Source organism: Arachis stenosperma, chromosome 5 (assembly GCF_014773155.1).
Source record: "Arachis stenosperma cultivar V10309 chromosome 5, arast.V10309.gnm1.PFL2, whole genome shotgun sequence".
NCBI lineage: Eukaryota > Viridiplantae > Streptophyta > Magnoliopsida > Fabales > Fabaceae > Arachis > Arachis stenosperma.
In genome coordinates, this window is record NC_080381.1 from 116,251,301 (window position 1) to 116,323,389 (window position 72,089).

General features: G+C 37.5%; 3 protein-coding genes, 1 non-coding gene and 2 pseudogenes across 8 annotated transcripts in view; 2 read left to right on the top strand and 4 right to left on the bottom strand.

The window, feature by feature from the left end:
- The first annotated feature begins 12,646 nt into the window (after nt 1–12,646).
- LOC130983332 (small nucleolar RNA R71) lies at nt 12,647–12,754 on the top strand. Its single transcript, XR_009087328.1, has one exon. It is a non-coding gene; the product is annotated as a small nucleolar RNA R71 (small nucleolar RNA).
- A 3,179-nt stretch (nt 12,755–15,933) lies between these two features.
- On the bottom strand, nt 15,934–43,866 carry LOC130981928 (TMV resistance protein N-like). 3 transcript variants are annotated; one of them, XM_057905696.1, is made up of 3 exons: nt 43,297–43,866; nt 42,086–43,196; nt 15,934–15,999 (listed from the first exon to the last, which is right to left on the bottom strand). In XM_057905696.1, exons 1-3 carry the CDS (start codon nt 43,785–43,787, stop codon nt 15,949–15,951), a joined length of 1,653 nt encoding a protein of 550 aa, XP_057761679.1. In that variant the 5' UTR covers nt 43,788–43,866; the 3' UTR covers nt 15,934–15,948. The 3 variants fall into 3 exon arrangements, with proteins under 3 accessions (XP_057761679.1, XP_057761678.1, XP_057761680.1); XM_057905695.1 differs by lacking the exon at nt 15,934–15,999 and adding an exon at nt 40,254–41,988; XM_057905697.1 differs by lacking the exon at nt 15,934–15,999 and having other exon boundaries at nt 42,135–42,330; nt 42,561–43,196.
- A 695-nt stretch (nt 43,867–44,561) lies between these two features.
- Nucleotides 44,562–51,289, bottom strand: LOC130981929 (TMV resistance protein N-like; annotated as a pseudogene).
- A 3,612-nt stretch (nt 51,290–54,901) lies between these two features.
- Nucleotides 54,902–58,464, bottom strand: LOC130981760 (disease resistance protein Roq1-like; annotated as a pseudogene).
- A 7,163-nt stretch (nt 58,465–65,627) lies between these two features.
- LOC130981976 (TMV resistance protein N-like) lies at nt 65,628–70,075 on the top strand. Of its 3 annotated transcripts, none has more exons than XM_057905758.1 (6): nt 65,628–66,215; nt 66,345–66,592; nt 66,680–67,452; nt 67,547–67,822; nt 67,931–68,746; nt 69,003–70,075. In XM_057905758.1, exons 1-6 carry the CDS (start codon nt 65,719–65,721, stop codon nt 69,672–69,674), a joined length of 3,282 nt encoding a protein of 1,093 aa, XP_057761741.1. In that variant the 5' UTR covers nt 65,628–65,718; the 3' UTR covers nt 69,675–70,075. The 3 variants fall into 3 exon arrangements, with proteins under 3 accessions (XP_057761741.1, XP_057761742.1, XP_057761740.1); XM_057905759.1 differs by having other exon boundaries at nt 67,211–67,452; XM_057905757.1 differs by having other exon boundaries at nt 66,345–67,452.
- Nucleotides 70,076–70,813: 738 nt separating this feature from the next.
- LOC130981977 (disease resistance protein Roq1-like) overlaps nt 70,814–72,089 on the bottom strand; it is a 4,163-nt gene continuing 2,887 nt past the window's right edge. The window contains exons 4-5 of the mRNA XM_057905760.1: nt 71,861–72,089; nt 70,814–71,755 (exon numbers count right to left, since the gene is read on the bottom strand). The exon at nt 71,861–72,089 is cut by the window's right edge and continues 584 nt beyond it. Of these exons, the coding sequence (XP_057761743.1) occupies nt 71,177–71,755; nt 71,861–72,089 (808 nt within the window). The 3' untranslated portion in view covers nt 70,814–71,176. The remainder of the gene's footprint in view (nt 71,756–71,860) is intronic.

Sequence of the window (72,089 nt, forward strand, 5' to 3'; positions counted from 1 at the left end):
TTAGTCCTTCAATTGAATGGGGACTACCTTGTGTTTCAGGCACATGGCCATCCCTCTGTGACAAAAGAGAGTAAGCATGAAGAGCTTCTCTCAGTTCAGAGTCAAGAAGAGCCCACACAGTCAAACTCTAAGTTTGGTGTTGTGAGGCCACAACCAAACTCTAAGTTTAGTGTCCAAACCCCATATCCAAACTCTAAGTTTGGTGTTGGGAATACCACACTTAAGTTGACCTGATAACCTTGTGGCTCCATGAGAGCCACTGTCAAGCTATTGACATTAAAGAAGCGCTTGTTGGGAGGCAACCCAATTTTATTTATCTAATTTTATTTTATTTTGGTGTTATTTTTGTGTTGAATTAGGTACATGATCATAAGGAGTCACGAAAAAAATCAAAAAAATTAAAAACAGAGTCAAAAACAGAAGAAAAAAATTTTCACCCTGGAGGACGCACGGGCTGGCGTTCAACGCCCAGAAAGAGCATCTGGCTGGCGTTCAACGCCAGAACAGAGCATCTTTCTGGCGCTGAACGCCCAAAACAAGCTACATCCTGGCGTTTAACGCCAGAATGCGCACACAGAGGACAATCTGGCGCTGAACGCCAAAAACAAGCTTGAAACTGGCGTTCAACGCCAGCAACAAGCATCACATGGGCGTTTAACGCCCAGAACGTGCATCAATGGGCGTTTAAACGCCAGAATGATGCATGGAGGCATGTTACATGCCTATATGGTGAAGGAATGGTATTTGTTTTCACCTCAGGATCTGTGGACCCCACAGGATCCCCACCTAACATATTCCCACCTTACTTCCCAATCCTAGTTTTTGTGATGTGATTCCCCATGTCACAATTCCCAAACATCTTCTTCATCAATCACCTCAATTCCTCTTCCCCATACACCCCACCTACCTCCATAAAATTCAAATTCAATTTCCCACCCATTCCCACCCAAATTGGCCGAACCTATACCCTCCCCTCTCCCTATAAATACCCTTCTTTTCTTTTACATTTTCACACAACACAAACCCACATTCTCCCACATAGCCGAACCCTCTCTTCTCCCTCTCTACCACATTTTCTTCTTCTTCTTCTACTCTTCTTTTCTTTTCTTGCTCGAGGATGAGCAAATTTTAAGTTTGGTGTGGTAAAAAGCCTAGCTTTTTATTTTTCATTCACCATCAATGGCACCCAAGACCGGAATTTCCTCAAGAAAAGGAAAAGGAAAAGCAAAAGCTTCTTCCTCCGAGTCATGGGAGAAGGAGAGGTTCATCTCCAAAAGCCATCAAGACCACTTCTATGATGTTGTGGCAAAGAAGAAAGTGATCCCTGAGGTCCCTTTCAAGCTCAAAAAGAATGAGTATCCGGAAATCCGACATGAAATTCAAAGAAGAGGTTGGGAAGTCATAACCAACCCCATGCAACAAGTTGGATTATTGATGGTTCAAGAATTCTATGCCAATGCATGGATCACTAGGAACCATGACCAAGGTATGAACCCAAGCCCAAAGAATTATCTCACAATGGTTAGGGGGAAATACTTGGATTTCAGTCCGGAAAATGTGAGGTTGGCGTTTCACTTACCCCAAATGCAAGGTGATGAACGCCCCTACACAAGAAGGGTCAACTTCAATCAAAGGTTGGACCAAGTCCTAATGGACATTTGTGTGGAAGGAGCCCAATGGAGAGTAGACTCCAAAGGCAAGCCAGTCCAACTAAGAAGACTGGACCTCAAGCCTGTAGCTAGAGGGTGGTTGGAGTTCATTCAAAGATCCATCATCCCTACAAGCAACCGATCTGAAGTTACTGTGGATCGGGCCATCATGGTTCATAGCATCATGATTGGTGAAGAAGTAGAGGTTCATGAAGTCATCTCCAATGAACTCTACAAAATAGCTGACAAGCCTTCATACATGGCACGGCTAGCCTTCCCCCACCTTATATGCCATCTATGTTACTCAGCTGGAGTTATCATAGAAGGAGATGTCTCCATTGAAGAAGACAAGCCCATTACCAAGAAAAGGATGGAGCAAACAAGGGAAGTTCCTCACGGCCTCCAAGAAGAACATGAGGAAGTGCATCATCAACAAATACCTCAAGGAATGCACTTTCCTCCTAACAACTATTGGGAGCAACTCAACACCTCCTTAGAGGATTTGAGCCATAATGTTGAACAACTAAGGGTGGAACACCATGAACACGCCCTCACTCTCCAAGAAATAAGAGAAGATCAAAGAGCAATGAGGGAGGAGCAACAAAGGCAAGGAAAGGACATAGAAGAGTTGAAGAACATCATTGGTCCTTCAAGAAGAAGACGCCACTAAGGTGGATTCATTCCTTGTTCTTTATTTCTTTCTGTTTTCGGTTTTTAATACTATGTTTATCTATGTTTTGTGTCTTCCTTTCATGATCATTAGTATGTAAACCATGCCTTAAAGCTATGAATAAAATCCATTAGTCCTTCACCTCTCTTAAAAAGAAAAATGTTTTAATTCAAAAGAACAAGAAGTACATAATTTTCAAAATTATTAGTAAATTTAATTTAATTATTATTATTGATGTGGTGGCAATAAATTTTGTTTTCTGAATGAATGAATGAACAGTGCATATGTCTTTTGATTTTGTTGTTTATGAATGTTAAAATTGTTGGCTCTTGAAAGAATGATGAACAAGGAGAAATGTTATTGATGATCTGAAAAACATCATGAAATTGATTCTTGAAGCAAGAAAAAGCAGTGAAAAAAAAAAGTGGCGAAAATTTTAAAGCAAGGATCCAAGGCTTTGAGCATTAATGGATAGAAGGGCCCAAGGAATTAAAATCCAGGCCTAAGCGGCTAAATCAAGCTGTCCCTAACCATGTGCTTGTGTCATGAAGGTCCAAGTGAAAAGCTTGAGACTGAGTGGTTAAAGTCGTGATCCAAAGCTAAAGAGTGTGCTTAAGAGCTCTGGACACCACTAATTGGGGACTTTAGCAAAGCTAAGTCACAATCTGAAAAGGTTCACCCAGTTATGTGTCTGTGGCATTTGTGTATCCGGTGGTAATACTGGAAGACAAAGTGCTTAGGGCCACAGCCAAGACTCATAAGTAGCTGTGTTCAAGAATCAACATGCTTAACTAGGAAAGTCAATAACACTATTCGAAATTCTAAGTTCCTAGAGAAGCCAATCATTCTAAACTTCAAAGGAAAAAGTGAGATGCCAAAACTGTTCAGAAGCAAAAAGCTACAAGTCCCGCTCATGTAATTAAATTAATATTCATTGATATTTTGGACTTTATAGTATATTCTCTTCTTTTTATCCTAATTGATTTTCAGTTGCTTGGGGACAAGCAACAATTTAAGTTTGGTGTTGTGATGAGCGGATAATTTATACGCTTTTTGGCATTGTTTTTATATAGTTTTTAGTAAGTTTAAGCTACTTTTAGGGATGTTTTCATTAGTTTTTATGTTAAATTCACATTTCTGGACTTTACTATGAGTTTGTGTGTTTTTCTGTGATTTCAGGTAAATTCTGACTGAAATTGAGGGATTGGAGCAAAACTCTGAAAAAGGCTGACAAAAGGACTGCTGATGCTGTTGGATTCTGACCTCCCTGCACTCGAAATGAATTTTCTGGAGCTACAGAACTCCAAATGGCGCGCTCTCAACGGCGTTGGAAATTAGACATCCAGGGCTTTCCAGCAATATATAATAGTCCATACTTTAATCGAAGATTGACGACGTAACTTGGCGTTAAACGCCAAGTTCATGCTGCTGTCTGGAGTAAAACGCCAGAAAAACGTCATGATCCGGAGTCAAACGCCCAAAACACGTCATAACCTGAAGTTTGACGCCAAGAAATGCCTCTACACGTGGATTGACAAAGCTCAGCCCAAACACACACCAAGTGGGCCCCGGAAGTGGATTTATGCATCAATAACTTACTCATGTAAACCCTAGTAGCTAGTCTAGTATATATAGGACCTTTTACTATTGTATTAGACATCCTGGATTGTATTTTCTATCCTGTGATCACGTTCAGGGGGCTGGCCATTCGGCCATGCCTGGACCTCTTGCTTATGTATTTTTAACGGTGGAGTTTCTGCACACCATAGATCAAGGGTGTGGAGCTCTGCTGTACCTCAAAGATTAATGAAGTTCTTTTTTCTTTTATTCAATTCCTCTTTTATTCTTATTCCAAGATATTCATTTGTACCCAAGAACATGATGAATGTGATGAGTTAATAACCCTCATTATTATTCTCACTTATGAACGCGCGTGATTGACAACCACTTCCGTTCTACATGCAAAGAAGCTTGAATGTGTATCTCTTAGATTCCCCAACAGAATCTTCGTGGTGTAAGCTAGATGGATGGCGACATTTATCTGGATCCGGAAAGTCCAACCTTGTCTGTGGTGTTCCGAGTAGGATCCTGGGAATCCGGAAAGTCTCACCTTGTCTGTGGTATTCCGAGTAGGATTTCGTTCATGAATGACTGTGACGTGCTTCAAACTTTAACCTGCTGGGCGTTAGTGACAAACGCAAAAGAGGGATTCTATTCCAGTAGGAGCGGGAACCAACCGGTGATTGGCCGTACTGTGACAGAGTGCGTGCATTAGCTTTCACTGCGAGGATGGGATGTAGCTATCAACCATGGGTGATGCCTCCAGACTGGTTAGCTGTGCGAGTGACAGCCGTACAGGTTATTTCCCCGAGAGGAATGAAAGTAGCCACAGCTGATAGTGAACCCCTATACAAAGCTTGCCATGGAAAGGAGTAAGAAGGATTGAGTAGAAGGAATAGAAAGGCAGGCGTCCGAAAGCTCTACAGCACCTCCATACCACTTATCTGAAATTCCTACCAATGAATCTGCATAAGTATTTCTATCTCTTTTATTATTCCTTTTTATTTAACAATCCAATTATCACTATTACCTTTTTAATCCGCCTAACTGAGATTTGCAAGGTGACCATAGCTTGCTTCATACCAACAATCTCTGTGGATTCGACCCTTACTCACGTAAGGTATTACTTGGACGACCCAGTACACTTGCTGGTTAGTTGAACGGAGTTGTGAATTCCAATAAAGAAAACCTCACACAGGTGCTGCTCCTTAGAAGCCTTCATCTCAAAATAATTAGAATATGGCAGTGCCATAAATAAGCTTCCATTCAAAATCCAAGAAACATATAATGTGATCACAATTTCGTCCACCATCCTCCCATTGCGAACATCTTCCATAAGCTTTCTTAGTTTCGGATCATCACTTTGTGCAACCTTGATCTGTTCTATCAGGGAAGATTGGGTTCGAACATATGCTAAGAAAACTCCTGATTTTCCAAGATCAAATTGAATTCCACTGGCCTCCAATTGATGGACTTCTTCAACAATTGGTCTCCTTCCAAGAGTGATATGGGCCAAGCTACCCATAGATTTCCTACTGAGGGCATCTGCTACAACATTTGCCTTTCCAGGATGATACAAAATGGTACAATCATAATCTTTTAGCAACTCCTTCCATCTCCGTTGCCTTAAATTTAAATCCTTTTGTTGGAATATATACTTCAAACTCTTGTGATCCGTATAGATCTCACAGGTCTCACCATAAAGGTAATGTCTCCAAATCTTTAAAGCAAAGACGACCGCTGCCATCTCCAGGTCATGAGTTGGATAATTCTACTCATGCTTCTTGAGTTGTCGCCGAGGCATAGGCAATAACGCGGCCATGCTGCATTAATACACAACCAAGTCCTATCCGAGATGCATCGCAAAAGACTGAGAATCCCCCAGACCCAGAAGGTAAAACAAGAACTGATGCTGAGGTTAGACAAGCCTTAAGTGTCTAGAAACTTTCCTCACAAGCTTCTGACCATTGAAACTTTACATTCTTCTGAGTTAACTTGGTTAATGGTGCAGAAATTCTCGAGAAGTCCTTGATGAATCGCCGATAGTAGCCGGCCAACCCTAGAAAGCTACGAATTTCTGTCACTGTAGTAGGCCTTGGCCACTTCTAAACGGCTTCAACCTTCTTTGGATCCACCATGATTCCATCTTTTGATACCACATGTCCCAAGAATGTCACTTGATCAAGCCAAAACTCACATTTAGAAAACTTAGCATAGAGCTTGTGATCCCTTAAGGTTTGTAACACAATCCTCAAATGATACTCATGCTCCGTAGCACTTCTCGAATACATCAAGATATCATCGATGAAGACGATAACAAAGCGATCTAAGAAAGGTTTGAAGACTCGATTCATTAAGTCCATGAAAGCTGCAGGCGCATTCGTCAGACCAAAGGACATTACTAAGAACTCATAGTGCCCATAGCGAGTACGAAAAGCAGTTTTTGGAATGTCTTCCTCTTTTATCTTCAATTGATGGTACCCTGAACACAGGTCAATTTTTGAGAAACAGGTAGCTCTTTGAAGTTGATCAAACAAATCGTCAATCCTTGGCAATGGATACTTGTTGCGAACAGTTATCTTATTGAGCTGACGATAATCCACACATAGTCGCATCGTTCCATCCTTCTTCTTTACGAATAGAACAGGAGCTCCCCACGGAGAAGTGCTAGGACGAATGAATCCTTTCTCTAGCATATCTTCCAATTGAACTTTTAATTCTCGTAACTCAGTTGGAGCCATACGATAGGGAGGAATGGACACAAGTTGGACTCCCGGAGCCAATTCTATAGAAAACTCAACTTCACGGTCAGACGGCATCCCTGGTAGCTCATCAGGGAACACGTTAGGGAATTCTCTAACAATAGGAACCTGATCAAGACTAGGCACTTCGGCATCAACATCTCTAACAACTGCCAGAAATCCTTGGTTTCCCTTATCCATCAATTGCATAGCACTCATAGATGAGATGATGCTAGCTAAAGTGGGACAGTCATCACCCTTAAAAACAAAAGGTGAGATACCCGGTATGTCAAACTTCACAGTTTTGGAGTAACAGCCCACATCAGCATGACAAGCTGCTAACCAATTGGTGCGCGAAATCGTGATCACTACAACTTCGCACAACTAACCAGCAAGTGCACTGGGTCGTCCAAGTAATAAACCTTACGCGAGTAAGGGTCGATCCCACGGAGATTGTTGGTATGAAGCAAGCTATGGTCACCTTGTAAATCTTAGTCAGGCAGACTCAAATGGGTATAGATGATGAATGAAACATAAAGATAAAGATAGAGATACTTATGTATATCATTGGTGAGAGCTTCAGATAAGCGTATGAAGATGCCTTCCCTTCCGTCTCTCTGCTTTCCTACTGTCTTCATCCAATCCTTCTTACTCCTTTCCATGGCAAGCTTATGCAAGGGTTTCACCGTTGTCAGTGGCTACCTCCCATCCTCTCAGTGGAAATGTTCAACGCACCCTGTCACGGCACGGCTATCCATCTGTCGGTTCTCGGTCAGGCCGGAATAGAATCCATTGATTCTTTTGCGTCTGTCACTAACGCCCCGCCTGCTAGGAGTTTGAAGCACGTCACAGTCATTCAATCATTGAATCCTACTCAGAATACCACAGACAAGGTTAGACCTTCCGGATTCTCTTGAATGCCGCCATCAGTTCTTGCCTATACCACGAAGACTCTGATCTCACGGAATGGCTGGCTCGTTTGTCAGGCGAGCGCTCGGTTGTCAGGCGATCAACCATGCATCGTGTATCTGGAATCCAAGAGATATTCACCCAATCTAAGGTAGAACGGAGGTGGTTGTCAGTCACACATTCATAGGTGAGAATGATGATGAGTGTCACGGATCATCACATTCATCAAGTTGAAGAACAAGTGATATCTTGGAACAAGAACAAGCGGAATTTAATAGAAGAACAATAGTAATTGCATTAATACTCGAGGTACAGCAGAGCTCCACACCTTAATCTATGGTGTGTAGAAACTCCACCGTTGAAAATACATAAGAACAAGAGTGATCATTGGCTTCGGTCCCAAAGAGGGAACCAGAAGAACCAAGATGAAGATACAATAGTAAAAGGTCCTACTTATAGGAAACTAGTAGCCTAGGGTGTACAGAGATGAGTAAATGACATAAAAATCCACTTCCGGGCCCACTTGGTGTGTGCTTGGGCTGAGCAATGAAGCATTTTTCGTGTAGAGACTCTTCTTGGAGTTAAACGCCAGCTTTTATGCCAGTTTGGGCGTTTAACTCCCATTTTGGTGCCAGTTCCGGCGTTTAACGCTGGGAATTCTGAAGGTGACTTTGAACGCCAGTTTGGGCCATCAAATCTTGGGTAAAGTATGGACTATCATATATTGCTGGAAAGCCCAGGATGTCTACTTTCCAACGCCGTTGAGAGCGCGCCAATTGGGCTTCTGTAGCTCCAGAAAATCTACTTCGAGTGCAGGGAGGTCAGAATCCAACAGCATCTGCAGTCCTTTTCAGTCTCTGAATCAGATTTTTGCTCAGGTCCCTCAATTTCAGCCAGAAAATTCCTGAAATCACAGAAAAACACACAAACTCATAGTAAATTCCAGAAAAGTGAATTTTAACTAAAAACTAATAAAAATATACTAAAAACTAACTAGATCATACTAAAAACATACTAAAAACAATGCCAAAAAGCGTACAAATTATCCGCTCATCACAACACCAAACTTAAATTGTTGCTTGTCCTCAAGCAACTGAAAATCAAATAAGATAAAAAGAAGAGAATATACTATAGGCTCCAAATTATCAATGAAACTTAGCTCCAAATTAGATGAGCGGGACTAGTAGCTTTTTGCCTCCGAACAGTTTTTGGCATCTCACTTTATCCTTTGAAATTCAGAATGATTGGCTTCTTTAGGAACTCAGAATCCAGATAGTGTTATTGATTCTCCAAGTTAAGTATGATGATTCTTGAACACAGCTACTTATTGAGTCTTGGCCGTGGCCCAAAGCACTCTGTCTTCCAGTATTACCACCGGATACATACATGCCACAGACACATAATTGGGTGAACCTTTTCAGATTGTGACTCAGCTTTGCTAAAGTCCCCAATTAGAGGTGTCCAGGGTTCTTAAGCACACTCTTTTTTGCCTTGGATCACAACGTTATTTCTTTCTTTTTCTCTTTCTCCCTTTCTCTTTCTCTTTTTTTTTTCGTTCTTTTTTTCTCTTTTTTTTTTGTATTCACTGCTTTTTCTTGCTTCAAGAATCACTTTTATGATTTTTCAGATCCCCAGTAACATGTCTCCTTTTTCATCATTCTTTCAAGCGCCAACAACTTTAACATTCATGAACAACAAATTCAAAAGACATATGCACTGTTTAAGCATACATTCAGAAAACAAAAAGTATTGCCACCACATCAAACTAATTAAGCTAGTTTTAAAGATGAATTCGAAATCCTGTACTTCTTGTTCTTTTGTGATTAAAAACAGTTTTCATTTAAGAAAGGTGATGGATTCATAGGACATTCATAACTTTAAGGCATAGACACTAAGACACTAATGATCATAAGACACAAACATGGACAAACATAAGCATAAAAATTCGAAAAACAAGAAAATAAAGAACAAGGAGATTAAAGAACGGGTCCACCTTAGTGAATGCGGCTTGTTCTTCCTCTTGAAGGTCTTATGGAGTGCTTGAGCTCCTCAATGTCTCTTTCTTGCCTTTGTTGCTCCTCTCTCATGATTCTTTGATCTTCTCTCATTTCATGGAGGAGGATGGAATGTTCTTGGTGCTCCACCCTTAGTTGTCCCATGTTGGAACTCAATTCTCCTAGGGAGGTGTTGATTTGCTCCCAATAGTTTTGTGGAGGAAAGTGCATCCCTTGAGGTATCTCAGGGATTTCATGATGAGTGGGATCTCTTGTTTGCTCCATCTTTTTCTTAGTGATGGGCTTGAGGTCATGCCTTCTCAGTTGAACTGGCTTTCCTCTTGAATCTCTCTTCCATTGAGCGCCCTCTTCACAATTGTCTGTGAGGACTTGGTCCAACCTTTGATTAAAGTTGACCCTTTTTGAGTTTGAAAGGGACCTCATAGATCACCTTCTTCATGGCCACAACTTCATAGAAGTGGTCTTGATGCACCCTTGAGATGAATCTCTCCATCTCCCATGACTCGGAGGTGAAAGCTTTTGCCTTCCCTTTCCTCTTTCTAGAGGTTTCTCCGGCCTTGGATGCCATAAATGGTTATGGAAAAACAAAAAGCAATGCTTTTACCACACCAAGCTTAAAAGGTTTGCTCGTCCTCGAGCAAAAGAAGAAAGAAGAGAGTAGAAGAAGAAGAAATAGAGGAGAAGGGAATGGCTTTGTGTTCGGCCAAAGAGGGGGAGAAGTGGTGTTTAGGTTGTGTGAAAATGAAGGTGTGAAGAAGGGTTTATATAGGAGAGGGGGGGGGGGGGCTCATGGTTCGGTCATGTATGGGTGGGTTTGGGAGGGAAAGTGGTTTGAATTTGAAGGGTGAGGTAGGTGGGGTTTTATGAAGGATGGATGTGAGTGGTGAAGAGGTATTGAGGTGATTGGTGAATGGGTGAAGAAGAAAGAGGGTGGTGGGGTTGGTGGGGATCCTGTGGGGTCCACAGATCCTGAGGTGTCAAGGAAAAGTCATCCCTGCACCAAATGGCATAAAAAACCACGTTTTTAGCCAATTCTGGCGTTAAACGCCGGGCTGGTGCCCATTTCTGGCGTTTAACGCCAGGTTCTTGCCCTTTCCTGGCGTTTAACGCCAGTCTGGTGCCCCTTTCTGGCGTTAAACGCCCAGAATGGTGCCAGACTGGGCGTTAAACGCCCACCTGCTAGCCTTACTGGCGTTTAAACGCCAGTAGATTCTTCCTCCAGGGTGTGCTGTTTTTCTTCCTGTTTTTCATTCTGTTTTTGCTTTTTCAATTGATTTTGTGACTTCTTATGATCATCAACCTACAAAAAACATAAAATAACAAAAAGGAAATAGATAAAATATGACATTGGGTTGCCTCCCAACAAGCGCTTCTTTAATGTCAGTAGCTTGACAGAGGGCTCTCATGGAGCCTCACATTTTCTCAGAGCAATGTTGGAACCTCCCAACACCAAACTTAGAGTTTGAATATGGGGGTTTCAACACCAAACTTAGAGTTTGGTTGTGGCCTCCCAACACCAAACTTAGAGTTTAACTGTGGGGGCTCTGCTTGACTCTGATTTGAGAGAAGCTCTTTATGCTTCCTCTCCATGGTGACAGAGGGATATTCTTGAGCCTTAAACACAAAGGATTCTTCATTCACTTGAATGATCAGTTCACCTCCATCAACATTAATCACAGCCTTTGCTGTGGCTAGGAAGGGTCTGCCAAGGATGATAGATTCATCCATGCATTTCCCAGTCTCTAGGACTATGAAATCAGTAGGGATGTAATGGTCTTCAACTTTTACCAGAACATCCTCTACAAGTCCATAAGCTTGTTTTCTTGAGTTGTCTGCCATCTCTAGTGAGATTCTTGCAGCTTGCACCTCAAAGATCCCTAGCTTCTCCATTACAGAGAGAGGCATGAGGTTTACACTTGACCCTAAGTTACACAGAGCCTTTTTGAAGGTCATGGTGCCTATGGTACAAGGTATTGAAAACTTCCCAGGATCTTGTCTCGTTTGAGGTAATTTCTGCCTAGACAAGTCATCCAATTCTTTGGTGAGCAAAGGGGGTTCATCCTCCCAAGTCTCATTTCCAAATAACTTGTCATTTAGCTTCATGATTGCTCCAAGGTATTTAGCAACTTGCTCTTCAGTGACATACTCATCCTCTTCAGAGGAAGAATACTCATCAGAGCTCATGAAGGGCAGAAGTAAGTCCAATGGAATCTCTATGGTCTCATTTTGAGCCTCAGATTCCCATGGTTCCTCATTTGGGAACTCAGTGGAGGTCAGTGCACGCCCATTGAGGTCTTCCTCAGTGGCGTTCACTTCCTCTCCTTCCTCTCCAAATTCGGCCATGTTGATGGCCTTGCACTCTCCTTTTGGATTTTCTTCTGTATTGCTTGGAAGACTACTTGGAGGGAGTTCAGTAACTTTCTTGCTCAGCTGTCCCACTTGTGCCTCCAAATTCCTAATGGAGGACCTTGTTTCAGTCATGAAACTTTGAGTGGTCTTGATCAGATCAGAGACCATGGTTGCTAAGTCAGAGGGGTTCTGCTTAGAATTCTCTGTCTGTTGCTGAGAAGATGATGGAAAAGGCTTGCCATTGCTAAACCTGTTTCTTCCACCATTATTGTTGTTGAAACTTTGTTGAGGTCTCTCTTGATTCTTCCATGAGAAATTTGGGTGATTTCTCCATGAAGAATTATAGGTGTTTCCATAGGGTTCTCCTAGGTAATTCACCTCTTCTATTGAAGGGTTCTCAGGATCATAGGCTTCTTCTTCAGATGAAGCATCCTTAGTACTGCTTGGTGCATTTTGCATTCCAGACAGACTTTGAGAAATCAGATTGACTTGTTGAGTCAATATTTTATTCTGAGCCAGAATGGCATTCAGAGTATCAATCTCAAGAACTCCTTTCTTCTGATTTGTCCCATTGTTCACAGGATTCCTTTCAGAAGTGTACATGAATTGGTTATTTGCAACCATTTCAATTAGTTATTGAGCTTCTGTAGGCGTCTTCTTCAGATGAAGAGATCCTCCAGCAGAGCTATCCAAAGACATCTTGGATAGTTCAGAGAGACCATCATAGAAAATACCTATGATGCTCCATTCAGAAAGCATATCAGATGGACACTTTCTGATCAATTGTTTGTATCTTTCCCAAGCTTCATAGAGGGATTCTCCATCCTTCTGTCTGAAGGTTTGGACTTCCACTCTAAGCTTACTCAATTTTTGAGGTGGAAAGAACTTTGCCAAGAAGGCATTGACTAGCTTTTCCCATGAGTCTAGGCTTTCTTTAGGTTGTGAGTCCAACCATGTCCTAGCTCTGTCTCTTACAGCAAAAGGGAATAGCATAAGTCTGTAGACCTCAGGGTCAACCCCATTAGTCTTGACAGTGTCACAGATTTGCAAGAATTCAGCTAAAAACTGATGAGGATCTTCCAATGGAAGTCCATGGAACTTGCAATTCTGTTGCATTAGAGAAACTAATTGAGGCTTAAGCTCAAAGTTGTTTGCTCCAATGGCAGGGATAGGGATGCTTCTCCCATAGAAGTCGGGAGTAGGTGCAGTAAAGTCACCCAGCACCTTCCTTGCATTGTTTGCATTGTTGTTGTTTTCGGCTGCCATGGGTTCTTCTTCCTTGAAGATTTCTGTTAGGTCCTCTACAGAGAGTTGTGCCTTAGCTTCTCTTAGCTTTCGCTTCAAGGTCCTTTCAGGTTCAGGGTCAGCTTCAACAAGAATGCCTTTGTCTTTGCTCCTGCTCATATGAAAGAGAAGAGAACAAGAAAATATGGAATCCTCTATGTCACAGTATAGAGATTCCTTGAGGTGTCAGAGGAACAGAAAAATATAAGAAAGAGGTAGAAGAATTCGAACTTAATCAGATAGAGTTCGAATTGTGCATTGAGAAGGAGTGGTACTCCATAAATAGAAGGATGTGAGAAGAGAGGAAGAAATTTTCGAAAATTAAGTGAAAGATTTTAAAAACATTTTGAAAAACTTTAATTGATTTTCGAAAACCAAGAGTAGGAAAGAAATCAAGTAATTTTTGAAAAAGATTTTGAAATTAGAGTTTAAAAAGATATGATTGAAAACTATTTTTTTTTGAAAAAGATGTGATTAAAAAGATATGATTGAAAAGATATGATTTGAAAACAATTTTAAAAAGATTTGATTTTAAAAATTAATGACTTGCCTAACAAGAAAAGATATGATTCAAACATTAAACCTTTCTCAACAGAAAAGGCAACATACTTGAAATGTTCAATCAAATCATTAATTGTTAGCAAGTATCTTTGAAAAAGGAAAGAAATTGATTTTGAAAACATTTGATTGAAAAGATATGATTTGAAAAAGATTTGATTTTGAAAAACTTTGAAAACTTGAAAAAAAAATTGATTTGAAAACAAAATCCTCCCCCTTGTGCCATCCTGGCGTTAAACGCCCAGAATGGTGCACATTCTGGCGTTTAACGCCCAAAACTCTACCCTTTTGGGCGTTAAACGCCCAACCAGGCACCCTGGCTGGCGTTTAAACGCCAGTCTGTCCTTCTTCACTGGGCGTTTTGAACGCCCAGCTTTTTCTGTAAAATTCCTCTGCTGTATGTTCTGAATCTTCAATTCTCTGTATTATTGACTTGAAAAGACACAAATTAAAATATTTTTGGAATTTTAATGATGAGGAATAATCAAAATGCAACTAAAATCAAATAACAATGCATGCAAGACACCAAACTTAGCAGTTTGTATACTACGGACACTAACAACATGAGAATGCACATGAGAAACAACAAAACACTCAAGTTAAGAGAATTCAAAGATCAGAGCAAGGAAGTCATCAAGAACATCTTGAAGATTAACGAAGACACATGCATGAATTCGAAAAATGCAAGAAGAACAGAAACATGCAATTGACACCAAACTTAAAATGAGATACTAGACTCAACAAGAAACATACAATATTTTTTTGGTTTTTTTATGATTTTGTAAATTTTTTTTTGTGCTTTTTTTTGAAAATTAAGTGGAAAAGAAAATAAAGGTATCAAAATTCTTAATGAGAATTCCAGGAATCATGCAATGTTAGTCTAAAGCTTTAGTCTAAAGAAATTAGACATGGCTAGCCAAGCTTCAGCAGGACATTGCATTCAAGAGCTAAATTGATAAGAATCAATCAGCTTTGGTGATAATAAGAACATCACCTTGAAACACTAGAATTCATTCTTAAGAACTCTGAAAAATACCTAATCTAAGCAACAACATGAACCGTCAGTTGTCCATACACGAAACAATCCCCGGCAACGGCGCCAAAAACTTGGTGCGCGAAATCGTGATCACTACAACTTCGCACAACTAACCAGCAAGTGCACTGGGTCGTCCAAGTAATAAACCTTACGCGAGTAAGGGTCGATCCCACGGAGATTGTTGGTATGAAGCAAGCTATGGTCACCTTGTAAATCTTAGTCAGGCAGACTCAAATGGGTATAGATGATGAATGAAACATAAAGATAAAGATAGAGATACTTATGTATATCATTGGTGAGAGCTTCAGATAAGCGTATGAAGATGCCTTCCCTTCCATCTCTCTGCTTTCCTACTGTCTTCATCCAATCCTTCTTACTCCTTTCCATGGCAAGCTTATGCAAGGGTTTCACCGTTGTCAGTGGCTACCTCCCATCCTCTCAGTGGAAATGTTCAACGCACCCTGTCACGGCACGGCTATCCATCTGTCGGTTCTCGATCAGGCCGGAATAGAATCCATTGATTCTTTTGCGTCTGTCACTAACGCCCCGCCTGCTAGGAGTTTGAAGCACGTCACAGTCATTCAATCATTGAATCCTACTCAGAATACCACAGACAAGGTTAGACCTTCCGGATTCTCTTGAATGCCGCCATCAGTTCTTGCCTATACCACGAAGACTCTGATCTCACGGAATGGCTGGCTCGTTTGTCAGGCGAGCGCTCGGTTGTCAGGCGATCAACCATGCATCGTGTATCTGGAATCCAAGAGATATTCACCCAATCTAAGGTAGAACGGAGGTGGTTGTCAGTCACACGTTCATAGGTGAGAATGATGATGAGTGTCACGGATCATCACATTCATCAAGTTGAAGAACAAGTGATATCTTGGAACAAGAACAAGCGGAATTTAATAGAAGAACAATAGTAATTGCATTAATACTCGAGGTACAGCAGAGCTCCACACCTTAATCTATGGTGTGTAGAAACTCCACCGTTGAAAATACATAAGAACAAGAGTGATCATTGGCTTCGGTCCCAAAATAACATAACCCAAATAACATAACCCACACGAGGATCCTGCCTGTGACATATGGAGCATTGACATAATCTAGATTTTGAGCAAAGGTTCCATTACATAATTACTTAGCCCTTGGAAAGAAGAAGGGCTCACCAAAATGACTAAGATCTACTGAGGGGCAGGTGGAATGGAACCTGGAATGACTCCTGTATCTGAAAAACATGGGAATATAATAGGGTGAGTTTTGCAACTCAGTGAGCAAACATTACATCTATAACCCACACGAGACAATACAGAGTTTACCTTGAAAATTATATTTCTTTTCAGAGATGAGGAATTCATATTAATTAATTATACAAACATTAGATAAATAGTTAAGCGGATGAACTGAAATGGGAGTTCTCATTCCAGAAGTCAAATCAAATCAAATATTACACACCTAGGGCGGCTCCACCTCTAAGGGTAGCCCTTTCCTCTAGTATGCCCGTACGGTATAACAGATCCAACGTGTGACCTACACATTAGGCTAGCAACGCCCCTGCTAGCTGAGGTCTGAGCCAGATGCATCTAGGTTAACGTCATAACCGCCGTTAACTACGGTTTTCTAGTCAGAGTCTCCCAAACCAATCCAAACCAAATCACTTATAAAAATCTCTAGTGCTTATGACATACTACTAAATTCCATAGCAAAGCAATATATATAGGATTGCATACTAAAATTTAATTAAAATTTACATAAGGTCAAATAAGAAAACATTTATACTTTACAAAATATATAAATATCGTCTCGTGTGTATTTTTATAAAATTGTAAGTTTCACAAATCAATATTTATTTTCAAAAATTCAAAAATCACAATAATAAAATATTTTCAAACTCCAAAATTAATGATTCAACATAGATATTGATAATAATATATTTAAAAACAATTATAGATATAATATCCACTCACAACTTGATTCAAAAGAACTGGAAGCAACTCTGAGCGCGTCAACGAGCTACCAAATGATGTCCAATAATTCTACAACTCTAGAAATATGACAATAATGATATTTGTGAGCTACTAATATTGTCAATTAACATAATCTTACTCACCTTGACAAAAGCCCCAAATTTTCTAACCCTAATAACCCTAATTCGGATTTATACATACCCATAAATATATAGATGACAAAAATTGGGAATATGGCTAATTATTAAGTCAAAGAGTTACCTTGAAGCCTCAATAATAATTGGAACTCAAATTTGAATGCTTCCTTCACTCATTAGTATGAGCTTCTTGATTTGGGGTTGTGAAAAAAAAATTTACTTTGGATATAGATGATATATTAAAATAGAGATAAAATAAAAGGGTAAAATGAAATCTGGTGTGTTGTGGTTGGATGAAGATTTTGAAATGAAGAAGATGGAATGGAAGAGAAGATGAAGGAAAAGAGAGGATTTGGTTTTGATTTGTATGAAGGAAATGAAAATAAAAGAGAGAGGGAGGGATCAGGGAAGGCTCGAGAGAATAAGGAGGGGGAAGGGGTTTAAGTGGGGGCATGTGCCACCCACGTGACTATGTACTTCTGTTTCCTTTTTTTTTCGTGGGTATAACAAATAGGCTATTGCATAAGTGATAGTTTCCATTTTAGATAGTATAGTTGTACATAGCTCTTAATTTATTGCTGTCCAAGCTGGTAGTGTTAAACTTATTTGCCAGGAATTAATTTGTTATGATTCTGTCAGGAGTAGTCAGCATGAGTTAGAGTAAGTTGGTGACTAGTGTAGTTAGCTCGCACTCATGTATAAATAGCAGAACTCTGTATTAACATTCTTAAGATTCACTCAACATAGAAATCATTTTCACTAATTCTCTTACCTCTCTTGTTCATAAATAACACTGTTATGCATGCCATCCTTCACCAAATGAGGCTGCTATATTGACAATTTTGCAGGTCTTATTTTCAAAAAACTCCTTCTGTTATGGATTGCACTCATCAACCAAATGAACAGAAAAATAACAAAAATAGCACAAGTTGGTATTCCCAAAAAGGAAAAAACTCAGCATCTATAAGGTCCCATATCCCAAACTTTTTGTTAATCTAGTGATCCATTTTCCATTCCAATCTAATCCCTGACAACTCTGTATTAAAGTTTGTACCAGTTTTCAAAGGCTGATTCCCAATTTGTTTGAGAATTTGTGAATGCTAATGGGCTCATGACTCAACTTTTACCTATTGACATTGAATCAAACAAGGAGAAACCAAAATAAAGGATTTAATTCACATAAAAGGAGTGTTGTTCAATTGTCCTATTGTGTTTCTCTTAGAAATGGGAATGCAGCAAGCTTGGCCTATATTGATTGATGTAACATAATGTGTTCCTCTGGTGCCACAAAAATCAGGGTTCAAAAACATTCATCTTCTTACCCATAAATCAATGAGTTAAGATAAAGCAAATAATAAAGCTTCAAATTGACCGTGGGCAACAGAGTTATCTATTTGCTTTGCAATTTCATTGTGTTACGAATTCAGAATCATTCAATATATAAATGTATCATACAAAAAAGTTGCTCAAAGTAGCCAGTAACATATTGAATGGTCAACTCTATTTCATATGTAATCAAACAAGCTGATGCAAAACTAGCAAGGGAAGTGCCACAATAATAATAATAATTACACTTTGACATACACAGGTCGGGACAGCCATATAGCTGTGTGAATGCTGATATTGAATCCTCCCTACCCTCCTTCCTAACTGACAGTTATTTATCCCAAAAAAAGAGTGTGTGTTAGAAAGAGCAAGGTCTACAAACCAATGCATGTTTGGAGGAGCAAGGGGTGGTTCTTATGGTTGGGGAATGCTATTGAGAGCATGATCATCATTATAATTCCTTGTGTCATTTTGTATGGATCAGTGAATCGAATATCTTCCATTATATTACTACTCTCTTCCTTCCATACGTGCATTCCAATCTCTTTTCCAATTGACTCACTTGGGACCTTTTCCTTATAATACTTATCTGCTTCATATGAAAGCTTCGCATGATTCCATCCTCTTTCAAAATGTAGTGCTTCATGATAATAATATCTGTTCAGATTAAAAATAAATAATTGATCCATTGATCTCTTCTGTACATCTTGAACTTGGTTGCCATTGATGGTCACAATGGGGATAACTTCAAGTGGGGAAGGGATGTCATCTTTGAGTAGAATTGCAAAGCAAGGAGCATTGTAACGGAATTTGGTGCCACGAAACCAGAAAGAAATAGAAGGTCCACTGCTGCGCCACTCAAACCACCTTGAAATGCTTCCACCTGGCATCACAAAGTGGGTGCTTCTACCCTCGTGCACTTGCTGTCATTCATTCATAATGCAGAAGCAGTAGTTTAGCATACATTATTAATTTAATATGAATTATGATGTCATCTGTATTCTTAGTTATTAAAAAGTAACCAAACCTGATTGATTAACACGCTTGTGCCCCTTTCACTCAATGATTTGCAGTTTACTGCTGAGAAGATTTCTAGGTTTGGTGGGATCCCTCTAATCTCCCGAAGATGCTCACAATCATCCACTTTGAGATGGTATAGAAAGCGAAATTGTTGGATGCATTCAGGAAGGACTGTGAAATTATTGCCTCCTAGGTCTAACACATACAAATTGGGAAACCATGCAACAGCTAGTGGAAAAAAGTCATCTGACAAATTACTGTTTTTGAGACAAAGATTAAACATATGTGAAGAGGGGAGGGAGTGAGTGAATATTCCATGAAGCCCCTCTTCCTGCTCTCTTGATATCCTCCCCTTATTTCCTAGTAAGTTAATTTCACACACAGACAGGAGTGGCATCATGCCAATGACACTTGGTATTCTATATATTTCATTCTCAATCAAATACAAACTCCACAATCTAGAAAGGTTACAAAATGAACATGGCAAATCTTTTATGCCAGTACCAATCAAAGTAAGCGTTTTTACATTTTCCATCTCTTCTAGAATTTCTGGAAATTTCTCCAAGCTTAAGCATCCAGATAGACTGAGTGTTTTCAGTAAGGGCAAATTAATAACAGGTGGAAAACTTCTAAGCTTGGGGCACTTTCCAGCATTCAATATTTTAAGTTTAGGTAAAAAACCAACTGAACGGTGAACTGAGACTAAATTATTACATCTTTCAAAAGAAAATTCTTCTAAAGTTTGAAGATTAGACATATCAGGTATCTCTTTCAAATAATCACTGGAATCAAAATTCAAAACTTTTAAGGTGATCGGCATCTAGAGAAAAAAACAAACAAACCAAATTAATGAACAAACTAAAATAATACTAAATAAACCTGATCATGTGAATTTACTGACAAACCCCAATTTGACGGTTTGTTTTGTATTGAATTTAGAGTATTTTGATAACCTTTTGTCACATTTAGCCTAGGAATTAGCATGGTTTTGTTATCTCTCCCGTATTTGTGCCTAAGTGTAAAAACATGCTTTTTAAGCCTTATTTTGATGAATTCTAGTTCTTCTTTGATTCCATAAGATGCCTTGATGTGTTTGTTAGTAATCTCAGGATGAAATAGGCTAAGCATGGATCAAAAGAAGCAAGGAAGGAAGCATGCAAGTGGAGAGAAGCACAAAAAGCCAAAGAATTTATCTCGGCCAAGCACGCGTACGCGCACAAGGCGCTCGCGCGCACATCGCAGAATTAGCCAGGGACGCGCACGCGTAGGATTCATCTTCATTTTCTCAATTCTCAACCATTCCTTGGTGAGATCTAGTACAACACTCAATTTACTTTGTTCATGTTGTAGATCCTCTTCTCTAATCTCAATTAGTGTTTGTAATTGTTCAATTCTTATAGATCTTAGGTTTAACTTTGTTGTTTTGGATTCTATTGATTCATTGAAGATCTCATTTTCGTTGTTATTCATTGTTGATTCTTGTTAATCTCTTGTGTTGAATTACTTTGATTCTAAATCTTTTCTCAATTTTACTATGTCTTTCATTCTTGCCCTCCAAATGTTTGAGAAAATGCCAACTTTAGATATGGAGTAGTATCCCCTCACTTGGCCTAGTGGTTGAGTCATTGGAGACACTTGAATAACGGATGTCAATTGTTGATTAAGAATTGAGGATTGCTAATTGACTTAGAGTGCACTAAAGCTAGACTTCCCTAGGGTAAGACTAGGACTTGTGACTTGAGTTAATTACTTTTACTTGACTTTCCTCTATGATTAGGGGTTAACTAAGTAAAGCAACACTCCTTTGTTATCACAATTGAATGAAGCTATAGTGATGGGACTTCCAATGTTCAACCTTGGCCAAGGCTTTTAATATTGATTGATTGTTGTTTTCTTTTATTCACACTTTTATGCCACACTCTTCAAGCCACAAAAAGACCACTTAACCAATACATGCATCCTTGTAGCATTCCTAGGGAAGAACGACTCGGGACTAATACTCTCGATTATAGATTGTAGATTTGTTTGATGATGGATTTTGCGTCGGTTTAGACTATACTACGATTGATCACTTGATAATTTCTATACCGGCAAAAATTCATTCGTCAAAATGGCGCCGTTGCCGGGGAATGCGCATGAGTGCCATGTTTTTGGATAATGTAAATATGTGAATATTGTGAATATGTTTGTTTTTTTTGTTTGTTTGGTAGTTTTTTGTTATCTTTAGGTCTTTATTAGTTTTTTTTCCTATTTGCCACTATGAATTCTCGTCCTTGTGGTTTTGGATATGACTATGACTATTTTGTAGGCGATGAAAACTTGAATGATGGCTCACAGTATGGGATAGATGAATTCTCAGGAGGGGAGCCATATCTATATGAGCAATCATCATGGCTACCTTCCCCCTCAAGTTACTACGATGGTAATCCTTCCTATAATGCATATCATTCCTATGGATATGACGATTCTTATCATGGTTATACCTCTCAACCACCACCATTCTATACACCATATTCTCAACCCACATCTTATTTTCACCAATTGCCTACATATGATCCAAATCCATATTCCCCCTATGCATACCCTTGTGACGATTATGAACAAGCAACCCTTGAATCACCACCACTCCAACATCTTTACCTTCCAACCCAAGTTCCCATGGATGATGCACTTGGTATCATTCTTCAAGAGCAAGAAGAGCTCCAAACCGCCTTCACTAGTTTCACCTCTACCCTCCAAGAATTTACGTCCCGTATAATTTCACCCTCTACCAATAACCAAAATGACTTCCCACCTCAAAGCTTTGATGAATCTTCTTTCCAACCATATTATGATTTCTCCTCTCCGCCACAAACCTCCATGGAAGCATATCAATGTCCATTAATCCAAGAGCAATATGATCCTACTTATGTTAGTAAAGCGGAACAAGAATTAAGGGATCGTTTCAAGGAAGAAATGGATCGACTTCAAGCAACCATCCGTCAAAAGATAGATTCTTGGGATTCATATCACAAGCGAAATGAGTTCACGGATGATTGTGAGAAAGCAACCAAGGAGGGAGGTATGAGGGAGACTTTAGAGTCTCAAGTTGGGCACAAGGAAATGGAGTGTGTGTTGCAACAAGCGGAGGAAATGAAGATTGTTGAAGATAAAGAAGTGGAAGAAGACCTAGAGGAGGTTGAACAAGAAGGAAGTTCCATCAACGAAAATAACTCTACATCAAGTGACAATGGTGATCTTGTTGAAGCTTCCCCCTTCGAATGTGAAACCAATGTTGAGGAGGGTGCGCAACCTCCAACACATAACTTGATCAATGATAAAGGTTTGAAGGAAGTTAGCAAACAAGAAGAATTTAAAAAGAGTTATCAAAAGATGGAAATCATCATGGAGGAGCTAAAGGAAGTGGAACCTACAATGTCAAGATCATTGAATATCTTCCTTGCTAAGTCGCCGTCCCAATCACAAATTGAGTGGGTAATCATCTCACCCTTTAATTTTCTTGGCCCATATCAATATGCGTTGTTAGAAACGGACGGTCAACTTAGAACTCTTTGTGGGCTAGAGAGTAAGAACGAATTAGATGTTGGTGGACAATGTGAAACAAGGTGCATAAAGGATGGAAGATCAAACTTAGAGTTTCAAAAGTGGAGTGAAGCCAAATTCAATGGAACTAGAATGATGAGCATGAGTTACAAGGAGTATTCAATAAGTTTGTCACCCTATGGGAAGCATGAAAATCAAGAAGAAAAAGGGTTGACAAATAAAGTATGGGACCCCGGAACACACATAGACCACTATCAACTTAGGGGCCTTGTTACTTGCTTAGGCCCCCTTGAAAGCCTTGTACGTTTAAACTGGGATCCCAGAGGCTATTGGAAGAGCAAACACTGGTGGGGATTCGAAGAAGAGTTTAAGCATAAGCCACCCTAGCAAGGACCCCACCAAATGTCCAACTTAAGGACTTTAACTAAAAGTGCTAGGTGGGAGACACCCCACCATGGTAAACTCTTTCCACTCCCTTCTAATTTTGTTCAATAAATGATTTGAGTTACCATTGTAGGTAGTTTTTCATTTCATAATTAGCTTGTTTGTGTACATTAGTTGCTATCATATTAACATGTATGTTATGCTTAGTAGAAACAGAATAAATCTCAAAACCAACTTGCATTTTAGAAAGTGTGTGGTTTTGACTAAATAAGGAGTTGTAGGCACCATGGGGAGTCTTTGGGCAATTTAGAGCTTTTAGGCATTTTCTGATTCAAAAAAAAAAAGGGAGGGTGGACGCGCGCGCACAATGTACGCGCACGCGTCCCTGTGCGGATGCAACATCGCCCACATACCCGAGAGTTGGGCCTCTCTTGGGCAAACATTATGCCCTGAGCCCAACACGACCCACGCGGACGCGCACTACGTGCGTGCGCGCCGTTTATGAGAACATGGAAATTCGCGCGGACGCGCACTTGACGTCCGCGTCAATGTGCTGTTGCAAATTTTTTAGCCAAACCCCAGAGAGTTGAGCCGGCCCTGGGCCAACCTTAGGCCCCTAGCCCAACTCGATCTGCGCGGATGCGCACCTGCTGCGTGCGTGCCTGTATGTCAATAATGGACAAAACGCGAGCGCACGCATCGCGCCAGCGCGCCATTTCACAATTCATCAATGTATGCGGACGCGCACTTACCGCGCACGCGTCCTTGCGTGCTACCACCAATCTAGGCCACGGACCCGAGAGTTGGGCGTGCCTCAAGCCCATTCTAAGCCTCAGGCCCAATCTAAAGTACGTGTGCGCGCACTGTACGCGCACGCGCCCCGGCCTAATCTGCCATACCACGCTAGAGCGCACTTCACGCTCGCACATGATTCTCCATTTTCCTCAATGCGCGCGGACGCGTACATGCCGCGTGCACGCCGGTCTGGTGGCGCGACTCCCAGGCCATTCTCCAGAGAGTTAGGCCTGAGTTGGGCCAACTCTAAGCCCCTAGCCCAACTCCATGCACGCGTGCGCGCACTGTACGCGCACGCGTAGGTCCCAAGTTTTCTCAATGGACGCGGACGCGCAAGGCGCGCGCGCGCGTCGATTCAAAAATGGGATACCCTAAGACGCGAAGAGCGTTGCGCCGCAGCGCACTTCTTCTCCCTCCCCATTTTCCCCTTCTTCTTCCTTCCTTCCATCCCACCTCTGTAACCGCCGTCAACCACCGCCGCGGCCGCCATTGTTCACCATCAACCTTCTCTCTCTCCTTCCTTCACTCACCTCGTCCTCTCTCTCTCCTCCACTCACTCTCTCTCCACCTCCGTCTCTCACCCTCACAGCGCCGGCAGCCACCACCGCCGCCATTCCACCATCGCTGCCGGCAGTACCCTCGGCGACCCCTTCCCTCTCTTTTAGTCTCACACATCCTCGCCGGCATTCTTTTGCTCAGCCCTTCATTCTTCCGAACACCACCGCCGCCACCCATCCTTCCGGCCACCGTCCACGGCGGTGCAGATTTCTGCCTCACCCATCAACTCCGATCTATCCCTAGTTCACCTTTCCATTTCTCCCGGCTCCCAGGTTCCTGCTCTATTTCTGTTATTTCTTTTTTCTATTTTTCCTTTTTATTTGTTCATTTATGTTAGTTACTGGAATTGCATGTTAGTTAGCTGAATTCAAATTTTGTATGTTAGGTTAGATAGATATAATTGCGGTTAGGTAGCTAGGGCTGGATAGAGGATTATAGGCCTGATAAGTGCTCCGTTCGTGCATATTTTGCTGTCTACTTATCTGGATGTTATATGCTGATTTTGGGTTGATATTTCATGCAATATGTGTGGCCAAATAATATCTGTTTGCTGCTGTGCGTGATTGATGTTATTTTCTGTGCTAATTGTGCTATTTTGCTATCCTGGAACGTCCAATTTTAAGCCGGAATGCTGCCCGATTTTCAAGGAAATTAGTTTCATTTTGATCTTTATTTTAGTTTTGGGCAAATTTCCATTTCCTTTTGACTTCCCGGATTTGCACAATCATTGTGAACATGAACCGCAACTTCTCGTTCAATTGAGTCTATATATCATCATATCACTAACCTACTTTTCTAACTTACTAATTTCTTTAACCATTTAACTTCCACTCACCTTTAACCATCTTTAACAATTCTTTCAATTATATGATGATATTATTGCCTTTTGAATATGAGCTGTTGACTTTAATGAAGCTTGCATTTTTGGTTTACTTGTTCACTTTTGGATATTCATTGCAACATCATGATTGTTCTTTGATAATTGTATCCTGAACATGCCTTCTTTGTTACATGCTAAATGTTTTATATATTCTATCATATTTTTCAGGATGTCGGATAAAGGCAAAGCCATAGCCACTGCTTCTAAGAAGAGAAAACACTCTACCCCCTCCATTCCTTCCATCTACAAGCATTATGCCAAGAATCCGTTAAGTGATGAAGAAAAAGAGAATCAGCAGTTGCCTTCTACCAATCCGGACAAATTCCCCAATCTCTACTGTGAGCTTCGGTTTTCTAGATATCGAACAACGAAGCTGAATATTGAGAAGAAGTTGCTCCTACCTAATGATGTGAGACGGTCCATTACCGGTCGGATCCTTGAGTTAGGTATCGACTTTGTTGACCGGGATTTGGGGGATATAAATATATCTTGGGTGAAGGAATTCTACTGCAACTTCTTCCGTCCGACCTTGGATTCGGTCCAGGTGCGGGGTAGGGAGATTATGGTCACTGAGACCGCTATTGGGGAGGCATTACATTGCCGACACATTCCAGATGACCTGTGTGCCCATCAGCAGGCAGAGATAGCCATCCATACCATGACCTTTGACTATGAGACGCTTAGGCGCGTGATTGGGATACCGGATGCTGCATGGGTTATGGATGCGGGCAACACCAAGCCTAAGAGGATGTTGTTTACTCATTTGACTAGGGAGGCCAGGACTTGGCAGATGATCTTCGCTCACTACGTCCTGCCTACCACCCACTTCTCTGAGATCCCCATGGAGATGCTCTTGCTGATTGGATGCGTCATGGAGGGGAAGGATGTCTCTTTCCCTAGACTTATCAGACAGTGCATGTGGCGGGCGCATATTCGTGGCCTACTTCCATTTCCTACATTGGTCACGAGTATGGCGGCCCTAGCTGAGGTCCCATGGCTGGACGATGATGTGCGACCACCACCCCCTGATGCAGATGACAGGGAGGTTACCATCCCCTGGGGTGGTTGGGTGCATGAGAGACCACCTACTAGACGCCGCTCTCGGGCTAGAGCTGTCATGGGGACACCTTCACCATTAGCCCCTACAGCTGGCCCATCATCCTCTACAACCGCAGCTCCTTCATCATCTACAGATCCACCAGCAGCACCTGAGCCGACCTATCTCCTGGTCCAGCGTCTTTTCCGGTTTCTAAAGCGCGAGAGACGCCATGTCAGACGCCGTTTAGACCGGATGGACCAGGCACTTATTTCTTTGGGTGCTGAGCTACCTCCGCTTCCCGACTCTCTGGCCTCCGATGAGCAGGATCATCAGGAGGGGGATGCGGAGGCACCAGTTCAGCAGGATGCCCCTGACACTACAGAGCCACCACAGACTCATGAGGAGCCAGTCCCACAGCCACAGCCAGAGCCAGAGCCTATCGTTGTACCTCCCACTGATCCTCTGGTTTAGCATCGAGGACGATGCTTGATTTTAAGTGTGGGAAGGGCACCGATAGCATTATTTGGGAACCGGTGAACTTTTCGGCCTAGTTATCTTATTTTGCACATCTTTGTATATATTTTGATGCATTTCTAGTTTGCTTTGGATACTTTTATTGCTTATTTTGGATTTTAGATATTCTGATGCTTTTGGATATTTTTAGATGTTTTGGATGATAGATTCCGTACTTTTAGTTAGATTCTTCTTTATACATTTTGTTTATCTTTGTTTTTAGTTTGTAGTTGTGATTAGAAATCATACTTTGGATTGCAAATATTTAGTCACCCTTTTTGCATAATATATTGGTTTTAAGTGAAAAAGGGAAGGGTGAACTAAGAAAAATTTTTGAATTTTTCAATCACAACATTGCTTAGTCAAACATTGAAATTTTCCAAGGAATTTGAACATAGGGCGTCAACCCAATTGATTGAAAGAGAATTTTTGAAACTTGCTTGAATTTCATACCTTGTGAAGCATGTATTGATTTGAGAACACAAGCTTGTGAGACTTGAGCCTATTGATGTGGTTACATTTTATGACCACTTATTTTCCATTCTTGTGTGAAATTGCTCTCTTTCTATGATTATGATCCTTGATTTGCTTGATTCTATATATCCATTTATTTCTTGTGTTTATGCATTTATATGATTGAGGCCATTATTTCATTAGCCACTTACCCAAATAGCCAACCTTTTTCTCTCCATTGTTAGCCAATTTTGAACCTATGCTTAACCAACTTATTCTCAATTTAGCTCATTACAAGCCCAAGGCGGAAAACCAATGAAAAGTCCTTGTTTGGATCTTTGATTAGCCTAGGTTAGTGAGAGTGTTTATTATTCAAGTTGGTGAGGCTTGGGAACATTGGATAGGATAAAAGGGGTAGTACACTTTCATGTTTAGGAATTGGGTACATATTCATGTATTGATTAAATGTAGAGACCTTATGCATTGATGTTCTTGTATTTAGTTTGAAGGAAGAAAAAGAAAAAAATATATAAAGAAAAAAAAAGAAAAAAAAAGAAAAAAATATATATAATGAAGAAGGGACAAAATGCCCCAAAGTGAGTTCAATAAAAGGGAATCAATGCATAGGTGTTATGAATCAAATAAGAATGTATGAGTATGTAAGAAAAAGTGAAGAATGGGTAGTTAGAATAGTTTGAACTTGTATAGGTCATTATGTAGGTTAGTGGGAAAGTCTATGCTAATCAAAGATTCAAATCCTAGTCCACTTAACCATAAATGATCCTACCTTGACCCTAACCCCATTACAACCTAAATGAAAGACCTCATGATGAATGTATGCATGCATGGAATAGGTGTTGATTGTTAGAAGAAAATCAAATTTTGGAAAACATGATTAGAAGAGAATTGAGCGAATTGACCCTTAAACACTTGAGTGAGTAGAGCGGATACACATCCGGTGAGGGTTCAAAAGTTCAATCACATGTGTTCACCCATATCTATATTCTTGCAAGTTTGAACTCTTTATGACAATTCAATACAATTGTGGTTTGGACTTAGTTCCTATATGCCTAGCTCTTGTGCTCATGCATGTCTCTTGGGAATTGATTTGTTTGAACTAAGCATTTCCAATTGCTTAGATAATTGCATTTAGATAGGATTCACATAATTTAGTTGCATCCAAATAAATGTCATAACCCTTAGTTCCTTCTTATTTTAGCATGAGGACATGCTAAGGCTTAAGTGTGGGGAGGTTGACAAACCCCAATTTGACGGTTTGTTTTGTATTGAATTTAGAGTATTTTGATAACCTTTTGTCACATTTAGCCTAGGAATTAGCATGGTTTTGTTATCTCTCCCGTATTTGTGCCTAAGTGTAAAAACATGCTTTTTAAGCCTTATTTTGATGAATTCTAGTTCTTCTTTGATTCCATAAGATGCCTTGATGTGTTTGTTAGTAATCTCAGGATGAAATAGGCTAAGCATGGATCAAAAGAAGCAAGGAAGGAAGCATGCAAGTGGAGAGAAGCACAAAAAGCCAAAGAATTGATCTCGACCAAGCACGCGTACGCGCACAAGGCGCTTGCGCGCACATCGCAGAATTAGCCAGGGACGCGCACGCGTACCGTGCGCGCACGCGTCGTAGTCCGCACGTGATTCTTTTATTGCAACACGTGCCTGGCGATTTTGGAAGGTTTTAGCAACCAACTTTGGCGCCAAAATGCATATAAGAGCCAAGGATTAAAGGGGATTAACACACATTCACTTCCATAGACTTATTTTAGATCCTTAGGTAGATATTTTTAGTTAGTTACATTTGTAGAGAGAGAAAATCCAACTTCTCTCTAGGATTCATCTTCATTTTCTCAATTCTCAACCATTCCTTGGTGAGATCTAGTACAACACTCAATTTACTTTGTTCATGTTGTAGATCCTCTTCTCTAATCTCAATTAGTGTTTGTAATTGTTCAATTCTTATAGATCTTAGGTTTAACTTTGTTGTTTTGGATTCTATTGATTCATTGAAGATCTCATTTTCGTTGTTATTCATTGTTGATTCTTGTTAATCTCTTGTGTTGAATTACTTTGATTCTAAATCTTTTCTCAATTTTACTATGTCTTTCATTCTTGCCCTCCAAATGTTTGAGAAAATGCCAACTTTAGATATGGAGTAGTATCCCCTCACTTGGCCTAGTGGTTGAGTCATTGGAGACACTTGAATAACGGATGTCAATTGTTGATTAAGAATTGAGGATTGCTAATTGACTTAGAGTGCACTAAAGCTAGACTTCCCTAGGGTAAGACTAGGACTTGTGACTTGAGTTAATTACTTTTACTTGACTTTCCTCTATGATTAGGGGTTAACTAAGTAAAGCAACACTCCTTTGTTATCACAATTGAATGAAGCTATAGTGATGGGACTTCCAATGTTCAACCTTGGCCAAGGCTTTTAATATTGATTGATTGTTGTTTTCTTTTATTCACACTTTTATGCCACACTCTTCAAGCCACAAAAAGACCACTTAACCAATACATGCATCCTTGTAGCATTCCTAGGGAAGAACGACTCGGGACTAATACTCTCGATTATAGATTGTAGATTTGTTTGATGATGGATTTTGCGTCGGTTTAGACTATACTACGATTGATCACTTGATAATTTCTATACCGGCAAAAATTCATTCGTCATTTACAAACAAACAAAATCATAAAAATGAACTTAGTATGCTCACCTTGGATAAGCTATCCAGCTTGGGGAGCATGTAGAGATATTCAGGCAACTTGAGTATGGAAAGCTTTTCTGGATCAAAATTAGAGGGAAAATATCTCGATGGAAACCTCCTCCATTCTAATACTCTTAAACTATTTGGAAGTGATGAGTTTGGAAAACTCTTATTTAATTTTGATGATGAACAAACATTATTGAAATATTTAATTACAAAATTATTAATTTGATCTTAATTCATATTTGCTTAATTAATAATTTTTTTGTGCAGATTTTTGTGTTGGGCCGAAAATGAAATTCTGGTTTAAGCCCAATTGTGTCAAATAATAAGCCTTGCTACATGTTTCTCATGCTATGAGGCTGAATTATCAATTGGGCCAGAATGAATGTTATTGATGCAAGCCCAAACGAATGCTTTCTTATGTGCTCAATGCATGATCCGAAAAATATACATCAGGAAAGCAAATGTTACTAAGTGGGCCAGATTAAATTTTGTTGCTATCAAGCCCAATAATTTTTTGTGAATGTTTCCAAACTTGGTCCGAAACCAAGATGAAAAGAGAAAGCAAAAATGCTTCCAACGGAACTCCTTTGCTCATCATTAGAGTAAAGTTAATAAATGCATGGGAAATTTGAGAGAGAGAGTGTCATTGACATGATTGATGGCATTAACTTTACACGCCACCCAGGGAAGTAAAAGCAAGATATCTTCAATTAATTTGTTTAATCACTTTTGAATTGCTTTTCTTCAGATTCTCTCTTCTCTTTCATCTCTTTCTTTCTTCTTTTCGGTCCTTATCCAGGAAACAATGGAAGCTATGTTCATCTACCAAGAAAAAGAAGAAGCTACATGCATCAAGACCATCAAGCTAATGATGGCAAGAAAACACAAAAAAAGAATATAGTGGCTGAGATTCTTATCACAGATGGTAAGATATGGTGATGATATCTTAGCCTCTCCATACCAAAAATGGAGGATGAAGATTCGGCCAGCAAGGAGGAGATTCTTGAAGCATGGCTTGTCTTTGATTCTGCTCAACCACCACAGGAAGTAGCTAGAGTGGCGAAGTGATGGCCGAGGCAGAGATTGAAGCAGATGAAGTCATCATCATCATGAAGCATCAAGGGCCAGAAATCCATCTTGGAGAGCAAGCCAAGGATGGAGAGCTTGGATTAATGAAGAGTGATGATCAAGAAAGGACTAGAGGTAATTGCATGTTGGGTTTTGCATGGTTATCTCTTCTCTCTCTATGTGGCCGAACCGGTTCTGTTTCTTGAAGGAGGAAGAAGTTGGTTTGGGTGTTGGCTTCAAGTGTGGAGGCTTCTCTCTTCTTTAAAAAGGGAGAACAACTACTATTTGGAGTAAGGAGAAAATTTGAGAGTGCAAGGCACAATGTTCTCAGAGCTACCTGAGCTAACAGTTTTCTCTTCTCCTTCAATGTATTCTGTTTTGTAATTTTTCTGTTTAATTTTGTCATGTCTTGAGTCTCATGGAAAAAGGCACACAGTGAGGTTTGTATGAAAAAGCCATAGAGCGAAAAAAGGCAGAGAGTGCAAAATTAAAAGAAAAAGCCATAGATGTCTTAGAGTTCCTTTGTTCATCTATGTTGTGTGTCATGATTCTGTGGGAATCCCCTTGTAAGTTGGGTTAGCACTTTACAAGTTGTAATCAGATTGATTATAGTGAAATTCCATCATGTTTGTGATGGAGACTGAATGTAGGCTGCACTGCACTTAGCAGCTGAACCAGCATATATCTGGGTGTAAACTTCCTCTTCTCTCTACTTTATTTCTGTTTCTACTACACAGGAGCAAAAACCAAAATTATCTCGTGCCAAGTGACGAGACAAAAAAAAGTCTCGTGACTAGGGACGAGACAAAAAGAAAAATCTCGTGTGCAGTGATGAGATAAAAAGTCTAAAAGTTTCCAGAATTGGTCTAACAAGTCAGCAAGTATTATAAAAAAAGGGGGCTAAGATTCAACCCCCCCTTCTCTTAGCCACTGAAACCATGAATTGGTATCAGAGCTTGGTCTCAAAGAGATCAAGCTTTGCAGCTTGGAGTAAAGATCCTCATGGCAGAAAACAGTGGCGCAAATGTGGTGTCCTATAATCTGACTGAAGGTCAATCAAGCAACAGACCTCCTCTTTTCAATGGGAAAAACTATACCTATTGGAAGGAGAGGATGAAGATATTTGTACAGGCAGTGGATTACAGACTTTGGAAGATCATCTTGGAAGGTCCTAAATTTCCAACTATCACAAGTGCTCAAGGAGTAATTTCTCTTAAACCAGAAGCAAGCTGGACCGAGGAAGATAGGAAGAAGGTAGAATTAAATGCCAAGGCAGTAAATCTACTCAACTGTGCTATTAGCTTTGAGGAGTACCGACGGGTATCACGATGCACAACGGCAAAGAAAATATGGGACAAGTTACAAGTCACTCATGAAGGAACTACCATTGTAAAGAAGACTCGGACAGACATGTTGAACAGGGAATATAAAATGTTTGCAATGAAGGAAGGAGAGTCCATTGATGAACTGTTCGAACAGTTCAACACCATCATTGTTGGCTTAGATGCTCTGGGAATAACACATTCTGAATCTATGCTAGTGAGAAGAGTGTTAAGATGTCTCACAAAAGAGTGGGAAACAAAAGCTTTAATTATTTCTGAGAGCAGCAGCTTAGATTCCATGACAGTAGATGATTTGAGAGGAAATCTCCTTGCTTTTGAAAACACCTATTTAAAAAAGGACTCAAAAAAGAAAGGAATTGATTTTTCTTCTATGACTAACCCTCTGGATGATGAATCCAGTGATAACTCTTCTGAAAATGAGTTTGTGTTGTTTGCAAAAAAATTCAGGAAAATGGTGAAACTCAAAGGCAAAGGCAGCAGCTCAAGGAGGATGAAGAAAGACTTTAGCAAAGTAATCTGTTACAATTGCAAGGAAATGTGGCATTTTAAATCTAATTGTCCCAAGTTAAAGAAGGAGGAAAAGCCGAAAAACGGAAAGAAGAAGGGACTGATGGCTTCATGGAAAGATTTGGAAAATGACTCAGATGATGATGATGAAGAATCAGAGACCAAATCACAACAGTGTCTTATGGTAGATCACGTAAATCAGGTAGTCTTTCATAACCCTAATACTGAAGATCTTCATCTTATGATAGACCACCTTTCTGAAAAAATAAGATGCTTTCTGCTGGAAAATCAAGAACTTGAATAACAAATCACAATTCTTAAGGCTGAAAATAGTTTTCTAAAAGAAAAAGTGAGAGAGGCCGAAACTGCTTGTGACCTCGTTAAAGAGAATAAGCAGTTAAGAGCCCAAGTGAGAAGCTGTAAAAGTGACCATTCTGTTCTTGCATATGTAGACTGTTTTAAAAGAAATGAAGAGTTGCTTGAAGAGGTTAAAAGGCTTAAGGAAGACTTAGCCAAGTTTACACAAAGTTCTGAAAACCTTAATCAAATTTTGGCTAGTCAAAAACCTCTTTATGATAAAGCTGGGTTGGGATTTTATAAATTTGAAAAATCTCATTTTGAAAACATTCCTTCATCTTCAAATGATACAAGGTATCAAGACCCAACCTACTTTAACAAAACAGCAACTCCAAGATTTTGTAGACTATGCAATCGTAATGGACACTTTCCTATTCAATGTTTCTTTGGTGAAAGAATGATTGGTGATAAAGTTTGTAAAGTTGTTTTTGATTACAATGGCTTAGGACATGGAAGATGGTTTAACGTAAAAGGATCCAAAAAGATTTGGATACCTAAGGTCTCTTAAGCATTGTTTTGTAGGTGTGTCTAGCATCCAAAAGGAAGGAGAATATGTGGTATATGGACAGCGGATGTTCTAGGCATATGACTGGAAAGACAACCTTCTTCATAAAGCTTGATGAATATGATGGAGGACTTGTCACTTTTGGTGATGATGCAAAAGGAAAAATAGTGGCTGTTGGAAAAGTTGGTAAAAATTTTTCATCTTGTATAAATGATGTTCTTCTTGTAAATGGTTTGAAACATAACTTACTTAGTGTTAGTCAATTGTGTGATTTAGGTTTTGATGTTATTTTTAAGAAGTTTGTTTGTTTGGTTGTTTGTGAGAAAACTAGGGATATTTTATTTGAAGCCAAAAGATGCAACAATGTGTATGGATTAACTCTTGAGGATTTAAAAGAACAAAATGTAACATGCTTTACATCTTTTAAATCTGAAAAATGGCTTTGGCATAGAAAGTTGGGTCATGCTAGCATGTACCAAATTTCTAAGCTAGTCAAAAAGAATTTGGTTAGAGGAATTCCAAACATCAAGTTTGATAAAGATCTTACTTGTGATGCTTGCCAATTGGGCAAACAAGTAAAATCCTCTTTTAAATCAAAAGATGGAATCTCAACCAAAAGGCCATTGGAGATGTTACATATTGATCTTTTTTGTCCTACTAGAACTCAAAGCTTAGGAGGTAAACACTATGGCCTTGTAGTGGTAGATGATTACTCTAGATTTGGTTGGGTACTTTTCCTTGCTCATAAGAATGATGCCTTTCATGCCTTCTCCACTCTTTGCAAGAAAATTCAAAATGAAAAGGATTTTAAAAATTGCCCATTTGAGAAGTGATCATGGAAAAGAATTTGAAAATCAAGATTTTGAAAATTTCTGTGATGACTTAGGAATTTCTCATAACTTTTCATGCCCTAGAACTCTCCAACAAAATGGGGTGGTTGAAAGAAGGAATAGAAGCCTTCAAGAGATGACTAGGGCTATGCTATGTGAGAATGAGATTCCTAAATTTTTGTGGGCTGAAGCTGTGAACACAGCATGTTATATTTTGAATAGAACAATCATTAGAAAAGGGTTAAAGAAAACCCCTTATGAGCTATGGAAAGGAACCCCTCCAAATCTTAAGTACTTTCATGTTTTTGGATGCAAATGTTTTGTGCTTAATAATAAAGAAAATCTTGGAAAATTTGATCCAAAATCCTATGAAGGAATGTTTGTTGGATATTCCACCACAAGCAAGGCTTATAGAATTTATCTCAAGGAGCATAGGACTATAGAGGAATCCATACATGTTACTTTTTGTGATTCTAACTTAATCCCCAGTACTATGATAGATAATGATTCATATGGTGAAGGAGCTGGAACAAACAAAGAAAATCCCAAATCTGTTCAGAGCGAAGAATCTGCCAGTCCAGTTTTGTCTCGTCAGATTAGAGGAGACATTTCCATTTTGTCTCCTGAGCAGGCACGAGCAACTGAAACAGTGAGACCACCAGAAGTTCATCAAAGCTCTACACCTATTCGAAAGCCTAGAGAATGGAAGTCCATGAGGGGTTATCCTCATGACTTCATCATTGGTGATCCCTCTCAAGGAGTAACAACAAGATCCTCCACCAAAAGGCAAACCGAACCTAGCAATCTTGCTTTCTTGTCACAAATAGAGCCCAACAATGTCAAACAAGCTCTTGAGGACCCATCATGGGTTAAAGCAATGCAAGAGGAGCTTGCTCAATTTGACAAGAATGAGGTTTGGACCCTAGTACCTCATCCGGATGGTAAGAAAGTTACCGGTACTAAGTGGGTATTTAAAAATAAACTTGGTAAGGATGGACAAGTTCTTCGTAACAAGGCTAGATTAGTGGCCCAAGGTTACGATCAAGAAGAGGGTATAGATTTTGATGAGTCTTTTGCTCCGGTAGCTAGAATGGAAGCAATTCGGTTGCTTTTTGCCTATGCCGCCCATAAAGGTTTCAAAATGTTTTAAATGGATGTTAAATGTGCTTTCCTTAATGGCTTTATTGATAGAGAAGTGTATGTGGCACAACCCCCCGGCTTTGAACATAAAGAGTTTCCAAATCATGTTTTCAAATTAACTAAGGCTCTTTATGGTCTTAGACAAGCTCCAAGAGCTTGGTATGAAAGGCTTAGTGCCTTCTTGTTGGAAAATCAATTTCAAAGGGGTACCACCGACACTACTTTATTTATTAAGGCATTTAATGATGATATACTCCTTGTTCAAGTTTATGTTGATGACATTGTATTTGGATCGGCCAACATTTCCTTGTGTGAAGAGTTTGGAAAACTCATGACTAGTGAGTTTGAAATGAGTTTAATGGGAGAGCTTACTTTCTTTCTTGGCCTCCAAATTAAACAAACTCCTAGTGGTACTTTTATTTACCAAGGAAAGTATGTAAAAGAACTTATTAAAAAGTTTGGCCTAGAAAATTCCAAATCAATGGGTACACCTATGCATCCTAATACAAAACTTGAAAAGGATGATAATGGCCAAGATGTGGAAGAAACAAGGTATAGAGGAATGATAGGTTCACTTATGTATCTTACCTCCTCTAGACCAGATATAGTCCAAAGTGTGGGTGTATGTTCAAGGTTTCAATCTCATCCAAAAGAATCCCACCTTACGGCTGTTAAGCGCATCATTAGATACATTAAGGGAACTTGTGATTATGGGCTATGGTATCCTAAATCTGATGACTTTTGTGCAGTAGGGTTTTGTGATGCAGATTATGCGGGAGATAGAGTGGATAGACGAAGCACATCCGGCATGTGTTGCTTCCTTGGAAGCTCACTTAACATGTGGTTAAGCAAGAAACAAGCCACAGTGACTCTATCCACAGCTAAAGCTGAATATATTTCTGCATCTGCATGTTGCGCATAATTAATTTGGTTAAAAACACAATTAGAAAATTACAAATTAAAAATCAATAGTATACCTTTATTTTGTGATAATATGAGTGCTATAAACATTTCAAAAATCCTGTTCTGCACTCAAGAACAAAGCACATTGAGATAAAATATCATTTTATTAGGGAACATGTGCAAAAGGGTACTATTGATATTCAATTTGTAAAATCTGAAGACCAAATTGCTGATATTTTTACAAAACCACTCTGTGAAGACAGATTCTGTACCCTGAGAAAAAGTTTGGGACTGTTTGATTTAAATTTCATTGATAAATTGTGAAAAGTTGATTCTGTTCAGTTTTGTCTCGTAGGTTTGGACGAGATAAAAATACAAGGATGATGAAGGAGCTGTGGTCAAAGGGGAAGCAACGCAGAGTTCAAAATTTTATGGGCCCACCAAAAATTCCTTGACCCCACCATAACAGTTTTGTTAGTTATCTCTCTATGCAAATAAGAATCTTCTTCCTTGTGTCATCATATCTTCTTGGAAGTGGTTATTGTCAAATCAAATCCCTCACTCCATCTAATCCCTTGATTTAAGGCAACAACTTTTCAGTTTTAGATTTCAAAAATTAAAAAGGGAAATCATTTTTGGGTAATAATCACCCCATAATGGTCATTAACCGCCCACTAATGGTCATTACTTCCACCATATTCTCTCTCCAAACTGCATTTAATGTGTCACCCACCTTGCTTCTCTCTCCCTCAATTCGGTTATTCCATCAACCTTTCATATTTCATTCTTCCATTACCATGAAAAAGAAAACCACGCCAAGAAAGAGTGAAAGAATTCTTCTTTCTCAGAAACCATCAACGCCTTAAACCCACACTCACATCCACATACATTCTACTTCCTCATCTTCTCCCTCACCCCCAACCAAGCAGACCGAAGCCATGAGAAGAAAAGTAGTGGCACAAAAGAGTTCCGGAAGAAGAAGAAGCGGGAAGAATAAGGAACCCCGTGTTGAGGAAGAGGAAGAATCTCATACATCTCCCATTCATTCACCACCACCTTCATCACCGAAGAAAACTACCCTCAGAAAAAGCTCACAGAAGACCAAGGGGTTTGCACTGAACGACACCACCGAACCTCCAAATTTGGAATCCTTGGAATTCAGAAATAAGTATGGTAAGACTCACTCCCACTTTGATCCAAGCAGATTCAACTCTTGCACCTCTTTTGAGTTTCACAAAGAGGTTATGGAAAAACGTCATTTGTGTGCAACCTACCTTGTTAGTCTCAACACTCTCACTAACAAAGGCATCAACATCTCCTCTCTGTTTGAACTCCTCAACTGGAAGCCACTTCTTCTCATCCAGAAACCAGTCTACCCTGGCCTTGTTCGAGAATTTTATGCCAATATGCGGCTCATTGACGGCACTCTTCATTCCTATGTCAAAAGGGTTCAAATAGCCCTTGATTCTGAAACCATTGGAGCGGCCCTGGGCTTCAAGGATGAAGGACCGCGAGCATACATGGTGGACAAATGGGATACCCAAGTCGGCATTCCCTACAAAACAGTTCTTCAGCACATCTGCGAGAACCTTTCTGGTTTGCATGGAACCATTCCAACCCACAAAGCTTTAGGACCAGTCAACTCTCTGATTCACCGAATCATCACTCACATTCTGACTCCCCAAAGCGGCTCACACAACCGAGTAACATTTTCTGACTGTCTCATATTATTTGCTGTGGTTACCTCTACTCCTATATCCTTTGGTTATATTATGATTAGGCATATGTGGGATTCTGTTAGAAGCCCCAAAAAGGCTAACCTGCCTTATGGTATGTTTTTAACTAGAATTTTTGAATACTTTAAAGTTGATTTGTTGAATGATGCTGTAGAAAACAAGGTGTCCTCAATCAAAGGAGGAGGAGCGACTAAGGGAACCAAAGGGCGCAAATCTGCTGCATCGGATAGTGACTATGAAGGCAGGCCAGAATCTTCCAAAACAATCAAATCCATCAAACAGATTTTGGGAGAATTCTCAAACATGGCAGACATGATGTTTCAATCTCATAAAGAGGCCCGCAAGCAAGCTTATGAGAGTGAGAAAGCTTGGAAAAATTGCAAAGAAAGGGTTAATCTGATGATAGAAAGTTTTAAGGAGGATCTGGGAGATGATAGTGAAGGAGGCACTGAGGAATCTGATATGAATCAATCTGATGATTAATGACAGTTTCTTTACTTTATTTGATATTGGCTCCATTAGGCTCAATATGTTTTTATAGGAGCATGACTTGATACTCACTGCTCTATGATACTTTGATACTCTCTTGCTACTTTATCATAAATATTTTGTTGTATTGTTCATATTTTGTGCAGGTGCCCCTTGATGACAAAAGGGGGAGGAAAATTAGTTTCTAAAATTGAAATTGAAACTAATGAAACAGGGGAGGATTTGCTGAAAACAGGGGATGAAATTTTCAATTGATGAAAATTCATGACCACCCTTGTTTAAAGAATGCATGTTGTTATCATATTTGTTTCACTATGATTACTGCTGCTTATTATATTTGGCATTTGGTTTATAATGATGTTTGATTTATTGAATGCCTGGTTGTTGATTTATCTTGATTGAAATTGGAATATTCTTATTCATCTTGATAAACATGTTGGTTTGAAAATTTATTTTTGGCAGTTCCTTTAAACTGTGATGTCTAACAACTGCCATGCTTCGATGTGATCATGTGTGATTCAAAAATTATTTTCCTTCTTAAATAATATGGCTCTGATATCTTGACTGAAAAATATTTGAAATTTTTTTTACAACATTGTTCTGTGCTCTGTTGATATGTGTAATGTTTGAGCAGAAAATCAGTTTATGATATCAAATGAGTTTTGATTATCAATTTAAAACTGCTCATAAATCAAGCATTTAACATCATATAACATGCTAAATAATATTGTTCTTGAAGCTTGATTAAAATGTTACAGGTTAGTGCTTCCCTTGGTAAAATAAGCATACATCAAGGGGGAGCCATGTGACATTTAGAAAGGGGGAGAAATTCAAATTCAAAGGGAGTATTCTTTACTCAATCTTTAAATTTCTTTCCATTTCAATTTTAATAATGTTTGTCATCAAGGGGGAGATTGATGAGTTTGGAAAACTCTTATTTAATTTTGATGATGAACAAACATTATTGAAATATTTAATTACAAAATTATTAATTTGATCTTAATTCATATTTGCTTAATTAATAATTTTGTTGTGCAGATTTTTGTGTTGGGCCGAAAATAAAATTCTGGTTTAAGCCCAATTGTGTCAAATAATAAGCCTTGCTACATGTTTCTCATGCTATGAGGTTGAATTATCAATTGGGCCAGAATGAATGTTATTGATGCAAGCCCAAATGAATGCTTTCTTATGTGATCAATGCATGATCGAAAAAATATACATTAGGAAAGCAAATGTTACTAAGTGGGCCAGATTAAATTTTGTTGCTATCAAGCCCAATAATTTTTGGTGAATGTTTCCAAACTTGGTCCGAAACCAAGATGAAAAGAGAAAGCAAAAATGCTTCCAACGGAACTCCTTTGCTCATCAAGATGGATTTCAAATTCATTAGAGTAAAGTTAATAAATGCATGGGAAATATGAGAGAGAGAGTGTCATTGACATGATTGATGGCATTAACTTTACACGCCACCCAGGGAAGTAAAAGCAAGATATCTTCAATTAATTTGTTTAATCACTTTTGAATTGCTTTTCTTCAGATTCTCTCTTCTCTTTCATCTCTTTCTTTCTTCTTTTCGGTCCTTATCCAGGAAACAATGGAAGCTATGTTCATCTACCAAGAAAAAGAAGAAGCTACATGCATCAAGACCATCAAGCTAATGATGGCAAGAAAACACAAAAAAAGAATATAGTGGCTGAGATTTTTATCACAGATGGTAAGATATGGTGATGATATCTTAGCCTTTCCATACCAAAAATGGAGGATGAAGATTCGGCCAGCAAGGAGGAGATTCTTGAAGCATAGCTTGTCTTTGATTCTGCTCAACCACCACAGGAAGTAGCTAGAGTGGCGAAGTGATGGCTGAGGTAGAGATTGAAGCAGATGAAGTCATCATCATCATGAAGCATCAAGGGCCAGAAATCCATCTTGGAGAGCAAGCCAAGGATGGAGAGCTCGGATTGATGAAGAGTGATGATCAAGAAAGGACTAGAGGTAATTGCATGTTGGGTTTTGCGTGGTTATCTCTTCTTTCTCTATGTGGCCGAACCGGTTCTGTTTCTTGAAGGAGGAAGAAGTTGGTTTGGGTGTTGGCTTCAAGTGTGGAGGCTTCCCTCTTCTTTAAAAAGGGAGAACAGCCACTGTTTGGAGCAAGGAGAAAATTTGAGAGTGCAAGGCACAGTGTTTTCAGAGCTACCTGAGCTAACAATTTTCTCTTCTCCTTCAATGTATTCTATTTTGTAATTTTTCTGTTTAATTTTGTCATGTCTTGAGTCTCATGGAAAAGGCAAACCGTGAGGTTTGTATGAAAAAGCCATAGAGCGAAAAAAGGCAGAGAGTGCAAAATTAAAAGAAAAAGCCATAGATGTCTTAGAGTTCTTTTGTTCATCTATGTTGTGTGTCATGATTCTGTGGGAATCCCCTTGTAAGTTGGGTTAGCACTTTACAAGTTGTAATCAGATTGATTATAGTGAAATTCCATCATGTTTGTGATGGAGACTGGATGTAGGCTGCACTGCACATAGCAGCTGAACCAGGATATATCTGGGTGTAAACTTCCTCTTCTCTCTACTCCATTTCTATTTCTACTACACAGGAGCAAAAATCAAAATTATCTCGTGCCAAGTGACGAGACAAAAAGAAAAGTCTCGTGGCTAGGGACGAGACAAAAAGAAAAGTCTCGTGTGCAGTGATGAGATAAAAAGTCTAAAAGTTTCCAGAATTGGTCTAACAAGTCAGCAAGTATTATCAAAAAAAAGGGGGCTAAGATTCAACCCCCCTTCTCTTAGCCACTGAAACCATCAGGAAGATATTTGGGACCTCTGAAGAAACGACCATTTTTTATGATAAGTGTTTTGAGATTTTTCATCTCTTTAAAAGCTGTTCCATCCTATTTTACTTCTACATCATCGTTTTTCTCTTTTTCCGATGGATCTTCACCTCCTTCCTTTCCAAATAAAGGAAATTCCAAATGTATGATTTCAGTGGCACTAGTTCCCTTTCATCACACAAAAGTAAGTACAGGAATTAATTAAAATTACATGTGCTAAAAAAAGTCTTTCATAAACTTAAGTAAAATAAAAACTATTACTTACTTGATTATCTTCTAAAACTTTAACTATATCTTTGTAGAACCATAATCTACTACGCTTTCCAGGCACTTCGGATGATTTTTCTCGACATATATCTTTGCCCATGTCCTCTATTAGATCATGTAATGTTATTCTGAATTGACGATCAATCTTTATGAGAGATTTTTCAACCAACATTCCAATATGATATTTCATACCCCTCCCATAATGGGCTTGAAGTATAGTGGTAACTTCCACTGATTTATATCCTTTAAAACAACAAGCAATATTAAGAAAAACACTCTGCACATCTTCTCCCAAAACATCAAAACTAACCTGAAGTATCTTACGTATTTTATTATCAAAAACCTTTTCATATTGATCCATTGCAGATTTCCACTGTTCTAAATCTTTTCCAAACAAGTTAGAACCTATAACTTCCAAAGCCAATGGAAGCCCAGAAGCATAAGTTACTGCACGGGCTAAAACATTCTCATACCTTGGGTTGACAATATCTGTTTTAAAAGCTTTCCATTGAAGCAAATCTAAGGGCCCTTCCTCATTCAAACCTTGTACCTCATATGTTCTTTCAATGTCATGAAGTGTCAGCAAATGTTTGTCCCGTGTTGTAATAATAATTCTGCTACCATGACCAAACCAATCAGGTTTTCCAGCAATAGCTTTCAATTGCTCTTGCTCATCAACATCATCTAGAACCAAAAGAACCTTTATTTGACATAACCTCTTTTGTATCTCTGAAGTTCCTTGTTTACTGCTTGATAGCTTTATTTTCTTCTTTTCTAATATCTCTGACAGAAGGATATTTTGAAGATGTACAATTCCATGTCTATTTGAATTTTCTCTCACATTTTCAAGAAAGCACAAACCATCAAAATTGTCAGCAATCAAGTTATAGACTGCAAGAGCAAGTGTGGTCTTTCCTATTCCACCAATGCCATATATCCCAACCATGTGAACCCCAGCACTAGATTCAACATCTAGAAGCGAAGCTACCTTTGACACTGGGGAGTCCAATCCAACTGGATGATCAGCAACAGGCAAAGCTGAACGTCTTCTAATCTTTTTTGAGATGTTATCCACAATGTTTCCAATAAACATGTGTTCATATCCATCCCTGGCCCAATCAAGACACGTGGTTACAAAGATAGTCATTTCAATTCAAAATATAAATATGAGACAAATAAAACAAATATAAGAAGGTATATATAAAGTACCCATATTTGAAATGATAGCCTGATAAATTAGCCACTTGATGCAGAGCCTTTTCCCATGTGTCCACCTTGTTATTCATGTCATCCTTGTATCTCTTCTCATGCTTATCTATTGCTTCTCCAAAACTGTTTTTCAGATGGCGCACATCGGAAGGATCCACCTCATAGAAAACAGGCAAAACCAAGCGATGGTTTCCCTTGATGCAGTGAAGGACATGGACCAGTTCGTCTAAGCAAAAAGAAGAAGCAGCATAGTTAGGAGAGAGTACAACGATGGCAATCCTGGACTCTTGAATTGCCTTGAGAAGTGCAGGTGTGATTTCCTCTCCGCTTTGAAGCTCGCCATCATCAAAGAAGGTGAGAATTCCTTTGTCACAAAGAGCCTTGTAGAGGTTGCCTGTGAAACCATAGCGAGTATCTTGGCCTCTGAAACTAATAAACACATCGTGTTTCCATTCAGAGTAGGAGGAGGAGGAGGAGGATTGCAGAGCCATGAGAGGGAAGCAAGAAGGATATATGTTGGAATGTTGGATGATGATGAAAACCAGAGAAAGAAATCAGTAAATTAGTAAATTAGGATATATGTGTAAGGCTCAGTCAGTCAACTTATTAGCAACCACGCAGAAATTGCATTCATTCATTATTGAATCCTTTGGTCCATCTCTGACCAAAACTAAGGCTCAGTCAGTCAACTATGCTATGCTAGTATGCTACGGTGTGGTGTAATTCTTATTAACTCCTTCTTTGGCACAAACGTTGTTGTGATTACTATACTCTGATTTTGAAAATGTGTGATAATCCCAAAATTCTTTAATTAATCACACTTATACAGACTAATTGAGTTGATGTCCTAAGGTGTATGAAATCCATTTTTACATGTTTCCAGAAATCTATCTACAACTATCTTTTTTATTAGTTAAATTTTTGTAATATCTATGTTTGGATTAGCTTTTGTTCCTACAAAACAATTTATTAAAAAAGGCTTAATAAAGTGTAATTAGGATATGAAAAAGAATTTTTGATTGGTGGTTTTAATTTTTCCTTGCTGAATTTAATGAGTGATTGAGTTCACTAAGAAATTAGTTGCTGTATTTAAGTCTTTGGCAAACTTGCTGTTTATTATATGTATTGCATGCATCCTCCAAATGAAAAGAAAAATTAAGACCTAGTGCTGTGAGGAGCATATATCTTAGAGAAAGTAAGACCTATGAATTCTTGACTTTCCATTTGTCATGCTTTGAACAAAGTAGAGATGACAGTCATGTCTTAAATTACTTCTAACAAGTACATACAGAATTCACAAATTTATGACAGCAAAGGTAAAAAAGAATGGAATTGTCTATAATAATGAATATATACATAGTATGATTGTTTATTAGGACGTTTCCTAACCATCTTGTGAATTGGCTCAGATTCTTCCCTGCTTGAACCTCCCTCTGGACCGTTTAGTTGGCCTGGGCTTGCCGTGGTTGTATCAATGTTAGTTTTGCTTGCATCCGAATTGAGCTGAAAATCAGCCACCTTTGGCATTGGCAGCCTCAACATTTCATCTTCTTTTCTTGTCTGCAAAGCAAATGAATGGATGAAAGAAGCATCCAACTTAACAACATAAAGCAAAGAATAAAGATTCAAATTGACTGGGCCACACGGTTACATATTTGCCTTGCAACTGAGGATTGGCTGGGATATTTGTTAATCTAATCTTAAGAAAAGCATGGAATAGGTAAAGAATAGACCTTGTATCTATTCCTAGCTAGCCTTTTTGTTACAATTTCAGAATCACTCAATGTAATATAAAACTGTTTCTGGAAGAACCATGTACCATGTTGAACGGTTATCTCTAGTACACAAGCACGGTGATTTCTATGATGCAATATTCCTTTTTTTCTTTTCTGTTACTACTTACTACTGAAATAAACAAGAAGCTTGTGTCCTTTTTTATTTTTTTCTTAAATTCCCTTTCTTAAATATCAAAAACAAGAAGATCAATCAAGCACTCTACTCCTAGTTGCCCCTTTCAGTTAGATTGTTCTACTTATGCAGAAGGTTATTACCAATAAAAATAATATGGGGCAACTCAAAAGTGCAGCACTGAGACTCAGAATAATTTTACCTTGGACATACACTAGTGCTGTCCCTCTCCCTCCATAACTTGTGCAATACTATTGAGAGCTTCATCATCTCGTTTTCTCTTTCTATAAGGATCAGTGAATCGAATATCTTCCATGATTCCACTACTCTTTTGCTTCAATATGTGCATTCCAATCTCCATATTGTCGGCATCTTCAAGTTCAAATGAAACCTCCGCATGATTCCATTCGTTTTCAAAACATATTTCATCCAAATGATGCATTTTATTTGTCACGGACAGATCAAAAATATATAATTTCTGCATTTTGGTTCTCCCCCTGCCACGGGAAACTTGCTTGCCATTAATGCTCACGATGGTTGTTACATCCTTTAGGCGGGAACGATGGGACCAACGGAACCAATCCCTCAGTAGAATTGCAAGACAAAGATCTTTGGCAGGGAATCTGCCACGAAACCAGAAAGAAATAGAACCTTCTTTCCTGCACTGCTCAAACCAATTTGGAATACATTCTCCTGGCAATGCAAACTCGGTGTTTCCATTCTCGTGCACTTCCTGCCATTCATAAATAATGCACAAGTAGTAGTTTGCGTACCTTATAACAACATTATTAAATCTCACATAAGGTGAAGACTCCTATGCAGCTGTCTTCATGTAAAGTTGATAGCTGATAACCGTTAGATGATTTGACAAATTTGACAATTGCATATTTTCACCCTCACTTAATTCTTAGCTTTACAGAAAAAGAAAAAAAAAGACCTGGTTGAGTAACTCGCTTGTGCCCGAGGGAGTCAACAAGGATTCGCAGCATACAGCCGAGAATTGTTTCAAGTTTGGTGGAACCCCTTCAATCTTCTTCAGATAGTGGCAATGATCAACTCTAAGGGAGCTTAGAAAACAAAAATATTGGATGCATTCGGGAAGGATTGTGAAATTATTGAGACTCAGGTCTAATGTTTTCACATTAGGAAACCATGCAAGAGCCAGTGGAAAAAAGTCATCAGACAGCCTGTAGTGGAAGAGAACAAGATTACTAACATTTGAAGAGCTGCCCTCCTCCAACTTGTTTGGTGATGCCCATGTCACAGAAACGGGAATTTGAGAAATAAAAACTGTAGACAGTTTTGGCATCTTCACAATCACACTTGGTATCCTAGGGAAGTCTTTGCCACACAGACTCAAACTCGACAACCCGCAAAGGTTTTGAAATGATGATGGCAAATCTTTTATCTTAGTGCCACTCAGATGAAGCATTGCTACATTTTTCATCTTTCCTTTTACTTCTGGAAATTTCTCAAGATTTGAGCAATAAGACAACATAAGTATTTCTAGTGAGGGCAAATTGATAGATGGAAAAGTCCTAAGACTCCGGCAATCTTCAGCTTTCAAGACTTTGAGATTATTGAGGACACCAACTGAACTGTGAACTCTAATCAAATTCTTACAACCACTAAACGATAATTTTTGTAAAGTCACAAGACTCGACACGTCAGGTATTTCTTCCAAAAAGTCGCTGTTGTCAAAATTCAAAACATTCAAGGCGACCAACCTCTGAAAGAAAGGACAAAAAAACATTATAACAGCAAAAAGAGTCAATCAAATAACCTCATGTGAATTTACTAACAAACAAAATCTTAAAAGTGGATTTAGTACACTTGCCTTGGATAAGCTATCCAACTTGCATGACTTAAAGAGATAATTGGGTAACTTGAGTATGGAGAGCTTCTTTGGATGAGAATCAGAGGGAAAATGCTTTGAAGGATATCCCCACCATTCCATTATTCTTAAACTATTTGGAAGATATTTGGGACGTTTGGAAAAACAACCATTTTTTATGATAAGTGTTTTCAGATTTTTCATTCTCTTAAAGGCCTTTCCATCCCATTCCACTTGTACAAGTTTATTTTTCTCCTTTTCCGTTGAATCTTCATTTTCATCCCTTTTTTGCAAGGGAAACTCCAGAAAAATCATTTCAATAGTTTCAGTCCCCTTTCAATACAACATTAAAAACATGAACTAATTAAAATACATATGTATACATAAAGACTTCAACGAACTTATCAGAAAAGTTGTATAAATTATAAAAAGAGAAATAATGAACTAATATTGTCATAAAAAATATCAGAGTATGAGAAATAATTAACTTATGATGGTTTGTGAGCATATAATACCATAAAGTGATAAAGCAAATTTAAAGTCAGGAAAGCTAAATCATTGAAATAAATCTTACTTGATTTTCTTCTAAAACTTGAACTATATCGTCATGAGACCATAACCTGCTACGTTTTCCTGGCATATTTGGTGATTCTTGTCTAACAATTTCTTTACCCATGTCCTCTATTAAATCATGAAATGTCACTTGATCCCCAACCTTAATCTTTAGGAGTGATTTATCAACCAACCGTTGAATATGATATCTCATGTTATCTCCATAATGAGCATGAAGTATATCTCTAATTTCTATCAGGTTCTGTCCTTTCAAGCAACAAGTGATATCAAGAAAAATATTCTTCTCATATTCCTCCAAAGCATCATAACTAATTTTAAGTATTTGTTGGATCTTCCTCTTAGGAATTTTTTCACACTGATGTAATGCAGATTCCCAGTGTTCTACTTCTTTTCCAAACAAGTTAGAACCTATTACTTCCAAAGCCAATGGAAGTCCAGAAGCATAAGTTACTGCACGGGTTAAAACATTCACGTACCTGGGGCTAACAATATCTGTTTTAAAAGCTTTCCAAATAAGTAAATCTAAGGACTCTTCCTTATTTAAACCTTGTACCTCATATGTTCTTTCAATGCCATGAAATGTCAGCAAATGTTTGTTCCGTGTTGTAATAATGATTCTGCTGCCACGACCAAACCAATCAGGTTTTCCAGCAATAGCTTTCAACTGCTCATGCTCATCAATGTCATCTAGAATCAGAAGAACTCTCTTTTGACGAAGCCTTTGTTGTATCTGTGAGCTTCCTTCTTTAACACCTACTATCTGGACTTCCTCTGATGGTTTCAATGGCTAAGAGAAGGGGGGTTGAATCTTAGCCCCCTTTTTTTGCTGACACTTGCTGAACTTTAGATGAGACTTTTCTGTTTTATCTTGTCCCTAGTCACGAGACATTTTCATTTTGTCTCGTCACTTGGCATGAGACATTTTTGATGTTGCATCTTGAACAATAAAAACAGAATTGGAATGGAAGAGAGAGAGAGAAGATGACATCCAGATATATCCTGGTTCAGCTGCTAAGTGCAGTGCAGCCTACATCCAGTCTCCATCACAACAATGATGGAATTTCACTATAATCAACCAGATTACAACTTGTAAAGTGCTAACCCAACTTACAAGGGGATTCCCACAGAATCATGAAACACAACACAGATGTACAAAGGAACTCTAGGACATCTATGGCTTTTTCTTTTAATTTTGCACTCTCTGCCTTTTTCCGCTCTATGGCTTTTTCATACAAACCTCACTGTTTGCCTTTTTTCCATGAGACTCAAGACATGACAAAATTAAACAGAAAAATACTAAACAGAAAACATTGAAGGAGAAGAAGAACTGCTAGCTTAGGTAGCTCTGAGAACTCTGTGCTTTGCACTCTCAAATCTTACTCCTTTTCTCCTTAAATCAAACCATGACTGTTCACCTCTTTTATAGAGAAGTGACGCCTTCATAGTTGAGACCCAAACCCGAGCTCAGCTTCTTTTCCTTCAACAAAAACCGGTTCGGCCATACAGAGAGAAGAGGTAGCTCATGCAAAAACCAACATGCAAATACCTCTAGTCCTTCCTTGGTCACCACTCTTCATCAATCTGAGCGCTCCATCCTTGGCTTCCTCTCCAAGATGGATTTCTGGCCCTTGATGCTTCATGATGATGATGACTTCATCTGCTTCAACTTCTGCCTTCAACCATCACTTCGCCACTCTAGCTACTCCCTGTGGTGGTTGATCAGAAACGAAGACAAGTCACGCCTCCAAGATCTTTCTGCTGGCCGAATCTTCTTCTTTCTTTTTGGGTATGGAGGATCCGAGATTAACTCACCAAATCTAACCATATTTAGTGATTATCTCAGCCATTACATACTTTTTGTTTTCTTGCCATCATAGTGATGGACTTGTAGCTTGTCCTTCCTTCCTTTCGGTAGCTTACATTTGCTTCCATGGAGGCCATTGTTTCCTGTGTATTAACCAAAGAAAGAAGGAAAGAGATGAGAGAGAAGAGAGAGAAATTGAACATTGACTAATGCAAGATTGATAAAGCAAAATAAATGTTCACTTCCCTTTACTGAGTAACGTGTAACTCAATGATGTCCATCAAATCAAAGTTACTCCTATTCTCTCTCATAGTTCCCATGCAATATATTGTAATTAAATAAATTTTGGAATCCATCTAATGTTTGAATCCTTGGATCCGTTGAAAGCACTTTGCTTTCTTCCTTCTTTGGTTTCGGATCATGCATGAGGAACTCTTATAAAATATGGGCTTGATTGCAACAATATTTGATCTTGGCCCATTAATAACATTTGCTTTCCTGATAAGATTTGGAGCATGCATAAAACAAATGGAAAGCATGTAACCCACTTGGGCTTAGAGCAATCAAAACCATTTGGGCCCAAGTAACATTAAAACAGCCATTTTCATTTTATTATTAAAACCAAGGCTGAATGTAAATTGGGCTAGCACCATTTTCTTTTTATTTCGGCCCAATATATAAAACCTGCAACAAAATTATTAATCAATATATTAAATAAAGATCAAATTAATAATTTTATAATTAATTATTTTAATAATGTTTAGTCATCACAAATATTAATTTAGAGTTTTCCAAACTCATCATCCTCCTTTCCTAATATCTTACAAAGAAGACTATTTTGAAGAAGCACCAACCCATATTTTTGTGAATTTTCTCTCACATTTTCAAGAAAACACATACCGTCAAAATGGTAAGCAATTGAGTTATAAATTGCTAGAGCAAGTGTTGTTTTTCCTATGCCACCAATTCCATGTATCCCTACCATGAGAACTCCATCACCAGAATCCATTTCCAAAAGTGAAATTACTTTTGACACTCGAGACTCTAGTCCAACTGTATAATCAGTGACAGGCAACAGTACACGCCTAATCTTTCTTGAAACATCTTCCACGATCTTTTCAATAAATTGATGTTCATATCCATGCCTGCCCGACAAACATATACATAGATATTTTTACAATTCAAAATTGTAATAATGAGAAACAATTACAGAAAGGAGCATGCGAAGTGTAGTTACCCATCTTTGAAATGATAGCCAGACAAATTGGCTACTTCTTTCAGAGCCTTCTTCCATTTGTCCACCTTGTTCATGTCGTTCTTGTATCTCTTCTCATGCTTAGCCATTGCCTTTTCAAAACTCTTTCTTTGATGGCGCACATCAGATGGATCCACCTTAAAGAAAACCGGCAAAACATACCGATTGTTTCCCTTGATGCAGTAAAGGATATGGACCAGTTCCTCTAAGCAAGAAGAAGAAGCAGCATAGTTGGCAGAGAGCACAATGATGGCAATCCTGGACTCCTGAATTGCCTTGACAGGTGAGGGTGTGATTTGCTCTCCACTTTGAAGCTCTTCATCATCGAAGAAAGTGCGGATTCTGTTGTCACAGAGCTCTTTGTAAAGATAGCCAGTAAAACTGTAGCGAGTATCTTGGCCTCTGAAACTAATGAACACATCGTATGAGAAGGGAGAATTCTGAGCCATGAGGAAAGTGTGTCTTGGAGTGTTGAGTCTCACAAAAAAAACCAACGAAAGTGAGTGGGAAGTTAACATGTGAGTTGTTAGTCTTGTGACTATTATTTATTCATTTTATTTAGTGAGAAGGGAGAATGCAGAGCCATGAGGAAAGTGAGTTGTGTGTTTTTTCTTATAAAATTCATACCCAATATAACTTCATCCAAATTCATTATCAATTTTATTTACGGTAGTTATAATTATGAACACTTTATCCTGTTTAAATTTGTTTTGATCATAAAGTACATAAAATCTACTGCTATACATACAAGTATTATTTTTAATTAAATCCAATCAAATTGATCTATATTCAATAATAAGCATATGTCACATAATAAGTAATGATGCCATCTCATTTCTTCTATTAGCCAACTCAGTGTTTTTTATTAATGGAAACAATTTTAGTTAAGCTTTGATTATTTTTGTCAAATTTAATAATTTTTTAGGGATTAATTTATCTTTTACATTGTTTTTGTTAGAGCAAAATCTTTTGAGTAACGTTTTGATAGATTTCTTTGTCCAGAGAAATCTACATACCAAATAGTACAAAGCTAAAGCCTGAAAGACAAGTCGATAGACCAAAATAAGAAGACAAGTATTGATAAGACTTCGTTTTATATATAATAAGAATGAGTCGGTGTCTTATGAATTAATTACATACAGGCAGTGCCATTGATTTTCTTACTGATGCGAGATATTTTGCTTGTCCTTCAAGATTCTGAATTTTTTATCCCAAGTCTTTATCTATGAACTCGTCATTTCATAATTTTGTAAAGCAGTGACAAGGTGAATATGAACTCATGAAATCAGGCCTCAGCATGTTTTGCTCTTTCCTCGACGGGTATGTGTCCTACCTTAAAATTTGCATAATTATTATATTGCTCTGTCGTTGTTCCATCTCTTATCATTCTTATCCTGGGGACTCAACAGCCAAGAGGCCAAGACTACACGCACAAAAATTAAAAAATTTCTTGTTTCTTTAATCGTGCTGAAGCTTATCTAATAGTAATTTTTTAAAAAACAACTTGTTCCAATCTTAAAAAATTTCACAATCAATACACATACGGCATAAAAATTGGTGCCGACCTTCCATTATCATCAATAATTTACTGTCCAAGACTCTATATTTACAATAAATTATTAGTATTAAAAGAGGATATGCTTTGCTGATCCTCCTTTAGTTTGGCAGATCAAAGTGGCTGAGGACCCTTAACAAAACAACAAAAAAATCAAAGTCATTAAACATTATATTTTAATTTTGTAAAGCAGAACTTAGTTTTTGCCTCGAAATTTCAAGGAAGGGACACCTTTCATAACTATTATTTTCTTAATTATTACTCTCAAGACGATGAGATTATATGAGAAGAAAGAGAACAAAATTAGGTGTAAAAAACTGAATCTAAAGAAGAATGGTGAAAGGGGACAGAGAGGGAAAGAGAGAAGAGAATGATGGAGGGAGAGGTTGTTACTTATTCATTGATCATCGTGAATTCCACACTCTTTCTTACCATTGTGGCAGATACAGATTTATATATATAGATATATATACTAACTCTATTAATTCCTACTCTAACTAACTCTCTTTTAACAGAATTCTAACTTGCCTAAACTACCTTCTATCGTTAACTTTCACATGATACACATATACTAACATTAGGAGCAAGAAGAAGCAATGTGATCTTATATTGAATATTGATTTACCATTGTTTTGCCTGATTTTTTCAACACAGGTGTCGGTTCAAACTTGTATCCAAGATCTCAATTCGAGGAATAGATACAACTCTAAAAAAAATGAGCTCGATCTGAGACTTATCGAATGTAGTCTGTAGTGTTAATATCGACTTGCCAAATAACATAAATAAAAATTCTTGGAGAAATGACCATATAAATATGTAAACAAAGACTAAACAAGAATGATATAAAATGAGATCAAACAAATTTAGATAAATGCTGCTTATGAATCTGAAATAAGAACTTGTTTGAACATGAACATGAACATGAATGAAAAAGGAGTAATATATTTGTGTAATACTTGTGTTTGGATTAGCTTTAGTTCCTTCTAAACTATTTATTAAAAATGCATAATAAAGTGTAATTAATATATGAAAAAGGATTTTTGATTAGTGGTTTTAATTTTCCCCTACTCAATTTAACGAGTGATTGAGTTCACTAAGAAATTAGTTGCTGTATTTAAGTCTTTGGCAAACTTTCTGATAATTATATGTATTGCATGCATCAACCAAATGGAAAGAAAAATTAAGAATAAGAGTTTAAGCTTAACTTGGAATTGTTTTTCATAAAAATCAACAATAAATGGCATCAAAATGTCTAGTGCTGTGAGGAGCATAAATCTTAGAAAAAGCAATCACACATGAATTCTGGACTTTTCATTTGACATGCTTTGTACAAAGTAGAGATGACAATCATGTCTTAAATTACTTCTAACAAGTACTTACAGAATTCACAAATTTATGACAGCAAAGGTAAAAAAGAATGAAATTGTCTATAATGATGAATATGTCTAATGTACATCGTGTGATTGTTTAATCTACATGAAGACATGAGAAATAATGCATGGAACAGAAATCAGAATTACAGAAAGCGATGTACGAATATTATAGATCAAGGAAAATTGAATTCACTGCCTTCTAGTCTCAGGTAGTCCTTCACCCAATAAGGAGGTTTCTTAACCATCTTGTGAGTTGGCTCAGATTCTTCTCTGCTTCTCTCTTTGGCCTGCTTGTATCAGTGATAGTTTTGCTTGCATCCGAATTGAACTGAAAATCAGCCTCCTTTGGCTTTGGCAGCCTCAACATTTCATCTTCATTTCTTGTCTACAAAGCAATGAGTAAATGAAAGAAGCAAACACTTTAATAACATAAAGAAAGAATAAAAACTCAAATTGACTGGGACAGAGTTACATATTTGCGTTGCCTTACATCTTATGAAAAGTATGGAATAGGTAAAATCACACATCTTAGTAGCCATTTTGTTACAATGTCAGAATCATTCAATATGATATAGTATCGTATAAAACTGTATCTCAAAGTACAATTACCACTTATGCTAGGCCTCAGTTTCTTCCACTCCACTGTTTACTTAATAGTAAAAGAAAATGTTACAATAGTGTAGTACCCAGAGACACTAAAAAAATATAAGTTGCTGCATTGACAGCTTTCTTTCATTTTGAAGCCTTTGGCAAACTTGCTGTTTTTTATATCTATTGCATGCACACATCAACCAAATCAAAATAAAAATTAAGAGCATAAGCTTAGCTGAGGTTGTTCTTACTTCATAAAGTACAACAACAGATGAGGTCAAAAAAGTATAGTGCTGTGAGGAGCATAAATCTTACAAAAGTAAAATCACCTATGGATTCTTGACTTGCATTTGTTATACTTGGCACCAACACTGATATTGAATCCTCCCAAGTCCCAACCCTAACTCAGAGAGTGTTGCTGCCCATAAGTGTGTGTGTTAGGAACAGCAATGTCCACAAACCAATGGATGTTTCAAGGAGCAAGGGCTGCTTCTTATGGTTGGGCAATACTATTGAGACCATCATCATCATTATAATTAGTTCTGTCATTTTGTAAGGATCACTGAATCGAATATCTTCAATTATACTACTACTTTTTTGCTTCAATACATGCATTCCAATCTCTTTTGCAATCAACTCACTTGGGACCTTTTTGTAGTAGGACTTGTGGTGCTGTCTTGCTTTATATGAAACCTCTGCATGATTCCATCCTTTTTCAAAATGTAGCGTGGTACAAGAATAGTGTGGCTCCAGATTAAAGATAAATAATTGATCCGTTCTCTTCCACCAACCAATGGAAAGTTGGTTGCCATTGATGGTCACGATGGGTGTTACTTCAATTGGGGAAGGGAGGTCATCCGTTAGTAGAATTGCAAGGCAAAGAGCATCGTGAGGGAATTTGGTGCCACTAAACCAGAAAGAAACAGAAGCTCCACTACAGTGCTTCTCAAACCACCTTGGAATCCTTCCTCCTGGCATCACAAACCGGGTCCTTCCACCCTCGTGCACTTCCTGTCAATCATTCATAGTGCATAAGCAGTAGTTTAGCATACAGTATTATCAACACACTGACCTAACATTATTAATTTGATATGAATTATGATCCATCTACATTCTTAATAAATAAAAAAGTCATAGAAACTGATTGAGTAACACACTTGTGCACCCAGGACTCCAGGATTTGCAGTTTACTGCAGAGAAATTTTTCAAGTTTGGTGGAACCCCTTTAATCTCCCTAAGATTCTTGCAATGATCAACTATGAGCCACCATAGAAAGCGAAATTGTTGGATGCATTCAGGAAGAACTGTGAAATTATTGCCTGTTAAGTCTAAAATTTCCACATTGGGAAACCATGCAACAGCTAGTGGAGAAAAGTCATCTGACAAATTGCTGTTTGTGAGATAAAGATATTTCATATTTGAAGAGGGGAGGAAGTGAGTGAATATTCCATGAAGCCCCTCCTCCTGTTTTCCTGATACCCTCCCACAGTCGTGGCATCATGGCAATGACACTCGGTATCTTATACATTTCATCCCCACTCATTTCCAAACGCCACAATCCCGAAAGATTACGAAAGGAACATGGCAAATCTTTTATGCCACTGCCAATCAAATGAAGCATTTTTACATTTTCCATCTCTTCCAGAATTTCTGGAAAATCCTCAAGGCTCAAGCAACCAGATAGAAGGAGTTTTTCCAGTGAGGGCAAATTGATAGAAGGCGGAAAACTCCTCAGCTTGCCGCAATCTTCAGCATTCAATATTTTAAGTTTATTTAAAAAACCAACTGAACTGTGAACTGTGACTAAATTTCTACATGCTTTGAACGAAAATTCTTGTAATGTTTGAAGACTAGACAGATCAGGTATTTCTTTCAAAGAATCACTGTAATCAAAATTCAAAGCTTTCAAGCTTACCAATTTCTGGAAAAGAAAAAACATAACAGAAAAAAAAAAGAGTCAAACAAATAAACTTCATATGAATTCACTAACAAACAAAATCATAAAATGAATTCAGAACACTTGCCATAGATAAGCTAGCCAACTTGGGTGACATATAGAGATTATCAGGTAACTTGAGCATGGAGAGTTCCTTTGGTTGAAAATCATTCGGAAAATACTTTGAAGGATACCTCCACCATTCCAATACTCTTAAACTGTTTGGAAGATGTTTAGGACTTTGGGAAAAACAACCATTTTTTATGATAAGTGTTTTAAGATTTTCATGTCTTTAAAAGCTTTTCCATCCCATTTTACTTCTACATCTCTATTTCCCTCTTTTTTCAATGGATCTTCATCTCCTTCCCTTTCAAATAAGGGAAATTCCAAATATATGATTTCAATGGTGCTACTTCCCTTTCAACACAAAAAACACGAATTAATCAAAATACAAGTGTATAAACAAGGACTTTCAACAAAGTTATTAGAGAAATTTATTACTTACTTGATTATTTTCTAAAACTTTAATTATATCTTCATAGAACCATAACCTACTACGTTTTCCAGGCATTTCTGGTGATCTTTCTAGAACAATTTCTTTGCCCATGTCTTCTGTCAAATCATGTATTGTCACTCTACTATCGTGATCTATCTTTATGAGAGATTTTTCAACCAACACTCCGATATGATATTTCATGCAACTCCCATAATGAGCTTGAAGTAGATCTGTAACTTCCACTAATGTATATCCTTTAAAACAACAGGCAATATCAAGAAAAACACTCTGCTCTTCTTTTTCCAAAGCATCAAAACTTACTTTAAGTATCTTATATATTTTATTATCAAGATGTTTTTCAAATTGACCCAATGCAGATTCCCAAACTTCAACTTCTTTTCCAAACAAGTTGGAGCCTATTATTTCCAAAGCCAGTGGATGTCCAGAGGCATAAGTTATTGCACGGTTTAAGACATCTGCATAACCTGGGCTAACATCATCATTTTCAAAAGCTTTCTTAATAAGAAATTGAAAAGACTCTGCTTTATTTAAACTCGCTACCTCATGTGTCTTTTCAACACGATGTTTTTTTAGCAAATGTGTGTCCCGTGTTGTAATAATAACTCTGCTGCCAGGACCAAACCAATCAGGTTTTCCAGCAATAGCCTGTAGCTGCTTGCTATCATCAACGTCATCTAGTACCAAAAGAACTTTCTTTTGACAGAATCTTTGTTGTATTTTTGAAGTTCCTTCTATAACACCTACTATCTGGAATCCCTCCTTCTCTAATATCTTACAAAGAAGGATATTTTGAAGATATACCAACCCATATTTATTTGAATTTTCTCTAACGTTCTCAAGAAAGCACACACTTTCAAAATTGTCAGCAATCAAGTTATAAACTGCAAGAGCAAGTGTTGTTTTCCCTATTCCACCAATCCCATGTATTCCTATCATGTGAACTCGATCACTTGAATTCATTTCCAAAAGTGAAATTACTTTTGATACTCGAGATTCTAGTCCAACAGGGTAATCAGTGTTAGGCAAAGGTAAACACCTAATCTTTCTTGAAATCTCTTCCACTATATTTCTAATAAACTTATGTTCATATCCATCACTGCCAACAAACATAGACATAGATACTTTTAATAATATTTTTGATAAATAAGAAACAATTACAAAAGAAGTATCTGGAGTGAAATTACCCATCTTTGAAATGATAGCCAGACAAATTAGCTACTTGATGCAGAGCCTTCTTCCAATTTTGCACCTTGTTCATGTCACTCTTGAATCTCTCCTCATGCTTAGCCATTGCCTCTCCAAAACCCTTATTCAGATGGCGAACATCATAAGGATCAATCTTATAGAAAACTGGCAAAACCAAGCGATGATTTCCCTTGATCCAGTGAAGGATGTTGACAAGCTCATCTAAGCAAAAAGAAGAAGCAGCATAGTTGGCAGAGAGCACAATGATGGCAATCCTGGACTCTTGAATTGAGCTGAGAAGTGAGGGTGCGATTTCATCTCCTTTTGGAACCTGCTCATCATCAATGAAGGCATGGATCCCTTGATTAGAAAGAGCTTCATAAAGATAGCCAGTGAAACCATAGCGAGTATCTTGGCCTCTGAAACTAATAAACACGTCGTATTTCCATTCATATCTGATGGAAGAAGAGGAAAAGGGGGATTGCAGAGCCATGAGGATTAGAATGGTTGACTATTAGGATGTATATATCTTGGAGCGTTGGACCATGAAAACCCGAGAAAGAAAGTAGCAAGTCAACTTAGCAAGCGCGCAGAAACTGCGTTCTTGATTCCTTTGGTTAATAATTTGAGAATTGAGAGTAAGGTGACAAATAAGCGACTTACACTTCGAACGAACAGAATGTTAAAGACAAAAAAGTATCAATAAATTTTCTTAGGATAACAGATGTACACACCTTATTTTTAAATTAGTTCTTATAATTAAAGTATGGTTTTAATTTAAATTAATTTGTCTATATTTATTATGCTAAAAAATTTTATTAGTTAAAGATTAATCTGTTTAAAATATAAATTTTTAAATATTTATTTATCTTTTAATTCATAATTTTACTAGATTTAAACAAAAAGATAAATAAAAAGTGTTAAAATTAAAATTATTTAAGATTATTTAATAAAATATTTTTTGATAGAATTATTTAATCTAATTTTAAAATCAGTCATGCTACACATCCATGTAAAATGTGTATCCAAGTTATCCAAGTTGGCTCAAGCCCAAATTCACTCATGCGTATTAATGAAGCGTGATTTCACGCACCAAAGACACACGAAATCCCTCGTTGCTTCATTCGCGCTTCATTATGAAAAAACGTTACTTCTTCTTCAACACGAAACCATTCATTCTCTTCGAATCTCTCTCGAAATCACTCAAACTTCACTCAAGTTCTCTGTGGAAACCACTACTGGAGAAGAATCGCGAGAAGATTTTGCAAGGAACAAGCAAAAACAAACAAAAATAGCAACAGAGATTGACAAATGTATGAAAAAAACTACTGTTCATTTGAAATCTTGCAATGTAGTGTTTCTCCTAGTTGCATTTTAAGTTTACTAGATTGATTTGCTTCGTTTAGTAGATCGACGTATTCTAATTGTATTTTTACAGTGTAACTAGGACTTTGAATGAAATTTGTTCTTATTTTCATTCAATTCAGTAGATAGTGTAAGTGAGTAGATAGTGTATGTAAATTTGAACTTGATTGTTACTTTATTTAGTTGACTTCTTTTGTATGGAGAAATACTATTCTTGATGATTGAAAGTTTATAATAATTTATTCACCATATGAATGTTGTTCGATTAAGTGGGCTTGGTGATTTTCATTCACTTGATAGTCAGTGTGTTCAGGGTTTAGGGTTATTCTTATTGTATTTTTAGTTTTTACAGCGTAACTAGGATTCTGAATGAAATTTGTTCTTATTTTCATTCAGTTCAGTGGATAGTGTATGTGAGTAGATAGTGTATGTAAATTTGAACTTGGTTGTTACTATGTTCAGTTCACTTGCATGGACAAATACTATTCTTGATGATTGAAAGTTTATAATGATTTATTCAGCACATGAATTGTGTTCTGTTCAGTAGGCTTAGTAATTTTCATTCACTTGATAGTTAGTGTGTTCAGGGTTTAGGGTTATTCTGATTGTATGCAGCAATGCTTTTCTAGCTGTTTCATTATTTATCATGTTTTATTCAGTGTATCAAGGGGGTTTGATTCAGTGGGCTAGGACATTTTCATTGACTTGATTAAGATATGCATGCTTGTATTTGTCGGTGTATTGAGTGAAGTATTGACCAAATTTTTCATTACAACAAAACTCAAGAAGACAATGGTGACAAAGAAGGAGAAGCCGTGCTATAATGTAAGCACATTAGATATATTTATCCACTTGTATTCGAATAATATCTATTTTGTATTATAAATATATCGTCACATTCTGTTTGAAAACTTGCAGAAAACTCATGATTGCAGATGCAAACAAAGGCAATAGCAACATTGTTCAAGAATTTGAGTTAGGAAAAGAAAGATATAGTTGAAGAAATGGGATTCGGTCCCTCGGCACATGTCCCGGAAATAAATGTCTCTCATGCCCTCTTGAGATAATTGATTGATTGCTATGATGAGTATCATAGATGCCTGGAAACTCTCCATGGAAAAATATACATAACTCCTCGCAAGATAGCAGATGCGCTAGGCATAAGCAACGGCGGTAATACACTTTTCACTTTCTGCTTATTTTCAGTTCATTGCTCCCTTTAATTTCGGTTCATTGGTGTATAGAAAATTAAACTGAGCCTTTTTGGCTGATTTGTTGCTATTAAAATATTGTAGGGAATCGTTTTCCTAAAAAAGTTGATTATGGCAGACTGAATCCGGAAGACAAGACAATATTTGACAACCTCAAATGTGTTACATTGGCGATTTTGACAAAGTCTATCCTGGATATGAGTGTTGAAGGGGAGGAGAACCAGCAAAAATTCTGGAGGACTTTTGTCGTCTTCGTAGAGAAGTGCTTCTTGCTGCCGACGACGGTAAGCATGGTCTCCCCGATCCATTAGCCGCCTATATTTCATGTGAACAACATCCGACAGTGATATTGGGCAAAACATGAGCTCAGCTTCTTAAGGAAGGGAATCAAAAACAAGAGAAAGGAAAAGAAACAGTCCGTTGACGGCTGTGTTTTTGTTTTGATGCTGATTTACTTCTATGAAACTAAGTTCCTAAGCTTGTATGGACCTGATGCTCCCCCGCCACTGTGGGTGACCCATTGGACAAAGAAGATGATGGTAGACCAAATTTCGGAAGAAGCAACGAACACATTGGTAAATTAAGCAAAAATTCCCCCCTAAAATTTCGTTTCAGATTCTTTTAAAAAACTCTGCTAACTAAATAAGCTTGTATTTTAGGTTATAATTAATTTATTTCTCGTAGTTGCAATTGTTAGTGTGTTCATTTGAATCTTTGTGCATGCAGAAATATTTTTCTTAATGATTAAATATTTATCTCGTTATATTCACCACATGAATCTTGTTCGATTCAGTGGACTTGCTCATTTTGGTTCACCTGATTGTTAGTGTGTTCAATTGAGTCCTTGTGCATGCAGAAATGTTTTTTTGATGATTAAATGTTTATCACGTTTTATTCAGCACATGAATGTTGTTCGGTTAAATGGAGTTACTCATTTTGATTCACTTGATTGATAGTGCTTTCAGTTAAGTCCTTGTGCATGCAAAAATATTTTTCTTTATCATTAAATGTTTATGGTATTTTATTCAGCACATTAGTATCGTTCGGTTCAGTGAGGTTGCTCATTTTGATTCAGCTGATTGTTAGTGTATTTGATCATTAAATAAGTTTCTGTTTTAGGGATTTCTATATAGAAAGCAAATAAAGAAGGAAAAAAAAAAGAAAGAAGTTAGATAAGAAAGGAAAAGAAAATTGTTGATCTGGATTCTTCTTTGAAAGAAGACACATTTTTCAAATCTGAATCTGAATCTGAATCTGAATCCGACAAAACACTGCCAGCAAAGAGAACAAGACAACAGAGGGTGGTTAAAAAATAAAAACTTGTTGAGACGGATTCAGAAACAACAAGAGAAACTGAAAACAGTCCCACGGATTCAGAAAGCAAAAGTGAATCCAAAAACCAGTAAGTTTGATCTTCAGATTGGTTTTATTTTACTTGTATTTGCTTAAAATGGTTCTTATGCGCTTGTTCTTATGTATTGCAGAGAAGAAAAAATTGAAAAAACTGTCACAAAGAAAAGAAAACAACCACAGAAGGTGATTAAAAAACAAAGCAAACAGGAAGCATGTGCCGACAGATGCAGAGAGCACAAGCAAATATGAAAGCCAGTAAGTATTTGGTGATGTTCATTTATATGATTGTATGATATTCATCTGGTTTAGTTTTGCTTTTCTTTGCTAAAAATTGTTTATGTATGCTTGTTAAGTAAATTACAAATGTGATATTGTTCAGTGGAGTTGGTCAACTTGATTTATTTGATTGTCAAGTGTTTAGTTGAGTCCTTTTTTATGCGAAAATATTTTTCTTGATGATTGAATGTGTATCACATTTTGTTCAGCATATGAATTGCTTTCGGTTCAGTAGTCTTTGTAATTTTCGTTCACTTGATTGTTAGCGTCTTCACTTCTCCCTTTGCATGCAGAAATATTTTTCTTGATGATTGAATGTGTATCACGTTTTATTCATTACATTAATTGCATTCAGTTCAGTGGAGTTTGTCATTTTTGTTCACTTGATTGTTAGTGTCTTCAGTTGGATCCTTTAGCATTAGAAATCTTTTTCTTGCTTATATTTGTCTCCGATATAAATTCGATGTGTTTGTCTGTGTTGCAGAGAACAAGAAATCAAAAAAAACACCCATAGTATAAAGAAGACAACCGCAGAAGGTGGCAAAAAAACAAACCAAATCTGACAAGGAGTAAGTTTCTTGAATCATATTTTCTTTTATTGATGCTTTTGTTTTAGGTTCATTGATACTTATTTTATGAATTTTCAGAACTGAACAAGTAAAAGACAACGCTGCGGAAAAAAGAAGACAAGCGTTGGAGATGTTAAGAGAAAAGAGATCATAGAAAAGAAATGATGGAGCTCAGATAGCAAACGTTGCTCCAAATCAGTTTGACTCGAAGGAGGCGCAAAATATTGTAACAGCCCAGACCATCCGCTAGCATGATATTGTCCGCTTTGGCACACAAGGCCTCACGGTTTTGTCTTTGATGATAGGGATGATAGTCGAAGCCCCCCACACTCACTCGTTAAAACGCGTCATGCTAGGGAGAGGTATCCACACCCTTATAAGGCATGCTTCGTTCTCCTCCCCAACCGATGTGGGACCTTACATAAACTAGAGTGAGACCCGCGCAATGCGCGGAGAAGTAGATTACTTATATTATAAATAGATTTTAATAAATGTTATATTAAAAATATTTTAGAGTACATATTACAAATAGATTTTGAATTTATTTATTTTCTAAAAAGACAGATTATTTATATTAGAGTTATATAAAACTGTATTTTCATTTTTTTTATTTTTCGATTTGCACTAATTGCTACACTTTATTTTTTTGCGTTTTTTTTGTAAATAATTAAAAAAATTAATGAAGGAGAATGAAAAACATATAAAAATATTAAATTAAATTTAAGAAAATTTTGACAATTAGTATGAGAGATTAAAAAATGAAGAGTAGTAAGAGTCTTAATATGTATAAGTTGTAGAATTTGAATATTTATAACTGAAATTTTTTATAATAATTTTTATTATGACACTTTTAATGTATGTTTATTGCATTTAATTAGTTCTTGATGTTTCAATTGAATAATAATAGACAAGAGTTTTTTGTTTTAATTTTTTTTTAAATATTTTACTAAATAGTGATTGGTTGATTTTCATCTTTTGCCAAGTCATTAGAATTGTTGATGTGGCATCATTATCAAGGAAAAGATGGCTTAAACTCATTGTGGAGAAAGTTAGTATCATCTTTTATATATTATAAATTGAATAATAATAGATAAGAGTTTTTTGTTTTAATTTTTTTAAAACATTTTACTAAATAGTGATTGGTTGATTTTCATCTTTTGCCAAGTCATTAGAATTGTTGATGTGGCATCATTAGCAAGGAAAAGATGGCTTAAACTCATTGTGGAGAAAGTTAGTATCAGCTTTTATATATTATAAATAGATAAATAGATAGATAGATTATAAATAGATAGATAGATTTGGCAAGATTTGAATGGTGGGTTCTAAAATTTTGCCAAGTAAGCGATGGTGCTAATATTGCGTTAGTAGAAAAAGAGAAATAACTTAGAAGTAATATGGGTAAACCTAATATTGGTTGTGACTGTTGGACAGAACCATTTAAAAAAGAGGAATACATAAACTTGTGCTACTTGCAATGAGTTCACAATTAAAATGTTATTATTTATAACAAATAAATAGGACTATTGAAAATGATATTGAACAACAGAATGAGAAGAGTAAACTGCAAAGTTGAAAATCTTTAGAAGATACTTGGGACGGATTTCCTACGTTGGAGGCGCCGAATGGTGACGTTGGTCTGAGACCCAGAATCGAGCTCCGACAGAAAAACCGCAACAGGAGAAATGGAGTTTGCCCTGGTTTCTGCAATTTATGCAATGCGCCTCCGCCGGAGATGGACATCGTGATGGACAATTTGTTTTGAGGAAAAAATAATGGCTCATGGGACCGGAAAAGGATGGAGGAAATAAGATCTTGGTACAGAGAGGTGCCAAGAGGAAGATGGTTTCGAGAAGTATGAGAAAGGTAATAAGCTCTTTGGTTTTCAGAGCTTTTTTTGGGGTAAATGTTAATTTGTGTTTTTATTATTTTAGAAATAAGGATTGATTTGGAAAAAGTTAAGTTGTTGGTTTTTATTGTGTTTTTTAGTTGTTTTTTGTGTTTTTTTATTTGAAAATAAAAGTTGATTTGGCAAGATTTGAGTGGTGGATTCTAAAATTTTGCCAAGTAAGCGATGGTGCTGACATAGCGTTAGTAGAAAAAGAGAAATAACTTAGAAGTAATGTGGGTAAACCTATGTACCTACTTTTATATATTAAGAATAGATGCCCCGGACAATACCAGGTAAATTGATTCATTGCAGGCTTTACTTTCGGTTCAGTGATTTCTAAAAATGAATTTCATGTGTTATCTAATCTTGGTTTCTAATTTTAATTTGTTATCTTTGTTATTAGGAAAAATACCCCAGAAATCCCGGTAAAATATTTTTAAAAAAAAAGAAAATCCATCAAAAAAGGAGTTTAAAAACTCCACCAATATAAGTTAAAAATATTTATGTTACTCTTTTAATAAGTATTATATTAATTAAAAATTAATTAAACTATACACAAACTAATATTAAATTTGATGAGTTTTTTATTTAAAATATTTTGTAATACAAAAATAACTTTATCTTTGTTTATTATTTTTATTTTCATATTTATTTCTGTAAATATTTTTAAAATTTTTTATTTTGGTAATTATTATATTTATTTAATTTATAAAAATAAAAAATTCTTGACTTATATACATTTTTCATTGTTTTTTTTTATTCTATCTCTATATCTATGCTCTTCATTGCAAAGGAAAAGTGTAGGCGGCCATTAGATTTATTAAAATCTCAGATTTATTAAAATCTGGCCAGCATTTAGCCAACAAATGAAAAATGAGTGATTCTCCACCATTAGATGAAATCTCACACCATTAAATACATTATTGATGGCTAATTGATGGCTATAAGCCTATAACTCATAAAATCTGCTGGCCCTAGCACTCCTCCATTGCAAAATATAGGCAAAATATGTGGCATTAGTAAGAAAATTATTTCCACTGCCTAAATCTAATTGGTTCATATGAGACGGACTCATTCTGATTATATAAGAAATAAAATCTTATCAATACTTGTCTTGTTATTTTGGTTGATCGACTTGTCTTTTAGGCTTTAGCTTTCTACTTATTGGGAAGTAGATATTTCCCTGGACAAAAAGTCTTATTACAAGAGCAGCACATTTTGTGAGACTCATGGCTCTGCAATCTCCCTTCTCATCTTCTTCCCTCAACTTTACATGGAAATACGATGTGTTCATTAGTTTCAGAGGCCAAGATACCCGATATGGTTTCACTGGCAATCTCTACAAAGCTCTCTGTGACAAAGGAATCCACACCTTCTTTGATGATGACAAACTTCTAAGTGGAGAGGAAATCACACCTGCAATTATCAAGGCAATTGAAGAGTCCAGGATTGCCATCGTTGTACTCTCTCCTAACTATGCTTCTTCTTCTTTTTGCTTAGACGAACTGGTCCATGTCCTTCACTGCATCAAGGGAAATAATCGCTTGGTTTTGCCTGTTTTCTATGAGATGGATCCTTCTGATGTGCGCCATCTAAAAAACAGTTTTGGAGAGGCAATGGCTAAGCATGAGAACAGATACAAGGATCACATGAATAACAAGGTGGACAAATGGAAGAAGGCTCTTAAAGAAGTAGCCAATTTGTCTGGCTATCATTTCAAACACAGGTAACTTCACTTCGTATACCTCCTTTTTTGTAAACTATTTGATTTATCAAAGTATTACGGTTTGAAGTGACTATCAGAACCTAGACGTATTCACATGTATATGTATATTGACTAGTCTTGATTTTTCAGAAACGGATATGAACACATGTTTATTGGAAACATTGTGGATAACATCTCAAAAAGGATTAGACGACATTCCACTTTGCTTGTTGCTGATCACCCTGTTGGATTGGAGTCCCCAGTGTCAGAGGTAGCTTCACTTCTAGATGTTAACTCCAGTGCCGAAGTTCGAATGGTAGGGATACATGGAATTGGGGGAATAGGGAAAACAACCGTTGCAACTGCCGTCTATAACTTGATAGCTGACCATTTTGAAGGTGTGTGCTTTCTTGAAAACGTGAGAGAAAATTCAAATAGACACGGTTTAGTACATCTTCAAACTATTCTTCTTTCTGAGATTTTAGGAGAGAAGGATATCAAGCTAACAAGTAGTAAACAAGGAGTTTTTGAGATACAAAAGAGGTTATGTCAAAAGAAAGTTCTTTTGGTTCTTGATGATGCTAATGAGCATGAGCAGTTAAAAGCTATTGCTGGAATGCCTGATTGGTTTGGTCTTGGCAGCAGAATCATTATTACAACACGGAACAAACATTTGCTAATACTTCATGAGGTTGAAAGGACATACGAAGTGCAAGGTTTAAAAGAGAAAGAGTCCCTTGATTTGCTTACTTGGAAAGCTTTTAAAACTGCTTCTGTTAGCCCAGAATACGAGAATGTTTTAAACCGTGCAGTAACTTATGCTTCTGGACTTCCATTGGCTTTGGAAGTAATAGGTTCTAACTTGTTTAGAAAAGATTTACAGCAATGGGAATCTGCATTGGATCAATATGAAAAAGTTCTTGATAATAAAATTCGTAAAATACTTCAGGTTTGTTTTGATGCTTTGGAAAAAGAAGAACAGAGTGTTTTTCTTGATATTGCCTGTTGTTTTATAGGATATGAATCAATAGAGAATCTACTTCAAGCTCATTATGGCCGTTGCATGCAATATCATATTGGAGTGTTGGGTGAAAAATCTCTCATAAGGATCGATTGGTGTAATAACAGGGTGACAATGCATGATTTGATAGTGGATATGGGCAAAGAAATTGTTCTAGAAGAGTCACCAAAAATACCAGGAAAGCGTAGTAGATTGTGGTTCTATAAAGATATAGTTAAAGTTTTTGAAGATAATCAAGTAAGTAATAAATTTCAATAAATAACTTTGTTGAAAGTTTTTGTTCATACACTTGTATTCTAATTGATTCATGTTTTGAATTTTGTGGTGAAAGGGGACTAGCGCCATTGAAATCATTTATCTGGAAAGGGATGTAGAAGTGAAATGGGATGGAACAACTTTTAAAGATATGAAAAATCTTAAAACACTCGTCATAAAAAATGGTTGTTTCTCTGAAAGTCCCAAACATCTTCCAAACAGTTTAAGAGTATTGGAATGGTGGAAATATCCTTCAAAGTATTTTCCACATGATTTTCAACCAAAGGAGCTCTCAATACTCAAGTTACCCCATAATATCTATATGCCACCCAAGTTGGATAGTCTATCCAAGGTAAGTGTTCTAAATTCCTTTTTATCATTTTGTGTGTTAGTCAATTCATATGGAGTTTATTTGTTTGATGCTTCTATTTCTTTTTCTGTTTTTTTTTTTTTTTTACAGAAGCTGGTGAGCTTGAAAGTTTTGAATTTTGATTATTGTAATTCTTTGAATGAGATAGTTGATGTGTCTAATCTCCAAACTTTACAAGAATTTTCGTTCAAAAGATGTAAAAATTTAGTTACAGTTCATAGTTCAGTTGGTTTTCTGTCTAAACTTAAAATATTGAATGCTGAATATTGCTGCAAGCTCAGAAATTTTCCACCTACTATTAATTTGCCTTCACTGGAAAAACTCCTTCTATCTGGTTGCTCAAGTCTCAAGAATTTTCCAGAAATTCCAGAAGAGATGAAAAATCTTGAAGTACTTTATTTGCATGGGACTGGCATAAAAGATTTACCATGTTCATTTCGTAATTTTTCCGGATTGTTTTGGTTGGTAATGCATGAGAATTATAAAATGTGTAAGATACCAAGTGTCATTGGCATGATGCCACGGCTGTATCATTGTGACATTGTTGTAGGAGGAAATAAGGGGAGGGTATTAGGAAAGCAGGAGGAGGGGCTTCATGGAATACACACTAACTCCCTCCCATCTTTAAATCTGAAAGATCTTTCTCTCATGAACAGCAATTTGTCAGATGACTTTTTTCCACTAGCTCTTGCATGGTTTCCCAATGTGGCATCATTAAAACTAAGTGGCAATAATTTCACAGTCCTTCCTGAATGCATCAGAAAATTTCAATTTCTAATTTCCCTCAATATGGATCATAGCAAGTATCTTCGGGAGATTATTGGGATTCCACCAAACTTGAAAGAGTTCTCAGCAGTAAACTGCAAATCATTGAGTCCCAGGGGCACAAGTTTGTTGCTCAATCAGGTTTTGTTACTTTTTAATTAATTAACAATGTATGATCACATCATAATTCATATTAAAGTTAAGAGAAATGTTAGAGGACTATCAAAATTTATTATTTTTGGCCCATCAATATTTGAAAGTATAGGATAAAGTATGTTGTTGGATTACTAGACTAAAGGAACTAAACTAAAACAATAAGTTCTAATGGTCGCTAGTATTTCTCTAAAATTAATAGTATATGCTAAACTACTGCTTCTGCATTATGAATGATTGACAGAAATTGCACGAGCGTGGGGGGACCAAGTTTGTGATGCCAGGTGGAAAGATTCCAAGGTGGTTTGAGAAGCGCAGCAGGGGAGCTTCTATTTCCTTCTGGTTTCGTGGCACCATATTCCCTCGCCATGCTCTTTGCATTGCAGTTCTACTCACCGATGACCTCCCTTCCCCAATTGGAGTAAGACCCATCGTGAGCATTAATGGCTACCAATTCCTCCGTGGAAAATGGGACACCGCAATGGATCAATTATTTATTCTTAATTTGTCAGAAACAAATGTTTATAGGTGCAAGTGCAATGTAACACAACGTTTTGAAAACAAATGGAATCATGCGGAGGTTTCATATGAAACACTTGACTACTATACCTACGGCGAGGTCTCCAGTGAGTCCATTGCAAAAGAGATTGGAATGCACGTATGGAAGGAAGAGAGTAGTAGTATAATGGAAGGTATTCGATTCACTGATCCATACAAAATGACACAAGTAATTATAATGATGATCATGCTCTCAATAGCATTCCCCAACCATAAGAACCACCCCTTGCTCCTCCAAACATGCATTGGTTTGTGGACATTGCTCTTTCTAACACACACACTCTTTCCAGCACCCACTCTGTATGATTTGGATGATAACTGTGCAATTAGGATTGGAAGAATTGGATATCAGTGTTAGTTAAATGACATCCACACAGCTATGTGCGTGCACCACTTATGTCCTACTCTTATCACTGTTTGTCTGTTACTCTGATTTTAGTTTCATTGACCTTCTTGTTCTTGCAGATAACATAAAACGCACATAATCTTCTTGTTTATTTCAATAATGACGGAAAAGTAGAAAGGAGAATATCGTAAGATAGAAATAACCATGCTTGTGTACTTGCTACTTGTTGAGCAACAGTTTATATTGATTCTGAATTTCTAACAAAATGGGTGCTACCAAGCTAGGAATGCAAATAAGTAGCATATTAGTCTTATCTCAAAAAGAATGCGGAGCACAAATAATGGTTCTAGAATAATGTTACGGGAAAAATATTGGAATGAATGAAAATGATGATCAGAGAAAGTTTTTTTATCAGTACTTGTTGGCACTTAGTAAGAACAGGGAATTATTTGATTCACGCATACGAAATTAGTTATGGAAAGGCATTCACCTTCTTTTTGTATTTCTAGCTAGCTACTACTACCTATTTTCATTTGGTTCAGAATCATTCAATATAATATAATATACATAATTAGTTATGAAAGTTAGCTGCACATTTAACTAAGAAAGAAATACTTCACATTAAGTAAATACTTTCAGGAGATTATACACATAATTATACTTTGCTTGTGCAATACTATTGAGACCATAATAATCATAGTGTTGTCCTTTTGCCAAATTATTAATTAGAAGATTTCACAATAAAATTTAAAGTGTAAAATCCCTACGATACCCTTATTCCTTTTTTTATCCAAACCAAACCTTAACTTCTAACACACTCACACATGCGGCTGAGGATGAAAGAAGGAAAAAGAGAGGGAAAATAGAGAGGGAGAAGAAAGGAAGAAGAGGGAAAATGGACCAGTTTCTTACTTTCTTATTTTTCTAATAACCAAAGAATCATTTTTATTTAAACCGAAAGAAAATAGATGTTTAATTGTCCAATTTTCTTTGTATTCATAATGCTCTCCGTTATTGCTTAAGATACCATATTGAAAGGCAATCTCTGGTTCACAACTTAGAACTTTTACCCATTGACATTGAATCAAACAAGGAGAAGCAAAACTAAAATATTAAATTCACATAAAATGAGTGTTGCTCAATTCTGGTTTATATTAATTGATGCAACATAATGTGTTTGACTGATGCCACAAAAATCAGGGTTCAAAAACATTTATCTTCTTGAGCCTATAAATCAATGAGTTAAGATAAACCAAAGCATACAGATTCAAGTTGACAGTGGGTAATAGGGTTATCTATTTGGCTTGCAATAGCATTATGTTACACATTCAGAATGATTCAATATATAAATGTATAATACAAAAGAGTTGTCAAAGTAGCAAGTAACATATTCAATGGTCATCTCTATTTCATATTGAATCAAACAAGCAGAAGCAAGGGAAGCATCACAACCATATAGCTGCGCGGATGCTGATATCGAATCCTCCCTACCCTCCTTCCTAATTGACAGTTATTTATCCAAGAAAATTGTGTGTTAGAAACAACAATGTCCACAACCCAATGCATGTTTGGAGGAGCAAGGGGTGCTTCTTATGGTTGGGGAATGCTATTGAGAGTATGATCATCATTATAATTAGTTGTGTCATTTTGTATGGATCAGTGAATCGAATATCTTCCATTATACAACTACTCTCTTGCTTGAATACGTGCATTCCAATCTCTTTTGCAATTGACTCACTTGGGACCTTTTCCTCACCCATAAATGCTGTATATGAAAGCTTCGCATGATTCCATCCTCTTCCAAAATTTAGTGCTTCACCATAACTTCTCTCCAGATTAAAAATAAATAATTGATCCATTGTTGTCATCCATAGACGTTGAACTTGGTTGCCATTGACGGTCACAATGGGGTATACTTTATGTGGGGAAGGGATGTCATCTTTGAGTAGAATTGCAACGCAAAGAGCATTGTCGGGGAATATGGTGCCACGAAACCAGAAAGAAATAGAAGCTCCACTGCTGCGCCACTCAAACCACCTTGGAATCCTTCCACCTGGCATCTTAAAGTGGGTGCTTCTACACTCGTGCACTTTCTGTCATTCATTCATAATGCAGAAGAAGTAGTTTAGCATACATTATTAATTTAATATGAATTATGATGTCATCTGCATTCTTAATTATTAAAAAAGTAACCAAACCTGATTGAGTAACACGCTTGTGCCCCTCTCACTCAATGATTTGCAGTTTACTGCTGAGAAGTATTTCAAGTTTGGTGGAATCCCTCTAATCTCCCGAAGATGCTTGCAATCATCCACATTGAGATGCCATACAAAGCGAAATTGTTGGATGCATTCAGGAAGGACTGTGAAATCATTGCCTCTTAGATCTAACTTTTCCACATTGGGAAACCATGCAACAGCTAGTGGA

Excerpts from the sequence above, each read along its gene's own strand:
- LOC130981928 (XM_057905695.1), bottom strand. The coding sequence starts at position 43,787 with ATGGCTCTGCAATCCTCCTCCTCCTCCTCCTACTCTGAATGGAAACAC. Across the intron at positions 43,197-43,296 it reads GGCTATCATTTCAAATATGG|GGATGGATATGAACACATGT; the intron begins GTACTTTATATA and ends TGATTGGGCCAG. Across the intron at positions 41,989-42,085 it reads AAGTTTTAGAAGATAATCAA|GGAACTAGTGCCACTGAAAT; the intron begins GTAAGTAATAGT and ends GTGTGATGAAAG.
- LOC130981976 (XM_057905757.1), top strand. The coding sequence starts at position 65,719 with ATGGCTCTGCAATCTCCCTTCTCATCTTCTTCCCTCAACTTTACATGG. Across the intron at positions 66,216-66,344 it reads GGCTATCATTTCAAACACAG|AAACGGATATGAACACATGT; the intron begins GTAACTTCACTT and ends TTGATTTTTCAG. Across the intron at positions 67,823-67,930 it reads AGTTGGATAGTCTATCCAAG|AAGCTGGTGAGCTTGAAAGT; the intron begins GTAAGTGTTCTA and ends TTTTTTTTACAG.